The 70166-nt window shown below is 50.6% G+C and overlaps 2 protein-coding genes across 7 annotated transcripts; one reads left to right on the top strand and one right to left on the bottom strand.

The window, feature by feature from the left end:
- Positions 1-4406: 4406 nt before the first annotated feature.
- PLA2G2D (phospholipase A2 group IID) lies at positions 4407-11915 on the top strand. The gene is made up of 4 exons (XM_040463343.1): positions 4407-4513; positions 7705-7849; positions 8789-8895; positions 10295-11915. Exons 1-4 carry the CDS (start codon positions 4474-4476, stop codon positions 10438-10440), a joined length of 438 nt encoding a protein of 145 aa, XP_040319277.1. The 5' UTR covers positions 4407-4473; the 3' UTR covers positions 10441-11915.
- Positions 11916-28077: 16162 nt separating this feature from the next.
- Positions 28078-48851, bottom strand: PLA2G5 (phospholipase A2 group V). Of its 6 annotated transcripts, none has more exons than XM_040463295.1 (6): positions 48718-48851; positions 48479-48626; positions 34790-34839; positions 33418-33562; positions 29555-29661; positions 28078-28614 (listed from the first exon to the last, which is right to left on the bottom strand). In XM_040463295.1, the coding sequence occupies exons 2-6, from the start codon at positions 48526-48528 to the stop codon at positions 28490-28492; spliced, it is 477 nt and encodes a 158-aa protein (XP_040319229.1). In that variant the 5' UTR covers positions 48529-48626; positions 48718-48851; the 3' UTR covers positions 28078-28489. The 6 variants fall into 6 exon arrangements, with proteins under 6 accessions (XP_040319229.1, XP_040319260.1, XP_040319247.1 ...); XM_040463326.1 differs by lacking the exons at positions 48479-48626; positions 48718-48851 and adding exons at positions 33891-33904; positions 38106-39446; XM_040463313.1 differs by lacking the exons at positions 48479-48626; positions 48718-48851 and adding an exon at positions 48433-48457.
- Positions 48852-70166: the final 21315 nt, after the last annotated feature.

Raw genomic sequence — 70166 nt, 5'->3', positions numbered from 1 at the left:
AGTGGAGAGCTGTTGAATGGATGTTCACAATGTGACCACACCAATATAACCCACACCCAGCCAAAGGAACAGCATAAGCACGACCCTCAGCCCTCTTGGGAGTGGCTCCCAGTCTCCACGCCCCTCAGTCCTGGCTGGTGAAAATGGTCACTCTCTCATGAAGGAAGCTCGGTCTCTCCCTCCCTTCTCACCCCCTGCCTGCGCGAGTATCAGCCAGCTTTGCTACTTCAGCCTCTGCCTGCAAACCTTCGGGGACTCTGAGCTTCCTCATATCCTGTGCAGGTCCCCATGCGTGGGATCCAGGCCACAGGACCGTCCCAGTGAATGGGGCTTTGCAGGGAGGGACGGGTAGGGGAGGACTCTATCACTGGCTGGAAGGACACGCTCTACCCCACAGGGGTACCTCTTAGGAGATGGGGGTCCACTTTCTTCTCTTCTGCAGGGAGGTTGAGGCATCAGGTTTCCAGGCTCTGCTAGTCATTTCCACCTCCATCTGTATTCGGAGGGCAAGAAAGTATGGCCGAGCCCCTCGGCGCAATGACTCATCTGTACCATGGGGGTCAGGGCAGGACCTGCCTTACATTACCATGTGTGAACCACTTAGAGCAGTGCCCGGCACAGAGTAAATGTGGCTCTGGCAGATCCGTGTTCAAACCCAAATTCTACCGCGTACCTGCTATGCGACCCTGGGCAAGTTTCTATCCTCTCTGAGCCCCCACTTTCTGCACCTGTAAAATGGGAGTAGCAGGGCGGCACCTGGGTGGCTCAGTCGGTTAAGCGTCTGATTCTTGATTTTGGCTCAGGTCCTGATCTCGTGGTTTATGGGATTGAGACCGAGCTGGGCTCTGCGCTGGCAGTAAGGAGCCTGCTTGGGATTCTCTGTCTCTCCCTCCCTCTCTCTCTTTCTCTGTCCCTCCCTGCCTCAAAATAAACATTTTAAAAAATAAATAAAATGGAAATAAAAGTATCTTCTTCATAGTGTGGTTGTGAAAATTAAGGGAGATGACAACCCAGTGTCTAGGTTGGTACAGGCTTAGCCAGGGGTAACTATTCCTCACAGAAACTGCCCTCCAGCATCTAAGCCCCTCGTGCTCCTTTGCACCCTCCACCTGGAGATCTCGATGGATTGCGGCCTAACATCAAATGTTTTTCTTGCCATTTCCAGGCAAGTAAAAAAGCACACAGGCTCGCTGACGAGTCCCAAAGAGTGACCAGGCCTAACGGGAACTCATATGTGCTGCTGGAAGCAGAGATAAGAGAGGTTCTAAATTCCTACAGACCTCACAGAGTGGAAGAGGCTTGAAACCTTTCTCTGTTCCAACCCAGCAATTTCACCTCTGGACATCTATTTTCAAGAAACCGCTCTTTAAACATAGACGAGGCTTTATCATCCCAGTGTTATCTATAATAATGAGCAGGGATGACCCAGAAGTCACCATCAGCAAAAAAACAATCGATAGAAACAGCCCCAGAAATGACCCAAGTGATAGAATTAGTAGAGAAAGCCATTAAAACACGATAACTATATTCTGTGTGTTTAAGATAGAAGAAAGCTTGGGGCGCCTGGGTGGCTCAGTCGGTTAAGCGTCCGGCTTCAGCTCAGGTCACGATCTCACGGTCTGTGAGTTCGAGCCCCGCGTCGGGGTCTGTGCCGACAACTCGGAGCCTGGAGCCTGCTACGGATTCTGTGTCTCCCTCTCTCTCTGCTCCTCCCTGCTCATGCTCTGTCTCTCTCTGTCTCAAAAATAAATAAAAACATTAAAAAAAAAAAGATAGAAGAAAGCTTGAGCAGGGTAAAGAGAAACATAGGAGATATTTTTTTAAAGACCCAAATTCCTAGAGAAAAAAAAAACCCACTCCTATAGAAGGAACAGTAGATAGGACTACGGCAGGTTTGACAATACAGATGGAAAGTCTAGATATTTTCTCGTCCTCCTAAGCAGGGATGGTGCCAGTGAAGACGATGATGGTGGGAATAACCATACCTACCGTCTGTTAATCTCTAGCTACAGACCAAGTCCTGTTCGCCCGCCATGTTGTTTAAAAATCCCCGTGACAGGCCTACGAAGTGGGGACTGTCATCGCCCCATTTACACATGAGGAAGTTGAAGACACGATGTTGAGCAACTTGCTCTAAGCGAAGAAGCAGCGGGAGCACCAGGGAGGCCAGCCTTAGCCCGGGAGGTCTGGGTTTGGACACCACCTCCCACCCTCTCCTCCTCCACGGAATGCAACACGGCCCTCACTGGGGTCGCTGTGGTGGCTTTCTTTCCGTGGGTGGGACTTGGTACAGTGTGCTGAATGCATGCGGCCTCTAAACCCCACAGCAGTCAGAAGGGGGAGGGACTCTCGTCCCCATATTGTCCTTATCTGCAAATGAGGAAGGCAAGGCCCATGGAGGGGGAGTGATTGGCCCAGGGTCCCACAGCTAGTAAGAGAAGGAGCCAGAGTTTGAAGCAGGTCCTCTGGCCCCAAGCCTAGCCTTTCAGGTGTGCCCTGGGGCCCCAGGAGGCGTCTGGGACAGCCAGTTTTGAGGCCTTTTCATTGCATCAATAGCGTCTCTTCTCTCCTGTTAGGGAAAAACCTTCTGGAATCAACAAAGGGCCTGTGGTCCTGGCTACTTTTGCTCCTGCCCAAATGATAACCAGATCAGGGGAAGCTGGGGCTCAGGGAGGTACCCACATGCCCCATCAGGAGCCCAGATCCGGAAGCCTGTACAGTGAGATCCCACCTTGGGAAGAGTGTAAGGGAACGACCATTGCAACACGCACGAGGGAGGCATGTCATCGAATATGCCAGAGATGTACAGAGCTTGCTTGCTGGCTAATTAGTTGCGTGCAGATTGTTTTCTCCCAGACGAGGTGGTCAGTTGGTGACTGAGTCAAGGAACAAAGGAAAAAGTAGAGTTGAGAGAAAGAACTCTCAGCAGTGACTCTTGCTGGCACACTTTTTTGGGTGAACTGGTAGCAAAGAAGTCCATCTGTGCTCTGTGTCCTCGGACAGCCACCCAACGGGCATGGGAGAAGACCGATTTTTGCCACCATTGGACCCTCCCTTAAGTCTTGAAAGGTTACCAGTGGAGCGTTTGTGGGAGACCGTCTCTATAATGCCTGTGTGTCCTGTCACCAAAACCTCCACCCTACTTAGGCTGGGTCCACACCATCTGCCTCAGTAGGATTCTCATACGCCAACTGGGGCAGACGTGCACAGTGAGCTGTCAACACACATCAGTTGCCTTCAAATCGTGCGTGTGCTTTGGCTCTAGAGTTCACTTAAGGAATAGATCGTACAGAAAGGATTCTGAACACAAACTGAGATTTAGCCTCAAGGATTTCTTTCACTGTACCACTACTGTATGGACTAGAATAATAAAAAATTGATTGGAAGCAACCTATATGCCCATCAAAAGGGGACTCGTTAAGTAAGCAGCATAGATGTATAAAAGAATGCGAGGTCGCCTTGCAAACTGTTACTACAGAAAAATACTTAATGACATAGAAATATGTTCAAGTTATAGGGGTAAGTGAAAAGACAGACTACAAAGTATTACTTGTAACATTTTTCTAATTTGGTCAGTGAAAAGTGTGGAAAAGTGCATACAGCTATAGAACCAGAAGAGTGTACGCCAGAATGTTAAGGGTGGAAACAACCCAAGTCCCTCTCTGTGGATGAATAGATAAGGAAGATGTGGCGTATATGTTAAAATGGAATATTATTTAGCCACGAACAGGACATGCCTCCATTTGTGACAACACAGATGGACATTATGCTAAGTGAGAGAGAAGTCAAAGACAAATACTGTATAATCTCACTTATAGGGGGAGTTTAAAAAAGCCAAACTCGTACAAACAGTAAAATGGTGGTCACCAGGGGACAGAGAAGAGTGGAAATAGGACAGATATTGTTTACAGGTCCTGGGGATTTAATGCACAGCCTAGCGAATACAGACAACAATATTGCATTGTAAGTATCAAACTTGCTAAGACATTAGACCTTCATTCCAGCCACTAAAAAGAAATCACAGTTGTGTGATGTGCTCGATAGAGGTACTAATTATGGCCACACTGGCAGTCGTAGTGTAATATATAAGTGTATCAACTCAACATGTTGCACACCTTCAATTTACACGATGATTTACGTGAAATGTATTTCAATCCAAAAAAGTGAATGGTGCCTAATGGATTCATAAATGACTTAAAATTTTTTTATTGTCTTTGATTTTCAAACCTCCTACACTGAACGTGTTCCTTTTGCAATCCAAATGTTTAAAAAAAAAAAAAACAGATCTTAAAAATAAAAATAACATTTCCCATGGCCAGAAAGAGGAAACAGAAAGAGCATACACCAGAGCCAGAGCTGGGAGGGCCGGGGGTGGGCTCGGCTGGGGGGGCGGGGGCAGGTACCCTGATTTAAGAGGCTGCCTGCGTGGAAGGGGACTTCCAGTAGCCGCTTCCAGGGCTGTGTGCGAGGACCATGAAACTTGCCCTGCTGTGCACGCTGCTGGTGTTTGCTGGTGAGTGGGGCAGGACCCACAGCTGGGAAGGGAAGGTGGGGTATGACTAGGTGATATCTCTTTCCTAGACTGGCCCTCTGCTCTGATCTCCACTGCCCTGGTCTCCCCCCCACAGTCCCCAACCCTTCCATCCCTGCCAGGAGCCAGCAGCAGTGGCCGGTCCCCTAGAATGCTGGCTTTGGCCAGGGAGCTCTGGGCTATCACGCTGTGCAGCGTGCCTCTGGTCTGCTGTGAGGACAAGCAGCTGGGGACTCAGACACTGGGGCCAGGTGAGCGGACACCTGGGGCCCTTTGGACACAAATTACAGAAAGGGATCTCCCCAGGCCACCCTGCTCCCCTCTGTCCCTTTGACCAGATAATAGCAATGTTTCGCTTACGCACAGCACTCTGTGCCTGTCTTTCAAGTTCATCGTCTCCTGTGAACCTGGGAAGAGGGCTTTGTTGACTGTGGTGGCAGATGGGGGGAGGTTTCCATTCGATCTTCAGCAGAGCAAATGTAAAAATGTGGCTGCCAGCAAATTGGGTGTATTTGTTTCTCGAACCATCTCAACGTATGTAGCGTTGGAGAGGATTTGTGCTTTAAAATGTGGATTTCTGTTATCCTGGGACTCCCAAAGTTTTTAGAGGAACACATCTCCAGGGTTACAGTGAAAACCATTAGGAAAATTGCAATCAAGCTACAGAAACTCATCTCTCCGACATAAAGAAACAAAGCACTGTAGAGGCAAAAGGTACAGATGAACCCGCATTCAACTGTTGGCCCACTGTCTCCTGGCAGTCTGACCTTGGCCAAGTCGCCTTACCTCTCTATGTCCTCACCTGCAAAATGGACATAATGGCACCCTCTTTGTAAGGTTGTTGGGTCTCTAATGAGAAAATGTATCCAAAATGTTTAGCAGGTTTAAGTAACAGCAAGCAAGCAACAGCTTAACACGCAGAGCGTGCATGATGAGGCGTTAGCCATGCTCACTCCTGGGGGAAAAGGGTCCAGCCCTCTTGGTGGCAGCTAAGGATAGAAAGAGCTACCAGGACAGGAATTCCTGACAAGCTAAGCCAGTTCGCCAAAGATCTCGTAACCGAAAATTGGGTCCCGCCATGTCTCCGGGCTGGGCCCACCTCACTTACAGAAGCAATGAGACTACCATCCAAAAGCTTTCTGAATCAAAGCTAAATGTACTCCTGGCCCGGCATGGGAGAAATGCACCATTCCGGCGTGAGTTTATTTGTGTATTCCTAAGCTGACGTGGAAAGGGCCAGGCTTAGGGCAGAAAGAGGGACGAGGGACACCAGAAAGGCAAGATTCTGAAGCCAGGTCCCTGCTGGCCCACAAGGTGGGTGGTCACTCACCTTGCAATGGTTTGCCTCCAGGTTCCTTAGCACAGCATCCGGGATTCCAGCAGGCCCGGGATCAGTCATTGGCTCCGCCAAAGCTTAACAAGGTTTCTCTTAAACATTTGTACAGCCAGAGCCACCATGTCAGACAGGAGTAGCAACGTGGATTCCTGCGCATTGAGGGACACGCTGGGGACACAGCAGGCCTGCATGGACCAGATACCCACCAGTCACTTTGGCTGCAACCCAAGGCAGCTGGTTTGGGATCTTGCCCTTGGCCCACTGCACCAGCCCCTCCCAAACCCCCTCTTCCCACCTCTACCTCCCCCAACTTGGGGTTTGCCCCCCACTTTACTATTTACTTCATTTGCGTGCACAGCTTTCATTATAACACCATTTAGCAGGGAATGGAGGGGAGGTCCATGATGAGGTCATTCGAAGGGGTGCACTGGGCCCGGTACCCCTGAGACTCGGCCCCATCTGTCTTCTTGAATCGTCTCTCGAGGTTGCACACATGTATACCTCGGTCTCCTTAGCTCGTCTGTTCCCCACCCCCCCGCCCGCCCAGGCTCTCCCCTGAATCCTTCGACTTAATGTATTTTATTCCTCCTGTCTCAACATAATGCATTCGTCTCCCCCAGTAAAATAAAATCCCCTTGCGGTCAATTCTAACCAGCAGCAATTAGAACTAAAATGAAAAATATCCATGAAAATCATTGATTTCTAAATCATACTGCCTCCCCAGGAGAGACTTGAGAGGGCGTTAGTGTGCGGCTTTCTGGAAGGGATGTGCAGGGCAGGGGCGGGTGCGGAGAGGAGGGTGTCTTCCTGTTACAGAATGGGGAACTCAGGGCAGAGGCAGTGACTGGAACCAAACTGCCCTGGGTTTCAGTGCTGGCTCCTCCATGTACCGGCCACTGTGACCTGGGCAAGGTACTAAGCCTCAATCTGCTCATCTGTAAAATGGGCATTAAAGGTAGTTCTCATTGTACCAATGCCAGTTTCTCAGTTCCTGTAAATCCACCATTATTATGTAAGCTGATAATAACATCAGAGGAAACTGGGTGCTGGGTGAGGCGTGTGTAAGAACTCTCTGTAGCTCTTTGCAACTTTTCTGTGCATCTAGAATATACCAAAATTATTTATTGAAAAAAAACAGTATTTATCTCATGGGTTGAACAGAGTCAATAAATTACTACATGAAAAGACCCATAATAAGCCCTCATTATCACTATATTTTATATATATGTATATATATATATATATTTTAAGTTTATTTGTTTATTTTGAGAGAAAGAGCATGAGCAGGGGAGGGGCAGACAGAGGGGGAGAGAGAATCCCAAGCAGGCTTTGCACTGTCAGCGCAGAGCCCAACTTGGGGCTCAAACCCACAAACTGCGAGATCATGACCTGAGCCGAAACCGAGATTCGGACGCTAAACCGACGGAGCCACCCAGGCACCCCACCATCACCATATTTTTAATAAACCTAGTGGTTGTTGTCATTTTTTTTCTTTTTCTTATTTTCTTTATTTTTTTTTTAAGTTTCATTTATTTTTGAGACAGGGAGAGACAGCATGAACAGGGGAGGGTCAGAGAGAGGGAGACACAGAATCAGAAACAGGCTCCAGGCTCTGAACTGTCAGCACAGAGCCCGACGCGGGGCTCAAACTCACGGACCGTGAGATCAAGACCTGAGCTGAAGTCGGCCGCTTAACCGACTGAGCCGCCCAGGCCCCCCTGTCATTTTCTCATCCAATGTCACTTGTTCGGTCCAGCAGGGCAGAAGGGCCAGGCGTGTGTCCCACCGGACTCCTCTGACGTTCATATCCTCTCCTTGTTACCGGGCTCTTTGGCAGGTGTGATTCCAACCCAGGGCGGGATCTTGAACCTGAACAAGATGATCAAACAAGTGACCAGAAAAACACCTATCTTCTCCTATTGGCCCTATGGCTGTCACTGCGGACCTGGTGGCAAAGGCCAACCCAAAGATGCCTCGGACTGGTAATCCCTTCCCAGACAGGACTGCGGGTGGCAATCCTGTCCTGCCCTCACCCGGGGACTCTCCCCTTTCCTGCTCCCTCACGCATTCATTCCGTGACTTCGTTTTATGCAGTGCGCTGGGAGCCCTGCCGAGGCCGGGTACGGCTCCAGCCTTCCTGGACCTTGCAGTCTAGCTGGTTCTGCAGAGTCTCTGAAGGCCCCCCTTGCACTTCCAAGCCCTGATCTAGTGATAACACCCACACACGCTCCCTGCTGGTTTGGTTTATTTGTTTTTTTTAATTTTTTTTATTTTTTATTTTTATTTTTTTTTCAACGTTTTTTTATTTATTTTTTGGGGGGACAGAGAGAGACAGAGCATGAACAGGGGAGGGGTAGAGAGAGAGGGAGACACAGAATCGGAAACAGGCTCCAGGCTCCGAGCCATCAGCCCAGAGCCTGACGCGGGGCTCGAACTCACGGACCGCGAGATCGTGACCTGGCTGAAGTCGGACGCTTAACCGACTGCGCCACCCAGGCGCCCCTATTTGTTTTTTTTTAATGCCTACCTCTTTTTGCCATTATCTCCTTCAAGCTTCACTGCAACCCCAGGAATCAACTAGGAGCGACCAGAGTCATCCAGGCCGGGGGTCACTTCCCTGACCCACCACTTACAGGCTGTGTGACCTTGGGCATGTGGCTTGACCTCCCTGAGTCTGATTCCTCATCTGTGAAATGGGCATTGTACCAGTGCCTCTGTCGTAGGGTGGTGGCGGAGATTCAGAGAATATTGATGGATAAAACAAATGCCTGGTGCCTAGAAAGCACCCACTAAGTGTCAGCTTGTGTGGTCATAAAGACTGGAGCCCTGCAGGCCTTGACTCTTCCCGGGTGGGCACTCGGTTTCTACTCTTGGGGCAGCTGTGTTCCCTGCCTGTCCCGTTCCCCGTCCTCTCCCTCCAGGTGCTGTCAGAACCATGACTGTTGCTACGCTCACCTGAGGCAGCACCGATGCCGTATCCACACAGACAACTATGACTACACCTTTTCCCAGGGGGACATCCAGTGTTGTGAGTGCCCGGGGCCTCGGGGTTCTGGCACTTAACTGCCTTCGTGTGCTGTGTGACAAGGCACAAGCTGCTCGCCCTCTGTTTTTCTCATGAGTCCAGTGATAGTAGCTGGGCTGTGGGGGAACGAGGGTGGGAGTATGGAGAGGTCCACTGAGGGCTTTGACCCCTTTAGGATTTGGAAGGCTGGCAGGTCTCAGCTGGGATCCCAGAGCCGCTATCAACCAGCTGTGTGACCTTGAACACATTGCGTGACCTCTCTGAACGTCAGTATTCGCCTCTGTAAACTCCGGATAACAGTGTGCTACCCCCCAAACTTAACTCAAGAACTGAAATGAGAGCAGACAGAATGAGTCTGTCTGTGCGAGAATGAGTCTCGCACATGCCTGCTGCCCAGCGCGTGCGTGATAAATCACGCAGACTACTGATGTCATTGTTACAACTGACGTTGTTATCGCCAGTTAACAGAGCAACCCGGCCAGGAGCTGCGCCACCCTGATGATCTCCATTTTACACACAAGGAAAGTGAGACCAGAGCGAAGAGGTGCTGGCCCAGGGTCACCCTGCTGCAGGTGACAGAGCCTGGGCTAGACCTCAGGTCCCCCCACCCCCACCCCTGGGTCCACGCCTGGAGGGAGGCGGCCGCTCTGAGCTGGGAATCACGTGGGCTCATCACACCAGAGTCCCCACTCATTAAAGTCTTAATAATAACAACAATCGTAGCCAACATTTATTGAGCACCTACTGTGTCCTGAGTGCTCTGCCTTCTCTAATACTCCCAGCAGCCCCAAGGCAGCTCCTACCCTCGCCCCCACGCACAGATAATGACACTGGTGCGCCAAGTTCCCTTTGGCCTCTGTCTCGGCGGGTACAGTTCCATCGGCCTGGAACACGCCCCACCCCCCCGCCCTCCACCACCTTCCACCCTGGCTTTTCACAGGGAGCAGACCCTTCCGATCTCAGTTCAAATGACTCCTGACACTGAGTCCGATCCCCCTACTTTGCCATCTTGGAGCCCCTGCAGCATTTCTTACTTCCGAGAGGAACAGTATGTATTATTCCTTTCTGTGGTCCTCTAATACCTGCTGCCTGCCCCCTCCCCCAGGAGTGTGAACCCCTTGTGTCCATTCTTGGTCAGTCCTGTCCCTCCAGGGCCCTGCCACGGGATGGGCGCTCAATCGCTTATGAAAGGGATGAATGAGTAACTAATGGAGTGACAGAGCTCAGAGAGGTCACGGTTTGTGCCCAAGGTCACGCGCCTAGGAAGCGGCTGGGAATGGGACTCTAAAGCTGAGCGACCCCTGCGCGGCCTCCAGAAACTCCCCGTAGGGACCCTAGACCCACGCCCGCCTCTGCCTCGGGAAGGGACAGACACTGAGCTCCCGTCTCCTCCACCCCACAGCCGACAAGGGCAGCTGGTGTGAGCAGCAGCTGTGTGCCTGCGACAAGGAGGTTGCCTTCTGCCTGAAGCGGAACCTGGAGACTTACAAGAGACACCTGCATCACTACTGGCGGCCCCACTGCAGAGGCCAGACCCCTATGTGCTAGGAGGAGCCCGCCCGGCCGTCCCTCGCCCCCTGCCCCGTTCCTCAGCATCTTGAGCGCTGCAAGTCCCGTGGGACTGCTGACATCCCTCAGTATCTAACCCCCTGCACCAGCCTGGGAGGGTCTCAACCTAGCCCCACCCACCACCTTGCTCCTGGACCTTCGAAACCTTCCCGACCAAGTTGGCAGCTGTCTCTTCCGCGGGTGGATTGAGATCGGAGGAAAAGCCGAGGCCAGGAGGCGCCTGGGGGATGGTGTTGGGGCCGAAGCGGCGGGTGTCAGGGGTGGGGGTTTGGGGATCATGGTGTGGCAGGTTCCCTCTGCCATTGCCACCCACCGGGCCTCCTGCCTGAGTCCCACCCGCTCTGACACACTGTCCGTGCTGCAGCCGGGGTGGCCTAAAGGGTAGTGTTGATCCTTCTGTCCACATGGCTCTACTCCTTAAAACGCCAGAGCCCTCCACCACCCCAGGAGAGGGCCTGTCGAGGAGTTTGGGACCTGTGCTCTCTGGCATACGTCACTCTCCCCAACTAGGCTGGGAGGTCCTCATGGGCAGGACGCATGACTATCTTGGATTCAGTTGCATCCCTGTGCCCAAAGCAGTGCCCGGGACCAAGAAGGGGCTCCCCGGATCCCTCTCGAGCAAAGGGCCAGCTGAAGCCACCCGGTCCTCTTGTTCCAGGCCTAGGTCTGCACGCACGTGTCCTTTCCTGTTTGCAGGTGCTTGCGCAGGCTGGGACCTCTGTGAAATGCTCCACCTGCTGTCCCCAGGTGGCTGATCCCCATCTAGGCTCCTCGGGGTCCAAGGGCTACTGGGGACGGAAGTGTCCCCTGGCTGACTCCTCCCTGGCTCCAAGGGCTCGCTCCCTCCTCCAAACCCGCATAGCACTTTACGGGGCTGCAATTTACCAAGCTTTGCCTTGAGTGATATATAATATCTGGGTTTTTCTGAACCCCTCCAACCAGACTGGAGCTCCTGGAGGACGGAGGCTATGTCTCTCATCTTTGTTTCCTCTGCTCCCCGACATAATAGGTGCTCAATTAATGCTTATGGACCAATGAGCCCATCACAGATGGATGGAGGTCGTGGCAGGTGTTATTGGTGCCTCACCCACATGCCCTCCCTGCCCAGGCTCCCAACCCCCAGCTAAGCCAGATGTTTGGCTGCTCTGTGCTCACATCTGTCTCCTTCTCCTACTTGTCTGCTGGGAGCTACCACCCCTCCTGTCCTTCCCACCTCTAACCAGTGACTAGAGAGCGTGATGCCAGATGGGTGTCGTTGCCCGACCCTGCCTCTGTGCAGGACCACCTGGGTGACATGCTGCATGCCCCAGAGCTCCTCGTGGGATCCGGCTGAGGCCAGATGTCTGGAACACCTCTTTGCTTAGCTTTGTACCCTGGCCCGGCCTGTTCCCCTTGTTGCCTTACAGGTTTCTCTTGAGAACACGCCCTCAGTAAATCACTCACTTGCACAAGAATCCTGTCTCAGGCTCGGCTTTCTGGGGAAACTGACTTGGGACAGACAGATGGATGGACGGATGGATGGATGGATGGATGGCCTTCTTCATATAAGGATCCACGATCTGTCATTTGTATGTGATTAGCTGTGTCTCCAGCAACAGGGCTGGAGCCACCCACATTCTCCAGCCGTGACAGACATAAGTGAAACAGCTGACCGATCACTTTTCCTTCGACATGAAGCTCAGTGTCTCATGTGAGGCTGGGTAATAGGAATTAGGAACCATGGGCACTGGGTTCAAATTCCAGTTATAACCACTGACTCGCCTCCCGAATCCCGGTTTCCTCACGTGCAAAGTAGAGCTGAAATTAAGGAGGAAGTAAGATGAGGTCAGAGGTCAGCATGTTAAACTAGATTAATGCATATGAACGGTGAGCACGGTCCCTGGCACACGGTAACGCCTCTATAAATGTTAACCGACGCCCCCCTGCTTTCCACCCAGCTCCCCTCTCCGCCGTCTACACGACTGCGCAGCCCTTTCCATTAGATCCTGACTCGCGATGTTCTTTTGTTCAAGAGCTGGCGGCCCCCCTTGTCGATTGGAGCCCCTGTGATAGTGACAGCATCAGTGTTGGCAAAGGATGGGTGTTATTTTCCATTACTACCCCCATTTTACAACCTGAGGTTCAGAATACGGACAGCAACCTCTGTGGTCCCACAGCCGGATTCCAGCCCAGACTCCCCCCACCCCACTCCCTGGTTCCCCATCCCATTTGTACTGGTCAGGAAGCTTCCTATGCCTCGATGGACTTCAACAATGAGGGCATTTACAACCTCACATGACAAGAAGTCCAGGGGCAAGGTGGCTCTTTAGTGGCTTGGTAATGTCTTCAGTACCTGGTTTCTTTCTTGCTCTGGCCGCTCTCACTGTGCTGCTTTGCCCCCTGGGTGGCTCAGAACAGCAGCGGTGCTCCAGCCCTCATGCCTGGACATGAAGACATCCAGCAGAGAATACGCTGTCCCTCTCGTGTCTGTTGTCAATGAGCCTTACCACCACCATCCGGCAGACTTTCCCAGCAGGACTGGCCACCCTGAGCCATAGTGGCTCAAGGTGATGGGATTAGTCTGGTCGGTTTAGATTCCTCAGGATTTATGTACCCTCGAGAGGAGACAGGGTTAACGTCCCCCGAGTGTCACGTAGCCACCAGAATGGGAGGTGTGAGGGTTGTCGATAGCATAGTGTTGGGTGGGCAAGTCTAGGGCTGGGTCAGGAATGGGGCTATCCCTGTGTGAGTGCAGCACCTAGCACAGGGCCTGGTGGTCCCAGAGCAGGTGATCAACAGTCACTTGTTATGAATGAATGAGTGAATGAATGAATGAATGAATGAATCCCAGGTTGGTAAAGACCTGGGACTTTGAACCAAGAGGTGGGATGGACAGATGGGGTCTCAGGGCAGCAGGACTGAGTCCCCAGAGTAAGGCAAGACTCCCCACCCCCCACCCTGTGGGTTCTCATTCTGGGCCAATTTCCAATCCCCGGAATTGGGTAAGAGGCACAAAGGAAGGAGAGACTCACAAGCAGCTTCTGTTCTCCACCCGGATCCATCCAGCAGCCCTGGGTGTAGGAGGCAGACAGGAGGACACAGTCACTGTGCTTCCTGTTCCCTCCAGGGTCAGAATCACAGAGGGACAACCCGGAGGGGGGTGGAGGGGGAGCCGAGACCTGACATTGAACACATGTGCTGCCCACTCACCCACTTCCCTCAACTCCCTGGGGCATGGGCACTGTCACCTGCATTTTCCAGGTGCAGAAACTGAAACTGAAGGGTGAGTCACTGGCTGATAAGTGGCAGGGCCGGGACTCGAACCCAGTCCTCTCTGGCTCCAGGGCCGCGTCTCACCCTACCTCCCACACTCTTTACTGGGACGCTTGGTGAATCAGCTCCGGGTGCCCTAGGTGGGGAGGAGCCACACCCCGGGATGAGGAGGTGAGGGTGGTTGTGGCAAGGCAGGAAGCCTGGGGAGAGGGCTGGTGAGTGCTAATTGTACCAACGGTAACTGTGGCACTCAGATACTGCCCTCCCATTGGGAGCGCTTAATCCCACCACCCGCTGATCCGACCCCCAGGCCACCCAGACCCAGGGTGCCACCTCCAGGGGGTGGGGGCCCAGCCCAGGGGCACGATGGGCAGCTGTTTTCTCCACCACTCTGCCTGTTTTTCCAGCAGGAGCCTCTATCCAAATACCCAAGCTCGACCCTGTCTCTGGGATGTGCGGGTGGGCCGGGGCTCCTGTCTCCCCTCTGCACCCTGCTTCCTGTGCCAGTGCCCCCTGGAGGGGGGTTGGGGGCTGTTGGCTTGGGGTGCACAGCATCCTTGCTCACTACTGAAGTCAGGTCTAGAGCCTATCTCACCCAGGCAGCCCAGACACATGGGAGTGAGGGCCTGGCTGGCACTAGAGCTTGGGGGGCGGGGGGGCTCCTCTATTTTTTTCCCAGTTGAAATAAAGAAGAGATTTTAGGGGTCCCTGGGTGGCTCAGTCAGTTAAACATCCCACTTCGGTTCAGGTCATGATCTCACAGTTTGTGGGTTCGAGCCCCGCGTCGGGCTCTGTGCTGACAGTGCAGAACCTGCTTGGGATTCTCTCTCTCTTTCCCTCCCCCACTTGTACTCTCTCAAAATAAATAAACTTAGAGGAAAAAAAAAAAGAGAAGAGATTTTAAAATAGTTTGTGAAAACGCGAAGCATGTCAGAGAAAGATTCCTTTCTGCGTCTGCTTTAGGTTCCTGGCCAAGCCTCATTCGCTTTGGGGGTCTCTCCTGGAAGGACTGCCTTCTTCCCCGGCTCTTAGCAAGACTGGCTCCTTCTGTCATCCAGAGCTCAGCTGGCAGTCACTCCCTCAGAGAAAGGTCCCTGCCCTCCCAACCGAAAGCAACCACCTCCCACCCTGATAGTCTCCCTGCCTTGTTTTCATTCTCTGCTCCCCTTATTCTGCTGGTTTTCTTAATCACTTACTCATCCAGCCATTTGTTGACCTTAGATTGGAAAGCGGGAGTGTTATCGCCTCCCGGCCCCTCCCTCAGAATTATCAGAAATCAGCCCCCCTCCCTCTGCCAAGAACACTCCCCCACTCCCAGGAGACCCTGGGGTCAAAGATCCTTCTGGAGGTGGGCTGCCTCTTCCGGAGCCCCTTCCCCGGCTGGCTTGGAGTTCCTAAGAACCTGCTAATACATTCTCTCATTTACACCTTATTACAGGTGCCCCTGCCAGGTGTGGCTTCTGACCTTCTTTTCCAGGGGAGGAAAACAGGTTCTGAGAAGTAAAACATCTCACCCCCAGTAACTCACTCTGCGAGAGGCGGCAGAGGCCGGGCACCCATGAGTCGCCGGGTGCCACCCTCTCCAGCCCAGATGCTGTGCTCCCTAAGGCAGGGGTTCTGAAACTTCGCAGAGGACAAGAATCCCCCGGCAGAGAGTGTTCAGAATGCAGGTTCTTGGGCCCCACCCCCAGAAGGTCTGATTCTGCAAGTCTAGGATGGGGCCCAGGAACCTGTATTTTTAACCAGGTCTGCTGGAGATTCTGTCTCTGGCTCAGGATCATACTCCAAAAAGGATGCAGGCCGTGTGTCCCCATGGCCCACCGTGGGGCTGACCAGCCTGATAAACCAACGATCCTGGGCCAGCGCAACTCACTGGGCTGCAAGATTGGAGACCCACCTTCTATTTTTTTTTTTTTAAGTTTCTATTTTTATTTATTTTGACAGAGGGTGAGCGAGCAGGGGTGGGGCAGAGAGAGGGGGAAAGAGAGAGAATCCCAAGCAGGCTTTGGGCTGTCAGTGCAGAGCCTGGTGTGGGGCTCGAACTCACAAACCAGTCGTGAGATCATGACCTGAGCCGAGATCAAGAGTGGTACGCTCACCCGACTAGGCCACCCAGGCGCCCCTGACGTCCCACCTTCTAGATCAGACTCCTTGCATGCACCGTTCTTTCCACTGAGTCTACTCCAAACTACCAGATAGGATAATGGTGAGGCTTATGCTTCCCAAACCCAGCCTTTGACACACCTCCTTCCAGACACTTGGTTTAATATTTCAATTTACTTTATTTTTTAACCTTTCCTAGCCTAAGTAAATTTATCTGAGAAGGAAATTAATTCCACTCTGGTATAAGGAAAGCCAGTATTACTTGTCATCAACAGACGGTGACCATAAAAATCAATGCAATGAAAATAAAACTCTTATTGGAAGGGTGCCTGGGTGGCTCAGTCAGGTAAGCATCCAATTTTTGATTTCGGTTCAGGTCATGTTCTCATGGTTGTGAGATCGAGCCCGGCGTGGGGCTCTGCCGTGAAGGCACAGAGCCTGCTTGGGATCCTGTGTCTCCCTCTCTCTCTGCCCCTCCCTTGCTCTCTCTCTCTCTCTCAAAATAAATTAATTAATTAAAAAACAATTTTAAACTCTTATTGGAGAGAAAAAGTGCACAGTCAATAGTTGGGTGAACTAGGCACACATGGGAGAGGTGCTGAGGATGCCCAGCCTCCACACAGAGACCACCTTCGCCTTGATGCATTCTGAAGAACTGGAAGGAACTGGAGAGAGAACAAGTCAGGCAGTCTGTGAGCAGCACAGTTTGTCCTCTTTGGGGAGTCCCAAGCCAGGTGGGTGGGGGTGGGGCGGGAGACACCAGCTGGGCGATGCTGTAGAAGGTCCTGGAGACGAGGGAGGCAGAACACAGGGACTGCTCTGGGGGAGCACAGGCACAGCCCGGGGGGCAGGTGGTCATGGTGTGGCTGGACTGGCCTGGGAGACCCCCACACTAGGCTGGCTTCCATCACTCTCTTGTCCCGGGGCCTCAAACGGGTTCAGAATATGCCCCTTTGCATAAGAATTATTTTGAGCTGAAGGCAATTAAGAATTGACAGATGCAGAAAGAGTTCTCTGCCCGTCCCTTATCTGCCTAAAAGCAGGACACAAATTTCCCTATGAGGAAGGTGCCCCCAACCCTCCTACTTGGAGAGAAGAGCAGCTCTTATCATCAAAGCTGGGAAGTCACCACCAAGATTGATTTGCATAAACACACTTTTCTAAAATAGCCTTTCTTCCATTAGTTCCTCCATATAGCATCTGGTCATCTCCCCCCAACTTACTATTACGTCCCGTGAAGCCCAAACCTTTTTTTCTTTGCTAAAAAGGAATCCTCTGAGTCTAACTTCTTTGAGTTTTCTTTTCTGGGAACTCCTATGCATGTCAATATTAATAAATATCATGCACCTTTTCTCCTGTTAACCTGTCTTTTGTTGGTTTAATTTGCAGGCCCCCATGAGCTAAACCTAAAAGGGTAGGGGAAAAGTTTTCTTCACCAACATTGGCCGGCAAGTCCCCATTGACACCAGAGTGGTCAGGGTGAAAAAGCTCATGTTAAATGGAAAAAGGTAGCAGGAGAAATGCTCTAACATAGTTAAGTAGTCAAGAGTATGGACTCAGGGTCCCACACACAAGGTCTGCCAGCTCTAGGGTCTCCTCACTCCAGGGTGTAGGATCTTGGGCACAAGTCACCAAACCTCTTGGAGCCTGTTTCTTTACCTATAAAATGGGAATTATCATACTGTCCACATGAGGTGTTGTGGGGTAAATGACAGACCCCCGGAAGCCACTTTGCACCCTGTCCAGCATGTAGAGACCAGCCCATGCGACACATAGCCGTTGTTGTCCTGCTCATTGTTGAAGAAATGTTAGCAACATTGGTAGGTTGTTGACATTTCTTTACTTCTCCCCAGGGCTTGTCCTCAGCCAGGCCTGCTTGTTGGAGCTCTATATAGGGCATCATATATAGTGCTCAGCCACCTCACCAATGACTGTCATTGGGGCTTGCGGGGCCCCGGCAGCCTATGGGTGCCAGTGACTGGCAACTCTCCCCTCCTGGGACAGCAGGCAGGCTGGCCAAGGTCTGAACTGAAACCTTGCCTGGGCATCATCTTGAGCAGGGACCAGCCATATTGATTCAGCACACCTTTCCTGGGCAAAGAGGGTGGGGTTCATCCCTTTGTGCTCTGCTTACCAGCTGTGGTTCCTGGGCAAGCTCCTTGACCTCTTTGTGCCTCAGTATCTCCACGCACAGGATGGGGTGTTCATAGTACTTCCTTTGTGCGTTAATACGAGGATTCAGTGGAACCTGAATGAAGAGGTGAAGCACGCTTAGGACACCGTCCACACTGGGATCTGCTTTATCACATCAGGCATCAGATGAGGCAGTGGGGCTCATAAAGAAGTGCCAATCCCAGCCCTCAAGAGGTCCCCGTTGCCATGGGGGGGGGGCCTCGCCCAAACTTCAGGATCCGAGAAGCTGGTTCAAGTCGCGGCACCACTAACTTGGGTAGGGCCTCCAACAGGACACCTTTCTCTCTGTCTCTGTTTCCCACTCTGTAAAATGGAATGTTTTGAGCCTATTCTGGATCGTGGATTTGGCAACACTTCGAAAAGCATAAAATATTAAAAAGTCTAGAATATTCTACATATAAAGGAAGTCTGGGGGTGTCTGGGTGGCTCAGTCGGTTGAGTGTCCAAATCTCAATTTCAGCTCAGGTCACGATCTCACGGCTTGGGAGTTCAAGCCCCACGTTGGGCTCTGCGCTGACAGCACAAAGCCTGCTTGGGATTCTCTCTCCCTCTGTCTCTCTGCCCCTCCCCCGCTCACACTCCCCCTGTCTCTCTCAAAATAAATAAATAAAACTACAAAACAAGAAAGGAAGTCTGTAAGCTAAAACTTTGAATGTTGATTGGAAGCTCAGTATGATAACACAACTGTCTCTAGATAAAGAGATCCTTGGAGAAGATAATAAGAGGTTTAAGATTTACAACCAACAAGTTTATTTGAAACCTGAGTAATCTCAGCGTCTGACAGCTGGCTCACTTTGATTTATAGGAAACCGATTGTGCAACATTCCAGGTTTATTAAATCAGCTGTTTAGAATCGACGACTCAAAGAGATTTTGGGCTTGACAACCAAACAATTTTCTGATTCTCTACCTCAGGGGTTCTCCGACTTGATAAATGAGTTCTTTGCCAATTCCCAGAATCTATCATTTTGGTATTGACAGATGGATGAGTTTGAGATGTGACTTTTCTTTCTAGAAGATCCGTCTCCCATTCTCCCCAGCTCCTTGCTGGAAGAGGGATGGGGCACTGAAGTTGAGTGGGAGAGTCAGTGCAGAGGAATTCACACAATAACCAGGAATCTTCCAGAAAAGGGTAAAGTCAAAGGAAAACCAGAGCTGGGCAGTGGTTAGAGGGGTAAAGGCAGATTCTAACCAGGAATGGTTCCAATGGGAGACAAGATCTGGGCTGGGCTCAGTTCAGAATACAGTATGGACATGTGGGGATGTGGAGTCAAGAAGCAGGTGGGGGTGGAATCACTAAGAGGGTCCGTCAGGAGGAGAGGGGGGATTCTGGCTAAACCTACCCAATAGGATTCTTGCTGAGGGCAGGCCCAGGTGATCAGACATCACCTGCAGGATGATGGGGGGTGGGGTGAGAAATTTGATAAGATATCAAGGCGATCAGATTTTAAGGGTGAGGGTTCTGGCTAAACTTACTTAACAAGATTCTTGCTCCTGAGAATGAGAGCGAGGCAAAAAAGGTCTCCGAGGAGCCTGACTAAATTTGGTCAAGGAGTGAAGTTATCTGGTCCCTCTTCCTGTTCAAGAAAAGAAGAGATTCTTTCCTCTGAACCGCATGAGTCACTTTGTTGTTTGGTCTCCTTTTGTTCGTGAAGGATCGGTGAACCCATCGGCTAGACCTTGGTCATAGAGGCTATTTGCTGGATGGTGTGAGCAGTCTGGTATTAAACGGGAGCAATTTCTATGAAAATTATAAGAAGAGAAAGCTTAGTAGTTGAGAATCCAGTTTCTGAGATCAGAAGGCAGCCAGCTGGAAGATTTCTAGATGTTGGGCTGGAAGTGTGTTCATGATGGAGTGAGGACAGCAAGGTCAACCCAACAAACTTCCCGGCTCTCACTTCCAGTGTCGTTGGTGATGGCCTCGGGGGTTCCAGTGAACTCTCAGAGCAGCTGGCACAACAGCAGGCGTGAAGGTTTCCCGGACACCGTCTACTGTGACTTCTCTGAAGTTTATATCAATTCACCCAGCCTCTGTTGACGGGACATCAGGGAAAAAGGCAGCCTGAGTTCTCCGTGATGCCGGGGCAGCAAGGTGGGAGAATAATGGGAAACTTGAATCTGGGGAATTAGAGTCAGATGGTGGAGAACCCCCAAGGGTGGGCTGTAGCTTTCCATTAAAACACGAAATTTCTTTCTACAGTTACACCCCATTTTGACCAAAGGTAATCAAAGCATGATTGTTCTTGTTTAGAAAATTATTCTGGCCTCATTAGATTTGGCATGATTATTTATATAAGAGCAGCAAAAAATGGTGATTGACCACATGGGCCTTTCTGAGTTTGCTGTCCTGGAACCTTTCATGAGGAATATCAGTTTAGACACATAGAAGCCTCTGGAAGCTAGGAAGCCAAGCCAGGAGCTCACCACCAGACTTTGCCTTCAGTATCCGTAGTTTTGGGTGAATTCCTCTCTTCTCAAGGTCCCCAAGATATCCTAAGATCCCTGGGGCTGACAGGAAGTGATCTTCCTTACCTGTAAGGCTAGGAGCCCAGTAAATCCAGGTACCAAACCATTTTTTTTCAAGACAGCTTTATGAGCATTGGCTCCATAAATTCAACCTTAGTTTCTTAAAACTGTCTTGTCATATCTGATTCTATGCACATCATTCTCAAATATGACATGCCCATCAGAGTCCCGGTTATATAGCCAACATTTCCACCAATGATCTGTTACAAGGAGGACTGATTCTTTTTTTTAAATTTTTTTTTCAACGTTTATTTATTTTTTGGGACAGAGAGAGACAGAGCATGAACGGGGGAGGGGCATAGAGAGAGGGAGACACAGAATCGGAAACAGGCTCCAGGCTCTGAGCCATCAGCCCAGAGCCTGACGCGGGGCTCGAACTCACAGACCGTGAGATCGTGACCTGGCTGAAGTCGGACGCTTAACCGACTGCGCCACCCAGGTGCCCCAAGGAGGACTGATTCTTAAGAAACTCAGGCAAATCATTATATTGCCATGGAAATAAGAATACTCAAGAAGAGTTTCTGAATTTTGAAGGGAGCAGGTAAGGAGAAAACATAAACATGTCATTTCTGTTTACGAAAGTATAGTCTACTAAATTGTCATGAGCACAGACAACTTTCAAGGTAAGAAAAAGCAGCTTGTGATATCTGGAAAGTAGAACACTAAAGACCTAGCCATGTTCTAATGATCCTCACTAAATTGACTTAACAAGATTCTTGCTCTTGGGGACAAGAGTCAGGGACAGGGCCCAGTCAAACGAGGGCTTAGAGGAGCTTGGGTAAAGTTTGGTTAAGGAGAGCCTATATTGGTAACAAAGTTACAGGGGTTGTACTGGGTTTAAATGGTGGAGAGGTAACACGTTGTAAGAAAATGTTCTATCGTAAAAAATGACAACTGTTTCAAACAAATGTTTTCATTAAAAGGGAAAGTTATAAAATGTACATGGGTTTTGTGAAGAGGATGGTAATATATAAATCCGTGTTTATTAGGAGGGCACACCTCCTACACCTTTACCGCGGAGGCACCATCCCAAATTTAGAGATGTATAAAATTAGGGCCAGGAACACAGGTCGTCTGAGTCTGTGGATGTTGACAAGCTATACCCACGGGTATATGTGAGTATATCAAGTAAGCTCTGCTCATCTTTTGTGACTGATGCAGCCTCTGGGTGTCTCCACACCTTACTGATTTCTGCATCACCCCGAGAGCTTGTTTACAAATACAGTTTTCTGGGGGCGCCTGGGTGGCTCGGTCGGTTAAGCACCTGATTTTGGCTCAGGTCATGATCTTATGGTTTGTGAGTTCAAGCCTCGCATCAGGCTCTGTGCTGACAGCTCAGAGCCTGGAACCTGCTTGAGATTCTGTGTCTCCTTCTTTCTCTGCCCCTCCCCCACGTGTGTGTGTGTGTGTGTGTGTGTGTGTGTGTGTGCGCGCGCGCACATGCAGTCTCTCTCTCTCTCAAAAATAAATAAAACATTAAAAAAAATTTTTTTTAGTGTTTATTTATTTTTGAGAGACAGAGAGACAGCATGAGCCGGAGAGGGCAGAGAGAGAGGGAGGGAGACCCAGAATATTGAAGCAGGCTCCAGGCTCTGAGCTGTCAGCCCAGAGCCCAACGCGGGGCTCGAACTCACAGACTGTGAGATCATGACCTGAGCCGAAGTTGGACGCTCAACCGACTGAGCCACCCAGGCGCCCCTAAAACATTTAAATAAATAAATAAATAAAGCAAATACAGTTTTCTGGTCCCCGGACCAGAAGTTATGATCCAGCGAAGGCTGGAAGTACAGAAACTCGAGGTCTCTGACTGGTTGTAGGTCCTGCTTGCTCCAGGCCCAGCGTGGGGCTCCCTACAGGCGCTGCCTCACCTACAACCGCGGCTGCTCCCACCTGAGAGCTCGACCGGCGGTGCTCCCCACGGGGTCACTACAACCACAGCGTCACCGACAGCCACATCCAACGTGGTAAGGGGAAGCCTGGGGCCACCTTCTGCCCTGGTCGCCAACCTTAACCCATAGAGTTTGTGCTTAGAGCCAACCGGTTGGAGTCAAACTCTTGGGCTTGGGTTTGGGGGTCCTCTCCCATAATAGGTGCCATTATTGAGTGCCTACTGTTTGTCAGGCACCACACCGGCTAATTTATGTGCATCATGTCATCAAATATTCCCAACAGCCTATGCAGGAAGGTGTTATTAGCCTGTTTGGCAGCTGAGGAAACTGAGGCTTAGAGAATTGGAGTCACAGGCCTGAGGTCACATGGTGAGGAAATACACAGAGATACCGCCTAAGCCCCTGTCTGGGCCAAAGCCCTTAAACACTGGCTCCCCAAGATTTATTTAAACTCATGGCTTGGCTCTCTGTTTCCCAGTGAGGAGCCAAACACCTGTGTTTATGTCCAGTTCCTCCGCTGGGTGGTTCCAGAATGTTCAGGGACTGATGCCATCACAGGCTTAGAGATCCATGACCAGGATGAGGGGGTCCAGGGCACCCGGCCCCAGGGGCGCCTTTAAGGGTTTGTGCAATTAAGGCTAAGACAGATGCCGGAAGCTTCAGTCCCAGGCAGGCCCTGAGAGGTCATGTGCACAAGGGTTTCTCAAATCCTTTTGATGGCAACTCACAGAATGTAATAACATTTACACCTGTGCCCAGTCAACACCTCCCCCCCCCCCCCCCCATGCACACACACACCACAACACAGGACAATTGGCTGAAGCAGCACTTTACCACTTGTGATATAGTCACACATGCATCAAGAAGCACACACACACGCACACACGCACACATGCACACGCACCAGATGCAACCCTCCGAACTGATTTCATCATCCACTAATGGACCACAGCTACAGCTTAAATTATCTGTCAGGCCTGCTCTTATAGGGGCGCCTGGGTGGCTCAGTCGGTTGGGCAGCTGACTTTGGCTTAGGTGGTGATCTCACCATCGTGAGTTCGAGCCCCGCATCAGTCTGCCAGCTATCAGCACAGAGCCTACTTCAGATCCTCTGTCTCCCTCTGTATCTGCCCCTCCCCTGCTCACTTGCTCTCTCTCTCGCTCTCAAACATAAACATAAACAAACAAACAAAAAAACCCACCTGCTCTTATAAAATGGGAAAGCTGAGGTCAAGAAGGGGAAGGGGTCTGCCCGAGACCACCCAAGACTCATCCGAAGTCAGAACTAGAACCCAGCGTCTGGTTCCCGATTCTTCTCGTTACCCCAAATTACATTCAGATTAATACAACGTTAACCCCACTGAGTGTGGAGGAGGTATTTGGACGGTTTGAGGTTCAAAATCCCAACAGCTAGACAGGGTCTAATCCTGTGCTTCTCAGAGCATGCGGGACACATGCAAAGCACAAAGTGCCTCTGGGTCACGGCTGTGGCTGTTGGCTCTCACTGAGCCTGTGAGAATCTCCGTGGCCAGCCTCCCCCAAAACCAGGTTTCTGTATTGCGTTCCTAGCTCCAACTTCTCACTGGGGTTCCTGAGAAGATGCGGACGTGAGCCCTGCCTTCTGGGTGTCTCTGGGTGCAGGGGGTCTGACCCAGTCGGTGGACGTCTACTGAGCATCCCCTCTGTGCCAGACCCCGTGTGCCAAGCAAGGTATGGGGTGCGGGCCACAGTGAGGCACAGACCCTGCCCCCGGTGAGGTCAGGCCCCGGATCTGCACGTCCTAGGCTCCAATCCCCACTCTGCCTCTCTCTGGTTGTGTGGCCCAGGTTACACACTCAGCCTCAGGTTACCCACCCGTTAAGCGGGATAATTACATCTGCCCATCAGGTTGTTGGGAGGGTGAAGTGACATAACCCATATGAAAGTCCCCGGCACATGGCAGGCAATCAGCAAGGGGTAGCTTTTACGATTATTAGTACCGATAAGAGAAAAAAAGCAACTCACAGGTAAGGAGAGGGAGGCCACAGCCCAGAAGGGAAGAAACAGCTAGAATGGAGGCAGAGTGAAACACACAGGGTGAAATGGGAGGAGTGGAGCGTTGGGGAAGAAGAGAATGATTGGGAGATCAAAATGGAAGGGCCGTGCAGCCAGCAGTGGAAAGACCTTAAACGTCAGGCTGAAGAGGCAATGGGGAGCCACTGAAGGCCTTAGAGGAACGGAGTGGTGCAAGAAAAGATGATTGGGGAGCCCTGACTGATAGCAGCAAACCTCCGTGGGGGCTTTACTTATGCCGTAGTCGTGGGCTTTCCGAATTCAGTGGGAAAGGGGATTCTGTCACCATCCTGAGAGACCTCCAAGAGGTGGCCAGATTTCTGAGGCTCCCAAGGAAGGCTTTTGCCACCTGAGTGGGACGCACCAGAGGCGAGCACTCCAGTTACCTTCCCCAGCCGGCACGGGTCCCGGGAGCAAGTCCAGAAGCAGGTGTGCAAGTGGGGTCAGGAGTTGACCTGTGTCTGAGCAAGCTCTCGACACACAGGACAGGCTGGGACCTCATTTCAGGAGCAACCGCAGGAAGTCCACACCCACTGCTAGGGCACTGAGTTCTCTCCCCTGGCCCCCTGAGGACACCGCCTCAGCGTGGAGGAACAGCCTGTCCCCTCGCTCAGCACAAGCCCAGACCGGGGAGGCATCAGGGACTGAGTGACCAGGGGGTGAGCCACACCTGTCCAGGCTGTGCCACCAGAGAGGTCAAAATGCCCCCACCACTGTACCGCCTGCCCAGGTCCTCAGTTCTCTCTGTCTCCACCCTGGTCCGTGAACACCTTAAGGGCAGGGACCGCGTCTCATTCATTCACCTGTTCATCCAGTGGTTCATTCATTCAACAGACACTTGCGAAGCACCTGCTATGTGCCAAGCATGTTGTTAGGCACCAGGAAGCCTGCTGTATCCACCAGGGCTTGGTCGGAGCCTCGGAACTGCTAGGAGGCACCAACAGATAAAATAAAGGACTTTTCACAGGGGGTTGACTCCCATGATCGGGAGAGCCAGTAAAACAGTCTGCAAAAGGCGGTTTCTTTTTCTGCTGGTGCCGCCGCCTGAAGTTCTGCGGCCCAAGTGACAGGGCAAACTGGACCAGCAAGGATGAACCCATGAGGACAGCCCAGAACACCCTTCGCCATCTCGCCACCTCCAAGGACAGAAGCTGAAGCTGGTGACCCGGCAGGGCCAGGAGTTGCTGCCACCCCAGAGTCTCCCGACCCCGACGCGGTGAGCCAACAGATAGGGGACAACACGTGTCATCCATGACAACATCTCACGCTCCGATTCCGACTCTGCTCAGAAAAACCCTACCACCTCTATGTCACGGCTGCCTCCACATCTCACGCAGAACGTCCCCGGGGACCCGCACGAACCCGGAAATCTGTGAGGATGGCGTTTCTGGGCAACGTAGGTTCAGCAAAGCTAAGGGACACGGTACAGTTCTAGGACGGTCCACCCCTCAGGGGACCATGGCAACTTTGAGAGATGACCTCCTTGAAGGTTTGCTTGTCATGCAAGAGATAGTGAACTAAGAGTCAGAGCCTCCTCCTAGGTTTCAGCGACCCCTGGATTTCATCTTTTCCCCAGAGCTGCCCACGTAGTGAGAGTGGGTCCAGGGCCACCACGACGGAGGACTTCATGGGGTCCCCCTCTACAGAGGATGAAGCCAGAGCCCCAACCAGACTAACAAGTCAGGGATGGCCTCTGTTATTCAAGGCCCTCGTGGGGCGCCTGGGTCGTTCCGTCGGTTGAGTGTCCGACTTCGGCTCACGTCGTGATCTCACAGCTCATGGGTTTGAGCCCCGCATGGGGCTCTGTGCTGACAGCTCAGAGCCTGGAGCCTGCTTTGGATTCTGTGTCTCCCTTCTGCCCCTCCCTTACTCGATCTCTCTCTCTCTCTCTCTCTCTCAAAAATAAGCAAACATTAAAAAAAAACTTAAACAAACAAAAAAAGAATGTGGAATCCAGAAGATCCTCCCAAGAACCCCCAATGTGGATGAGTCCTTGAATTGCCCCAGATTCCATTTCCTCTCTCTCTGGGCTGGAGCTGAAGACAACAGGATAGTGATCAGAGCCCAGGGTTTAGAACCAGGATCTGAGGTCTAACTCTAAGTTCTGCTGTTGATGTGCTGTGTGACTTTGGGAAAGTCTCCTAACCTCTCTGGACCTCCATTTCCTGGTAGATAAATAAAAGTCCCCCCCTCCCCCTGAGAGGCCCTTCCAGCTCAAGCCCATCTCAGCCCATGGTGCTGCTTTCATAACCTCACAGCCGCCCTTGTCCACAAATGCCTGCCTCGCCTGTCTGAAGTCAGTACTCTGAGCAAGGATGCCCAGTGATAACAGTCTGAGCACAGCCCGTCTTGCACACCTTAGTGGCAAGACAAGTCCTTCCTGTCACCTGACCCTGATGGGAGACGGGAGAAGCCGGGGCTGGGGTCCCTTCTCCGTCATCCAGGATACCGCAGTTGGAGAGAAACGGCATTAAAGCAAAGTTCCAAATATCCTACACACCCATTTAAAATTGGATTTGGGAAACGGTTTCGATCAAAAAAGCCTGACGAGCAAATCGGTCATTTGAGCCCCATTCTGTATAACGCTGTCAACTACAGACCCGGGTCCGTGTCAAACGTCTCTAAGACACTGGAACATTCAGAGGCATCTCATAAAATTAAATTTTGTCTTGAAAATGTTCAGCACTGGAGCTTTTAAAATACAGACCCCATTTATCATGCGGTTATTTTGGGGTTTGTCTGCGTAAGGAAGCCAAAAGTCCTTTCTTGGAAAGGACTGTCGTTGTCTTCCTGCAGTCTTGGTATCAGATGCCCTTTCTTTTATGAACTGATAGATGAGGTGGGTTTTTTAGAATCCTCACTCGGTAAAAATAAACCCTTCCGCTGAACTCTATTTTTTTAAATGTCCTGCTCTGTGAAATCCCAGAACCTCCGCATTCCCGCTGAGGCTCAAAGTGGCCTCGGGATTCCCACTTTACGTCGCAAGAGACGTGATAGTTGTTTTTGTTGTTGTTGTTGTTTTGTTTTTTTAAGAGAAGCTAGAAATCAGAGAGGTTCGGTAACAAGCCTGAGACCACACAGCTGGAGAAGCCAATGCTGGGATTTGCATGTGGCCCTCTCTGGCCTGGCATGATCGCCAGTTATTTTTCCCCACCTCCTCAAGGAAAACAGACACCCAGTGCTTGGCCAGGGAGGAACCCCAAGGTTTAACGAGATGAACCCCAAAGAAGGCTTGGATCTTATCCCAGAAAACCTTCTGTTCCTGAGAGTCTGTGGTGAACTTTGAGTTGAGCGTCCCAGCGGCAGAGAGTTTCCAGGGCAGAGGAAAATGCCCATGTGGTTTAATTTGTCTTAAGAATAAATTTTATTTAGGGGTGCCTGGGTGGCTCAGTTGGTTAAGCATCCGACTTTGGCTTAGGTCATGATCTCGTGGTTTGTGAGTTCGAGCCCCGCGTTGGGCTTTGTGCTGAGCGCTCGGAGCCTGGATCCTGCTTTGGATTCTGTGTCTCCCTCTTTTTCTCTCTCTCCCCCTCTCCTGCTCCTTCTCTCTCTCTCTCTCTCTCTCCTGATCCCCCCCCCCAAATAAACAAACATTAAACAAATCTTTGTAAAGAATAATGTTTTCAAACATCTCTATGGCAGAATTAGGGGGTCAATTTTGCTTCTACCTTGAGTAAAAATTCTCTAGAGGGTGGTAGTGATAGTCCGACTACAGAAACTGCAAAGTAAATGTATCTTCCTGAAGAAGGGGTGCTGTCTTCAGGGCAAGCGGGAAGACAGCCGGCCTGGAGCTTTGGGCGAGCCCACCTCACAAGTGGATCTTGCGGGGTCCTGGGACCAGAGTCATTCTCCTGGGACTCTCTGGAGCGTGGAGTGTGGCCGTGGGGCTCCGCCAAGCCCCGTGGACCATGGAGAGAGAAGGAGGTCCAGGACTGCGAGCCTCTCTCGGGAACCCAGGGGAGTCGGTGAGCTCCGTGTGGGAGGAGAAGGGAGCAAGGAGCTCACTGAGGGCCACTAGAAGCAGAGGATGTTGGGAAAGTATCGGTAACGAGGATTATAGCTCCTCAGATTCCTCTTCAGGCAGTAGACGAGCTTCCGGTCACAGGCACAGAGCTGCACTTGGCAGAGGGGCCCGAGCTCTGCAAACAGGACGCCAGACGCAGAATGAGGAAGGGAAGATGTGGGCCCTACCTACGCTGCCTCCTGGGCTTGCTTCTAGCGTAAGCTGCCCCCCCCCCCAGTCTGCTTCCTGCCCCAGCAAGCTCTCAGTCTGATGAGGGAGGCACAGCGTCTACACTGGGGAACGTGTGATCTGATGGAAGAGGCATAGCCGATGCATAGGGTGAGGTTTCAGCCCAGGGAGACACAGCCCCTGCCCTCTGGGAGCTCCTAGTCTGACGGTAGAGACACGGTCTCTCCCCTTAAGAGTTCCCACTCTGATGGGGCGCCTGGGTGGCGCAGTCGGTTGAGCGTCCAGCTTCAGCCAGGTCACGATCTCGCGGTCCGTGAGTTCGAGCCCCGCGTCAGGCTCTGGGCTGATGGCTCGGAGCCTGGAGCCTGTTTCCGATTCTGTGTCTCCCTCTCTCTCTGCCCCTCCCCCGTTCATGCTCTGTCTCTCTCTGTTCCAAAAATAATAAACGTTAAAAAAAAAAAATTAAAAAAAAAAAAAAAGAGTTCCCACTCTGACGGTGGAGGCAGCCCCTGCTCTGGAGGAGACACCACACTCAGACTTAGCTTTGAACTCAGATGGACCTGAGCTTGAATCCCAACTCCAGCTGTGTGCCCTGGCAAGCCTTCGAGTTTCAGTTTCCTCGCGTGTAAAAGGGGACTGAACGCACTCCAAAAGGCATTTGGGGGCGCAAGAAAAAGGAAGCATGCAAAGCATTCGGCACCTGGTGAATGCTCAGTCTGCGATGTTTCAGCCCTTACCCAGAGGTCCTCACTGCAGCAATCCTGCCCCTCTTGTCCCCAGCTCCGCCCTCCAAGCTACAGGCTGGCTGGCCTCTAGGGGCAGCTGAACACAGAGCCAGAAAAGACCCAGGCTCTGTCAGTGGCCTGAAGGGGAAGCCCCAGCCTTACCGCAGGTGACCAGTCCCCGTGCAAATCTGTATTTGTATGACTGTGTCCGGATGTGGCAGCCTTTCTCCTCCAGCCGCCCGTAGCAGTGATCATGCACCCAGCAGCACCTGTCAATGCAAGGGACCTAGAACCTGAGCGGACGGAGCACAGCACTGCTGGGTGGGTGTGGTCTGGCAAAGAAAGAATCTAGGGATGAGGCCGAGTACTTCTCTGCTCTTCCTCTGGGGCTGCCTGCCACCGGCTAGCGGTTCACTGGCCCACTTTTTCCTCCAAGGCTCACGGTGAGACTACATCTCCCAGCCTCCCCTGCAAGTAGGTGTGGCCACACAGTTAGATTCCGGCCAGGGGATCGCGGGCAGAAGCCACGGACACCACTTCCCGGCCTACTCGTGAAACTCTCCCACACTGTCCTCCTCTTTCTCTCTCTCTCTCCCACCTCTCAGCTGGATGGAGATGACCCCGCAGAGGACTCTGAGGCCACAGGGGAAGGCAGAGCCACAAGATGGAAGGAACCGGGGTCCCAGAAGTAACATGTGATTCACATGGAACTGTTCCATGAGCAAACAATAAACTTCCGGTGTGTTGGGTGTGGGAGATTGCAGTTTTTTAAAATTGACTTATGGAAAAATAGAGAAGGTCGTGCAGAGTGTTCCCTTTTGCCCCACATCCAACGTCCCCTATCATTAACATCTTATATTATTAGTACAATACACTTGTTACGGTTAACAAACCAGTATGGACGTCGTTGACTAAAAGGCTAATTCGCTAAATCATAATACATCCTTATTGAGTCATTAATTGTAAAAACTCCATCGTTTATTTAGATTTCCTTACTTTTTACCTAATTTACCTAACGTCCTATTTCCATTCCTACCTATTTACCTAATGCCCACATTACATTTCATTGTCATGTGTCCTTAGGCTCCTCTTGCTTTTGGCGACCTTGACAGTTTTGAGGCATACTGGGCAGGTGTTTTGTAGGATGCCCCTGTATGGGATTTGTCTGATGTTCTTATGATAAGACTGGGGCTATGGTCTAATTAGTCCAGCTTTGGCCATTGGGAGCCCTTTCAGTCAGCTCCTGTGCTCCCTGACATATATCCCTAGCATTGTGGGAGGTAGCTCTCTTTAAATACTTCCTTAACTTTCGCCCTTACATGAGACTCCAGGCTCATCCTGTATATTTCCTGCCCTTGTCTTACAATCAGCCATGTCTCCAAGGAGTCTTGCTGGTTTTTAAAAAAATTTTTTTTTACATTTATTTATTTTTGAGAGACAGAGCACAAGAGAAGGAGGGACAGAGAGAGAGGGAGACACAGAATCTGAAACAGGCTCCAGGCCCTGAGCTGTCAGCACAGAGCCTGATGTGGGGCTCAAACTCACGAACTTTGAGATCATGACCTGAGCCGAAGTCAGATGCTTAACCAATGGAAACACCCAGGCGCCCCAGTTCTTTTTTTTTTTTTTTTTTTTTTTTTGAAGAATGGTATTAGAGACCAAGTCTAGGCATAGGAATGTGCTTATTGGGGCGTCTGGGTGGCTCAGTCAATGAAGCATCCAACTCTTGGTTTTGGCTCAGGTCATGATTTCACGGTTCGTGAGTTCAAGCCCCACATCAGGCTCTGTGCTGACAGCATGGAGCCTGCTTGGGATTCTCTCTCTACCTTTCTCTCTGATTTCCTGCACTCTCTGTCTCTCTCAAAATAAATAAACTTTTTTAAAAAGTTGCCTATTGCTAGTGGGATGTTTCTTTTGGGTCCTCCCAGCTGACAGAGCAAAAAATATGTGTCTACATTAACCCATGTTTGTACACACATCAGTACATATTTCTGTGCAGAACCACCTGCATCTGTATTAAGCCAAACAGGAGTTTGTCCTGACATCTCCACCTCTAATCTGTCACCACAGGGAGGGAACTCCCCCTCCAGCAGTGGGAAACTTGGCTCCAACCACCTGCCATCCATTTGCCTCATGGCCTCCTTCCACGATCCAGGCCAAGCGTCTCGGAATTTTCCAAAGAACAATCTCTCTATCTCACGTTCAAAGTTCTAGAACTTTGACACTTCCCAATCAAGAAGTGGAATCCAGTTCCCCTCCCTCCGAGAGTCTTTGAGATTGCCTCCACCAGCTGATACCACAGAATTTCTGACGCTAGACCCTATTGTCTTGCAGTCTTGGGACACTCACTCTTGGAACCCAACAGTCACTGTGCTGTGTGGGGAAGTCCAAACAGCCTTGGAGAGGCCTAAGTGAGAGGAGCGGAGGCCCCCGGCCCACAGCCTCAGCTGAGCTCCCAGCCAGCAGCCAGCCACAGCATGCCAGCCATGGGAGGGAGCCATCCAGAAACTGGATCGTCCTGCCTCATCTGAGCTGCCCAAGCTGAGGCCGGGTGGAGCTGAGACAAGCCATCCTGCCAAGCCCAGCCCAAATGGCAGATTCTTAGCAAAATAAATGGTCACGGTCCCTTTAAGCCACTACATTTTAGGGTGATACGTTATGTAGCAATAGACCAACTGACTAGGTCTCCAAGATGTGTGACACGTTACTAGATGTATCTCGAGCAAGTCCGTTAACCTCTCTGAGACGGAGCTTTCTCACCTATGAAATGGTGTTTCAACTGCTGGTGGGAATGCAAACTGGTGCAGCTGCTCTGGAAGACAGTATGGAGGTTCCTCAAAAAATTAAAAATAGAGCTACCTAGCGACCCAGCAATTGCACTACTAGGCATTTATCCACGGGATGCAGGTGTGCTGTTTCGAAGGGACACATGCACCCCCATGTTTATAGCAGCACTATCAACAATAGCCAAAGTATGGAAAGAGCCCAAACGTCCATCGATGGATGAATGGATGAAGAAGATATGGGATATATATATATACAATGGAGTATTACTCGGCAATCAAAAAGAATGAAATCTTGCCATTTGCAACTACGTGGATGAAACTGGAGGGTATTATGCTAAGCGAAATTAGTCAGAGAAACAAAAATCATATGACTTCACTCATATGAGGACTTTAAGAGACAAAATGGATGAACATAAGGGAAGGGAAACAAAAATAATATAAAAACAGGGAGGGGACAAAACATAAGAGACTCTTAAATAGAACAAACAGAGGGTTACTGGAGGGGTTGAGGGAGGGGGGATGGGCTAAGTGGGTAAGGGACATTAGGGATCTACTCCTGAAATCATCATTGCACTATATGCTAACTAACCTGGATGTAAATTAAAAAAATAAATAGATCATTTAAAAAATGTAATCAGGGGCGCCTGGGTGGCGCAGTCGGTTAAGCGTCCGACTTCAGCCAGGTCAGGATCTCGCGGTCCGTGAGTTCGAGCCCCGCGTCAGGCTCTGGGCTGATAGCTCAGAGCCTGGAGCCTGTTTCCCATTCTGTGTCTCCCTCTCTCTCTGTGCCTCCCCCGTTCATGCTCTGTCTCTCTCTATCCCAAAAATAAATAAACGTTGAAAAAAAAATTTTTTAAAAATGTAATCATTAAAGTTAAAAAAGAGGGGCGCCTGGGTGGCGCAGTCGGTTAAGCGTCCGACTTCAGCCAGGTCACGATCTCGCGGTCCGTGAGTTCGAGCCCCGCGTCAGGCTCTGGGCTGATGGCTCAGAGCCTGGAGCCTGTTTCCGATTCTGTGTCTCCCTCTCTCTCTGCCCCTCCCCCATTCATGCTCTGTCTCTCCCTGTCCCCAAAAAAATAAATAAAAGTTGAAAAAAAAAAAAGCTTAAAAAAAAAAAAAGTTAAAAAAGAAAAACAAAATGGTGCTTCAATACTCATCTTCCAGAACTGACGTGGAATTAAGTGAGATACTTGGGGTGTAGAACCTAAGTGTAGAGGAGAATTATGAGAACCAGCTCACCAATCGGTGCCGTCCTTGGGGGTCCCCCGACCGCCCCAACCACAGTAACAGCCGTAGAAGCCGTAGTTCGTAAGGGCGGTCTTTCCGGTCACCTTCTCAATCATGGACTTGAGGTCCAGCAAGCCCCCTGGCACAGCAGGCACACCTGGAAGGCAGCCCCCAGCCCCAGGTGAACACGTCACGCTTGCCCCAGGCCCGCTCGCCCTGCAGGCTCCCGCCCCTTGTCCTGCCCTAGGACTGGGGGGGACCCAGGCATCTCCTTCTCCTTCTCCCTGTTAGTGAGACAGGAACAGGAAAGGGGAGGTCAAGTACTAGAGCTAAAAGTCCGGACTTGGAGAATGGGAAACGTGAGTTCCAATCCTGCCTCTGCCGCTCGCAGCGTGATGTTGAGTGCGTCACTTCATGTCTCCGAGCCTCAGCTTCCATGTGTGCAAATTTGCGGGGGGGAGGGGGACACTAAAGCAAACGCCTACCTTTTGGAGTCATCCTGAAGATTCAAATGAGAGAAAGGATGTAAGTTATGAGCACAGTGGCAGACACACAGTGAGTGACTAAGAGATATCCGGTGTAATTAATATGGTATCTGTACGAAGCGGGAAGACAGGTGCTTCCCGTGTCTCCTGCCGATGCACACCTCCCTCCCCGCAAAGAACACCATTTGGAACATAAGGCACAGAACCTTAGAGCAGGGTGGGATCCTCCGAGATCATTGAAGCCAGCTTCCTCGCCTTACGGATTGGGAAACAGTAGTTTGGAGGGAAAGATTCGGGTTTCACAGTGAACCAGAGGCCTCCCCTCTCTGCTCTAGGCCTCCCGCCCTCCCTCGGTCTCCAGGGATCTGGCAAGATGTCAAAGATTAGGACAGCCTGGCAGGGGCTGTGGGCATGGTTATGGGACTCCCCTGTGCTGTGCGGTCACCTCCAGCTGGGAGGGGACAGCAGGTAGGGCGTGCATAAAACCCAGGCTGGCGTCAGCAGAGAATGACCCAGAAACCAGGGGATGGAGTTGTTATATAAGGGTCTTGTTTTCATTTGGGCTTTATTTTCTTTTGTTTTGGACCAACGTTAAAAAAAAAAAATACGCCTCTCACATTTGCAAGCCACGTATTGTCCACATAGCACAACCTTTACCCATCACCACCTAGAATCATGCTACAGCAGCCCCACCAGTCGGCTGAATATCATCCCATGTCACAGAAGAAGAAACAGAGGCTTGGAGAGGAAAAGGCTCTTGCAGACGAGTATACAGTAAGTGCAGAGCTGATGTTCAAACTCGAGTCTCTATGACCTCAAAGACTGGCCTCCTCTCCACTACCCTATTATTCCTAAGGGTGGAAGGTCACAGGTTCAGAGGTCATGGGGCCAGCACTTACTACAAGCCAGGAACCAAGCCAGCGTGAGAAGGCCTTTCATCTCTGGGGTTCTGGAAAAGAAAACACATGCCATGGCACACGTCTCAGGAGATGCCCCCACGACGCATTCAGACCTCCCCCCTCGGTCCCCGCCAGGCCCCACCTCTCCTGTTGGGCAGCACACGGGCCCGCCTCAGCCGGAAAAGAGACAAAGACCTCAAGGAGTTGATCCCAGAGGCTCCTGGGGGCAGAAGAGCATTTGTGGGGTGTGGCCCCAAAGGAGGCAGGAGAGGGCTTTCCCACCACAAATGCCCCAATGCAATTGCCCCCTCTGCGGAAGATGGCTAAAAGCAACCGAAGAAATAGGCTGCAGATTTCTTAAATGGAGATTTGGTGGCACGAGGAAGGAGCAGGAATTGACACAGGCTGGACATGGCCCTTGGTGAAGGACACAAGGACCGGGCAGGGAGAAAAAAAAAAAAACAAAACAAAACCTGGACAAGGGCAGTGATGATGCAGGGGTGGGAGACGGAGGGGAGCGGATGGTGTTAATTCCCCTCATGGTGCTTGGTTGCCGCTGTTCAAGGATGTCTTCCCTGCTGGGGTCTGAAGGCAGAAGTGGGGTGGCTTTGCCCTCTCTCCCAACACTGAGAATAATGTGTGGCCCCGAGTGAGTGCTCAGGGAAGAAGCATGGGCTGGTCCCGTGTGACCAGCTTTCAGGGCCTTGTGATGGCTTTGTGAGTCCCCCACACTTTTGCCTTCATGGGGCCCTTCCTCCAAAAAAAAAAAAAAAAATTCTTTTAAGTTATATTTTCCAACTACGTTGGTATGGAAGCAAATATAATCCAGGCTGGATGCGTGATTGTATATCCGTTATTATTATAGCCAGTGTTTCTTTTCCTCCTGATTCTAAAAGAATTAAACTGAAGACCTTTCCACGGACCTCAGGCACTGTGCCTACCTTAAGAATAAGTGGACCCTGGGTACCCGGTGAGAGCTCCGAAGGGTAGGTATCACTGTTTCCATTTTGCCAGTGGAGAAATGGAGGCTTGGGGAGCTCATGGAACTTGCCAGAAGTCACACAGGTGGGGTAGGAAGTGGAAGAAGGGTTCAAACCCACGCCTGTGCACCTCTCACGGCATCGCACAGCCTCCCTTCCTAGAGGGACAAGCTCCACTTTGAGCCATGGAACTGGAGGCCCCAGCTTCCCTCCCCACGCCTGTCTCTGGCAAACACATGAATCACTGGCCTTGAGTCCCAAAAAGTCACACCCAGAAGGCAGAGGAAATTCCATGTGTCTTGGGCCAGTGCCTGATTCTAACTTGGCCTCACAGGTTCCTTACCGGCGGCTGACTGTTTCCCTTCCTACTCCGGACCCCAAAGTCCTTGTTTATCCACAGCTGTTCAGTTGGCCTGTGGTCCGTCAGGACTTCCCCTTCGGTGCCTCTGACCCCTGAGCTCAGTGGTCCCTTGTGCAGTGCTCTGCCCCGAGCCCCTGACACCTGTCAAGGCCTGGTTCCGTACACACAAGCTGTGGCTCCCCAGGGCTCCTGGCTACTGGGCTGGCCTCTCCATGCCATCCTTTGTCCGGTAGCTCCTCTGAGTTCCAAGAACATTCCTGAGGGTTCTGTCCACCCATGACCTCCACCCTGAGGGCTCTGACCAGCCAAGGAAAATGGCCCTGGACCCTACGTTTCCACACCAGTCTTCCTCAGCTGCTTCCCAGAGCCACAACAGGAGAAAGGTGCCAGTCGCCACACACAGGCACCCACAGTGTGCCAGGTTCTGTACGCTGCTCTTTAAAAGCCTGGCGAGCTCCCCGGCAGGTGGCTATTGTGAAACCTACAGGCTCAATGTCTGTCCCATCAGCAGTCATTTGTTGGACAAGGGGATAGCAGCTGTTGGTTTTACAGGTGGGGAAACCGAGGCTCTGGAAGGGGATGTGCCCAGTACTCCAGCCCAGGAATCTACTCTGCTTCACTGCCTCCAAGCAGCAACTCTGTACCCTTCCCTGTGTTCCTTTTCCATACCGGATGATGCTTTCAAGTCCTGGGGACCTTGCTGGGCTGGGAACGGACAGCCCCTCCCAGGACCAGCTAATTCCTAGAGGTAACATAAGACTCCCCTTGAGCATGGCTGCCATAGGCAAACCAGCCAGTCTGAAACTCACACCCCAACCTCTCCGTCTAACTCTCCTGCTCCCAGCCAGAGTTTCCTCTGCCCTTTTCCACCCCAGGGCCGGAAGCAGATAGCTGGGGACCAACCCTGCACCCCTGCCTCCCAGAGTCTGCTGAAACCATTCGGGCTGGCCAATCTCACAGCGTTTACCCTGCCCTCCTAGAAAGGCTCTGGGCTGACTTCTGCCTCCTGATCAACCCTGATGCTTCCCCATGTGGCCCCGCATGGTGTGGTATGTCTCCTGCTCTCAGAAACTGTAAATAACAGACCTTTTTTTTTGTTTGTTTTTGAGAGACAGAGAGAGAGGGAGAAAGAGCACAAATAGGGGAGAGGGACAGAAGGGGGAGAGAGAGAATCTTAAGCAGACTCCACGCTCAGCTCAGAGCCCTACGTGAGGCTCGATCCCACACTCCTGGGATCATGACCTGAGCCAAAATCAAAGTCAGACACTCAACAGACTGAGCCACCCAGGTGCCCCCAGACTAGCTTTTAAATGGCAACCAGCTCTTGATCTGTCGGCCTCACAATATACCTGAATCAGATCAAAATCCCGGGCACATTATAGAGCAGCTGGGCCCAGGGCTGTTGGTGCCACGGAACAGCACGAGACCCCATGGAAAGGGGCCTGAAGGAATACGACGAAGGGGCGGCAGAAGCTTTGAAATAGCTGCCCCAGGGGCCGGGAAAGTGGCCCCTCGGCGGAGCCCAGAGCCGCCCCCCAGGAGAAGGATGTGGGCTCGGCTATTTCCATCCAGTGACCACAGAGGAAAATGAGCACAGCCACAAGATAATTTAGGAGGAAAGTGGTAGCTGAGGTCATGAGAAGCGGAAGAAGTGGAAACAGACAGCCTAACAGCGGCACGAAAACGTGGGGCCGAGGAGTGGCCGGGTCACCGGAGGGATGGACCCTCAAGTCCACACGCAGCGGGGCGGGCCCCCCCCCCCCGCCACCATTCTCCCGGACCCCCCAGTCGGGTCTCAAGCTGGAAAGGACAGACAGCACCAAGCCCCGCGGCACAGCAGGCACGTGAGAGACCTCCCCCGGGTCTGTGGGGGAGGCACCGGGGGATCAGGGGCCTCTTCTCGCAGCCCCTCTCCCTCCCTGCGCCCTGCCCACCCCACCCCAAGCGAGGCAGCCCCCAGAATGAGATTCCTCACCAGGAAGACCTTCTCTCCGTGTCAGGCCTGCAGCAGGGGCAGGGGCTGGGCCTGCGGCTTTTAAAGGCCTCTCTGCCAGCCTCCCACGCTCCTGACCGGACGGCTCCGGGACCGACGGCTCACCTAGAAGGGCCTGCCTCTCCCCTCAAGACCCCCGGGGGCTTGGTCCCTCTCTGTTCAGAAGCAGCTATTTCCTGAAGGGTTCCCAGTGCCTCGGTGGCTTTCAGGAGAGACGCTGGAGAGGGTCTGGCTTGGGCCGCCCACGGTCCAGGCTTCTCCACGGGGGCGGGAGGCTGGAATCCCCCTCCCGGGGCAGCCTCCCCTCCGCCCTCCACGCTGCGTCTCTATGGAGTCCTCCAGCCCACGTCCCCTGTTCACATTTCATCCCGTCTCGCTGGGCCTCAACTCAGGGACGGCCGTGGCAGCCAGGAGGCACCCCTCCCGGGCTCTCCCCTCGTCCTCTTCCTGTTGTTGCTGACTTGCCAACCCTCGCCCTGTTCCTGAGCTGGGGAGACCCAGGAGCCTGTGAAAGCCGCACTCTGGAGATGCTGGAAAATGTCCCTCGAGCCCAGCTGGCACCTCCCTGTTGGCACCTGACTCCGACTGGCACGGGATTCCCGCATTCCTTCTCCCTGGGAAGGAGAACCCTCCAGGCTTGCAGTTAGAGACGGGCAAGCTGGCATCCCCGCTCGGCCGCTCAGTAGCTGTGTGGCTCCAGCCAGGTCACCACACCTCTCTGTTTGTTGCTGTGAACTATGAGAATAATGCCGCCCTGCCGCCCCAGAGGCTCGTGGCGAACCAGCTACATAAAACAAGGCCGGGTAAGGAGGTGTGAGGCTCACGGGTTGGCATCACAGACTCTAGAGCAACTTCGAGTCCTCGGTTCAAATCCTGGCTTCCCCAGTATGAGCCACAGCTGCTTCGGGCCGACTGTAATTGGCCTGCCTCAGTGTCCTTGTTAGGATGACAAAGTGAATGGATGCATTTATAACAGAGCAGTGGCCAAATAATGCTGGTAAGCAAATGATGAGTAGCCTTCTAGAGTGTCCTGGACGAACATGGGTAGCTGTTACTATGCTCTGTTCACTTCTGTTAATCCGTGCCCCCGCCCAGTCCCTGACCCATGTGCGCACACTTTTCTGAGAAGACGTGAGTGTGAGTTCCTTTGTCTCGTCGCTCTCGCCTTCTTTGCTCTCCTTCCTCTGCTCACGGCTACGTCAGAGAGAAGCCCCTCCTTCCAGGCCTCGGGGCCCTTGTCTTCCCGTGACCTACCCGCTGGGCATCCCACGGAACCCTATGAATCCAGTTCAACACAAGAAAGTGCTTACTGACCATCTGCCACGTGCAAGGCCCTGGGGGGGGGGTTGGGGGGGTGGGGGGTGGGGGGGTCACGGTGAACAACACCGAGGCTCAGCCCCCGCAAGCTTCCCTTCGGCTTGAGGGAACAGATAGCAAAGGCATCAAATAAATATGGGCCAGTACTCCCCTGTTCCTTCCTCCTCCTACTGACACTCTGGGGCCTCACCATCCCAAACAAAACACAATGAAGCAAGAGAGAGGAAAACATCCCTTGCCTCTGCAGACCTGTCTCTCCAGTTTTGTTTTCCACTCTAAAAGCCAGACTTCCAGGGGCGCCTGGTGGCTCAGTCAGTTGAGCCTCCGACTTCGGCTCAGGTCATGATCTCACGGTCCGTGGGTTCGAGCCCCGCGTCGGGCTCTGTGCCGACAACCTGGAGCCTGGAGCCCGCTTCGGATTCTGTGTCTCCCTCTCTTTCTGCCCCACCCCTGCTCGTGCTCTGTCTTTCTCTTTCTCTGTCTCAAAAATCAATATTTTTTTTAAAAAGCCAAATTTCTGGACTGAGAAGCCTCCACTGGTTCAACACCCACTTCCGTCTGAATGCTTTGCTGCCTGAACCCTCTGCTGTGTCCCTGAGGCAGCTCCCAGGGATCCCCCCCCCAAAGCCTGGTGTTGCCCAAGCTTGGGCTTCACCCCCCAGCCCTCCTTCTCTCTCTGGCCTTAAGAGGGCCACTCTCAGCCACCTGCCCTCCGCTGCTCAGCCCCCCAAATGCAGGTGTTTTCAAGGGATCTGCCCTCGGAGTCTGCTCCGCTCTGTCTGCACCTCTCCCGGGGTGAGCTCATCCATGTTCAGGGATTTAGGTCTTATTTCTCCGCAGATGTCCAGGAGCTAGCCCAGCCGAGCAGTGTCTGGCTTTAGCTGTGACCCAATGACACTCCCTGAACAAACGATTAAGTATGGGGATGAGGAGAAAGCACAATGTCAGCTCGGAGGATCTGAGCTTCAAGTCAGACAGAACTGGATTCAAATCTGGATGTCTCCGTCCCAACCATTTCCACTCCCTGTCGAGTGGAAGACTCTTGAGGGCAGGATCCTTCTCTGATTCATTTCTGACCCCAGCACCTAGAGCAACATCTGACGCCTGGTAGGTCCTCAAGAATTATCTGTGGGATACGGGCACATGCACCCCGATGTTTATAGCGGTGCCATCAACAGTGGCCAAAGTATGCAAGAGGCCCAAATGTCCATCAACTGATAAATGGATAAAGAGGATGTGGTTTATATACACAATGGAATACTGCACAGCAATGAAAAAGACTGGAATCTTTCCATTTGCAGCAACATGGATGGAACTGGAGGGTATTATGCTGAGTAAAATAAGTCAGTCGGAGACTGGAACTTGAGAAACTTAACGGAAGACCATGGGGGAGGGGAGGGAGGCAAACCATAAGAGACGGTTAAATACAGAGAACAAACTGAGGGTACATGGGGGTCTAGGGGGAGGGGGAAATGGGTGGTGGACATTGAGGAGGGCACCTGCTGGGATGAGCACTGGGTGTTGTATGTAAGGGATGAATCGCAGGAATCTACTCCCGAAACCAACAGCACACTGCATGCAATGTATGTTAGCTAACTTGACAATAAATTACAGTAAAAAAAAAAAAGAAAAAAAAATACCTGTGGGATAAATTAAACATCTCATAAACATGCCTGTTCTCTGGCACCTGCTCTGTCCATCTTGTGCAGGCTCGTCCCAGGGCTGAAGCCCCACTGAGGGCAGCCAGAGACAATTGGACACGGTCTCATCCTGAGACCAGAGCTGCCGAGATGCCCTCGGCCTCATCAGAGGGTTTGCTGCCTCCCAGGAGGCTGGCATATAGAGCAGGATGGCCCGGAGCTCACTGGCAGACAGTCCACACTGAGTCCTCCTCCTCCTCCTCCAGGGAGTTATACCTGATTGCTCCTTCCGTGGGAGGGCTGCCTGTCTCTGGAGTGTTGCAGAACTCATCACACACGTTGCCTACTTCAGCACTTCCAATCGGAAGGAGGGGGTTTCGAGGCTGATCACTCAGGAAGGGAGGAGGGGGTGCCTGGGTGGCTCGGTCATGAAGCTTCTCACTCTGGCTCAGCTTATGATCTCACGGTTCATGAGTTTGAGCCCTGCATTGGTGAGCACAAGCCTCTCTCTCTCTCTCTCTCTCTCTCTCTCTCTCTCTCTCTGCCTTTTGCTCACTTGTGCCCTCTCTCTCTCAAGAGAAGAGAAGAGAAGAGAAGAGAAGAGAAGAGAAGAGAATAAAAGGAAAGAAAAGAATGAGAGAGGAACTCAATCCTCAGTGGACATCCACCGTGCCACGAGCAGAGAAGACAGGTTCAGCATTCGGGATCTTGAATCCCCACAATATCTCATGGGGCATTAGGACCCCATTCTGTAAGGAAGGAAACTGAGGGGCAGATGTTAGGTCGCTTACAAAAGCCTGACCCAAAAATCTAAAGCCTGGCCTATCACCCCAGTCCACGTTCTTGCCACTACACAAAGGGGTAGACCCCCCAATAAAGACTTAATGGTCATGATTTTCACAGGACATCTGACCGGTGTCACGTGATTTCCTTATAAACAAGGTGGAGAAGTAAAAGCTTGAGTAATAGTCAGAGCTCATAATTCCTGATAATTGCTTGATGGGAGGAACCCAGTCTGTGGTTATAAACTTCCAGCCCAGGGCTACAGGCAGTGCTAGGAAGTGCTACATGGCCTTTCAAAACGTTAGAATTAGTTGCTAATTTGTAAGTGTTAGGAGATCTCGGACAGAAATCCAGATTCCCAGCTTCTCTTTAAAAGTCCTGGCAATCCTGGGGCGCCTGGGTGGCTCAGTCAGTTAAGCGTCCGACTTCGACTCAGGTCATGATCTCACGGTCTGTGGGTTCGAGCCTCACGTCGGGCTCAGTGCTGACAGCTCGGAGCCTGGAGCCTGCTTCTGATGCTGTGTCTCCCTCTCTCTCTCTGCCCCTCCCCCACTCTCACTTTGTCTCACTCTGTCTCTCAAAAATAAATGTTAAAAAAAAAAATTAAAGTCCTGGCAATCTTGGCTCTGGATCCCCACACACCCACAATGGCCAGACCCCATCAACTGGACACGTGTTTAGCTTTGCCCTGGTCTCCGTCATTCCTTACGGTCCCATCTCCACCTGTCACACTGCTACTCCCTGCCTGGAGGGCTCTCTAGTGGCCTGTCATAGAACTGGGCTTGAGTCCTACCCTCTCAGCCCGCCCCTCAGTAACGGGACAGTGAGATCATCTCTCGTACAAACTTGCAAAGCACCTGTACTGGGGGCACCGATCCCAGGACACGGAGATCACTGAGGGCTTCCTAGAAGAAAAGTCACCTGTACTGAATCTTCTAAAGTAGGTTGGAGAAATCGGAACCCTCGTGCACTGTCAGTGGGAGCGTAAAATGGTACAGTTTCTGTGGAAGACACTATGGAGGTTCCTTAAAACAGTCCAAGTCGTGGGGGTGCCTGGGTGGCTCAGTCGCTTAAGCGACCGACTCTTGATTTCGGCTCAGGTCATGAGGTCATGGTTCATGAATTCAAGCCCTGCATCAGGCTCCGCGCTGTGACAATGGGATTCTCTCTCTCCCTCTCTCTGCCCCTCCCGTGCACATACTCTCTCTCTCCCTCTCTCTCTCTGCCCCTCCCATGCTCGCTCACTTGCTCTCCTCTCTCTCTCTCTCAAAATAAATACATAAACTTTAAAAAAATTCAATGTAGGGGCGCCTGGGTGGCGCAGTCGGTTAAGCGTCCGACTTCAGCCAGGTCACGATCTCGCGGTCCGTGAGTTTGAGCCCCGCGTCGGGCTCTGGGCTGACAGCTCGGAGCCTGGAGCCTGTTTCCGATTCTGTGGCTCCCTCTCTCTCTGCCCCTCCCCCGTTCATGCTCTGTCTCTCTCTGTCCCAAAAATAAATAAATGTTGAAAAAAAAAATTAAAAAAAAAAAAATTCAATGTAGAATTACCATATGACCCAGCAATCCCACCTTTGGGTATGTGCCCAAAAGAATTGAAAACAGGGCCCCAAAGAGGTCCCTGCACACCCATGTTGATAATAGCATTATTCACAATAGCCTGAACACGGGAAAAACTCAAGGATCTACCAATAGGCGAACGGATAAAGCAAATGCAGGCTATACATACAGTGGAATACTATTCGGCCTTAAAAAAGAAAGAAATTCTGCAAAACGCTACAACCTCAGTAATGGGGACAACCATGTTACCTGCCTCGTCTCTCTGTTCTAGGCTGATCCGTGGCAGGCGTTCGGAATTGAGTTGCCACATGGTAGGGGCTCAGCAAATGTTTGCGATTTTTCCCAGGAGAGTGGGGTGGGCCTCCACGTCATTTCTCAGAAAAGGAACTTTCTCTACGTGTTTAGCAGGCGCGGAGGAATGGTGGAGGGGCTGGGTGAAGAGACACAGTGAGGTAGGTCACGAATAAGAGATGAAGAAGTCCTACCCCGACATCCCCCCGAACAGAAATCCGCAAGGACCTGTGACCCCAAGCCCGCTATCGCTCAGATCACAGAGGCAGCGGCCGTCTTGGTGGTGATGGCAGGAGCGTGATGCCCACGAGAAGGGCTCCTGGCCAGACTCATCGGGAAGGGTCTGTCTGGTCCTGACCCCCATTCTGAAAGCCTTTCTGGAAGACTAGGGGGTGTCTGGGTCACAGGATGCCTGTCTGATGAGGGATCAGGGGCTGACTGGTGTTTGGAAGGGGGGTGGGGGCACCCAGTCTCTGTCTCCAAATTTCTGAAGGGCTGCCGAGAGTGAAAAGCACCCTACTTGTCCCGTGTGGCTCCCGATTGTGGAGGCAGGACCAGACGAGGATGCCCCACGGAGGCAGATTTGGGTTCAAGCCCAGGATGTCTTTTCTAGCAGCCCAAGTGTCCCAGGAATAGAATGAGCAGTCTTGAGGGAGGCGAGCTTCCTGTCCCCGGAGGCACTTTTTATTTACTGCATTTTAGGAACAAATATAGTGCAGAAGGTGGGGACTGAAGAGGTGGGGCATGCCCCGCTCCCCCCTCAACCTCTCTGGAAAAGGAACACGAGGGACCTGTCAACAGCACACGAAGTGAGCTTAAGTCAGTTTTGGAGTGGAAGTTCTAGTTTGTAAAAGGGTAAAAAAAAATGACAATTTAGCAGAATTGCAAAAAAAAAAAAAACAAAACAAAAAACCACGCAGAGAAAAGCCAGGAGCCCTTCAGCATTCTACGACATGGGGAGAGCTGTCAAATATTCCATGCCCTCTGCCTCGTGGGTCTCCCCACCCCCAACCTTGACTCACGCCACAGTCGTGTTCAGGGCTGTGGCAAAGAGCAACATCAGTTGAGTCGGGTGCTGACTGGATGGGCTCCAGGGTACCCGCTGCGCTGACATTCTGCGACAGTGCATGCTGTCGCATTCACATTAAAAGCATGCCAAGCTTTGCTACCTAGGGCTTTGGCACTTGCTGCTTCCCCGGCCTAGAATACTAAGACTTCGCATTAGCATTAGCTCCAGGTCTCAGCACAAATGCCACCTCTTCCGGGAAGCCTTCCCTGACCACCTCCCTAGGGTAGTTCCTCCTCCTCCACTTAAGCTCATATCATTGCTTTTCCCCTCGGTGACACTCACCATCATTTTGGACTCTCTTTCATGTATTTCTTAACTTGTTTAGGACTTCTGTCTCCTGCCCCTTCCACTACAGGCCGGGAAACTCATCAGTCTTGTTCCCCATATTTTCAGCAGCTAACACACAGCCTAATACATATTTGGTGTTTGATATTTATCTGTGGAATAAAGAATAATTGGGGGTGGGGAGGATGTGAATGAGCCAAGACTTAAGGGAGTAGCCAGCCTCACCACACTTCAGCTATTCTAGAAGTCAGCGGCCTGCTCTACTGATATACACGGGGGCGCCCGGCTGGCTCAGCCGCAAGAGCGTGCGACTCTTGATCTCGGGGTCGTGAGTTCAAGCCCCACGTTGGATGGTGAGATTACTTAAGTAAAACTACAATGAAGGTATGTTAACTGACTTGAATTTAAACAAACAAATGTTTAAAAATAACTTTTAAAAAGTCATAAAATTGAAAAAAATAAAAATAAATGAAATGAAGGGACACACAGGTCGTCTATCGTGGGCTCAGTCTGTTCCTGCATGTGTAACAGCTACTCTTCAGTAAGACTCATCTGTCTTCCACCAAAAACCTTTGCTGGAAATGCAGATTCGAACACTCACCTGGGAGCGAATGCCTGCTTTGTTTTATCTTTGAAAAACCAATCAAACTGTTCATTCTCAAGAAACATACTTTGAGCTAGCCTTCCCTTCTGTCTCTGTTTCTCACTGTCCTTTTTTGTTTTTTTGCATTGCGAAAACCTGCTTGTTTTTCCACGGTGTAATGTCACTTCTTTTGTTTTTTTTTTTTTTTCGGAGAAACCCTAGAGCGGGCTCTGATTGGGAAGATCCAACATGGCGCCCAAGGCTCTAGGCTCATGGTCCTGACACTCACGATTCCAGGCGCTTCTACTTCTCACCGATCCCAGGCCAACCCAGCAGCTATTGCTGGAGAAATTCCTGTGGGCAGAGCTCCAGCTGGGCACTACAGGAAACAAGTGCAAAGCTTAGCCCATCGTCCTCTGCACTCCAGGGTTGAGAATCCAGCGCCTGCCTGTTAGGATGGGGGAAGATGAGAACCTCGAATAACATTTGAACTCCTTCCCCGGGCCTAAGAGGAAGCGTGCCCTCCTAGCACAGCCAGAGTTGCTGGCTTCCTCCTCTGTTCCTGGTTCAATCTGCTTAACCTCTAGGTCAGCACGTATCACCTGCTGCCAGAGTCACAGGTGCCTGTCTCCCCCCACAGGCCTGTGGCCCTTCATGATCTGGCCCCACCACCACCCTTTCCAGCCTTGCCTTATCTATCCCCCCTGCTCCCCAGTGCATTCCTGGGAAGAACGCTTTTTGTTCGCCAAATATACCGCACAGAACATACAGTTTGGCAGGTGGTGATAAACACTCCAGGGGACAATAAAGCGGGGAAGGGGGCTGGGAGTGCTGTGTGTGTGTATGGGAGAGGGAGCTTGCTGGTGAGGGTGGCCAGGGGGGCGCCTGGGTGGCTCAGTCGGTTAAGCGCCCGACTTCCGCTCAGGTCATGATCTCACACTCCGTGAGTTTGAGTCCCATGTCAGGCTCTGTGCTGACAGCTTGGAGCCTGGAGCCTGCTTCCAGTTCTGTGTCTCCCTCCCTCTCTCTCTCTCTCTGCCCCTCCCCCGGTCATGCTCTATCTCTCTGTCTCAAAAATAAATAAACATTAAAAATCATAATAATAAAATAAACAAACAAACAAACAGCATGGCCAGGAAAGGCCCCCCTGCAGAGGTGACATTGGAGCAAAGCGATGGAGGAGGTGAGGGAGTAGGCCACGGGGACATCCTGGAGAGGAGCATCGCAGACAGAGAGGAGAGCATATACAAAGGTCCTGGGGTAGAAGCATGGCTGTGAGTTGGAGAAACAATAAGGAAATTAAGTCTTCCTTTGCCAAAAAGCCTTCTTGTGAACCCACCACCCCACTCGGACCGATAGGTTCCTCCCTCTGTCCCCAGACCCCCTGTGCGCTCACTCATCATTGGACAATCAGATTCTATCTCAGTGTCTCCCCCTCAAGACTGCGAGCAGCTTGGGGACAGGGACTGTGCCTTTTATTTTGCCAGGACGGGTGCCCAGCATAGGGTTTAATATACATTTATTGACTCAGGTGAACCCTTGGATGAATGAACAAAGCAGACCGGGAATCCGTGAGGATTGCAGCACGTATAGCACACTGGCACAGGCTGGGTCTTCGAAAAGGAAGTTTGCGGAATGACTGATACAAAGGGCCAAGGCTTACCAAGTGCAGTTACCCCGCCTAGCTCTTCATGCGGCTTATCCCATTTTACCCTTAAAGCGATCCTACGAGGTGGGCACTGCCATCATAGGCCACTTGCAGATTAGGACACCGAGGCCCGAAGGGAAAGAAAAATCACACAGCTGCTAGGCAGGAACGCCCTGAGTTGAACCTGACAGGTCTGACCTCCCAAGGCTACAGAAATCCAGCCCACAGGTCAGCTGCCTTCCAGAGAGAGGGGGCCGGGCGCAGGGCGGGTCAAGGAGGGCTACGGAGGGACCGAGGAAGAGGCCAGAGAGGTCTCCCTGTAAGGGCCTGGACGGCACCTTCCCAGCTCTGTTTTTCCTCCCGCGGGGACCAAAGTGTCCACCTTCGGCGGATGCTCAGAAAAGGTTAAGGAACCGTTGACGATTCTTTTTCCCAAAGAGGAACATTTTCTTGTGGTCTACGTTAAAAAAGAAATTCAGGCAAAGCCTCAGATGGACATAAACACAGAGTCCTCTTCATACCCGTGCCTGGCTTTGCCTCCATTTTCAGGGACCACTTTCAGGGTCACCTTCGGCCCCCTTTGATTGGGGAAAGGGTTAACATTAGGCAGGGAGAGATAAGGGACCCTAGGGGAGTCAGGACACAGCTGTGAGGGGGAGGCTGAAGAAGTGGAGGGGCTTGGTGGGGGGGGGGGGGGAGATAAACATGTTCCAGACCTGCCTGGGCCAGGTGCCATGAAGGGAGTCTCACAAACTTTCTGATAAGATCCCAATAAAAAGTCAGGGACAAAAGTCCTTGGCGGCTACCCCGTCAGGACCCCTCTCACTCTTGAGAGGTTTATACTTTGTCTCAATAAACTCTATCTCTTTGCTTATTCTCTGTTGTCTGCGAGATTCACTCTTGGACCCCGTGAGACGAGAGCCAGCCTCTCCCGCCCCCTCCTGAAACACCTGCAGGTGCGGCCTTGCCTCCTTAAGAACCGCACGGCTCACCAGGTTTGCCACCTTAAGGGAAAGGGACTCCAGGACCCCAGGGAGACTCCTCCTGCAGGGCCTGTGCCTGGCCCACACTCCCCAGAGACCCCGCCACCCCGCCCGGGCTCTCCAGACCCCACCTTCTCCCGTTTCTCCCACTACCTGGCCTGCCCCTCCCAGGATAGGCAGCCTCACGCCTGTCACTGACCTTCCCGGCCCGGCCTCCGCTCCTGCTCCTGCGGCCGGGCCTGCTCTCATCGGGCTCCCGGCTCTGCTGGCTCCCTGCCCCCAGCCACAACATTGAGGCCCACAGGCTGACTCTTCAACTCTTCTCTTGGACTCTTCCTCTCCAGAATCTTAAAGGCATGAGTGGGAGCAAGTGAAGACAGGCCTGGGGGTGTTGAGAGAAACTCGCACCTGCACCCAGCGGGACATTCCCCTGCTCACCCCCAACTGCCTCCACAGATGCAGGAAGTCCAGCAAAAACCTAGAGCCTGAGGCTGGCGGTCCTACCAGAGAGGCCTAGGCGGTCGCCCAGAGAATTCCAGCGGGGGTGGCTTAGAGTCCGGAATGATCCAGGTCACAGCCTTATCCGGCTTGACAGGGCCTTTGCTAATCCCACACACACACCCCACCCCCAGCCTGGAGGAATTGCCTCCACCTCCGCCCTGAGCTCAGAACGGGTCCTCTGTCTTGGCTGAGACCAGGGCATGAACACAGAGCCGGGGGATGGGATGCCCAGGAACACAGATGGGGGGGGGGAGGGGGAGCAGGGTAGAGTGGAAGGTGCTAGAGCCACCGGGAAAGCAAACGCACTGGAAGTGAGCTCTCAGAGAGGGGACCGGTGGCCAGAAATGCGGTGGTGTTGGCACTTCAAAATAATTTCCCGAGTTCCTACTCTGTGCCGGCCGCCGGGTTCAGAGACGAACGTGGGCAGGGGACTCCTTGCTCGGAGTTTAATGCTGGAGACAGCACAGGAACGAGCAGGCCACCAAAAGCAGGGCGGGAGTGCAGGGATGGGCAAGCCCAGAGCAGCAGTGTGACAGGGACACCCTGCCCTGGCCAGTGGGGGCCGGGGAATGATAGTAACAGCAGCCACTACAATCACAGCGGTGGTGTTAACGCTTACGGGGTGCTTACCGTGTGCCAGGCACTGTGCTGAGCGCAGCCCGTGATTTCCCCCATTTATACAGACATTAACTCCATGGGGAAAAGTGCTACTCAGACAGGGGGTCCAGGAAGGTGGCCAAGGTCACAGCTAACCAACCAGAGGCTCCCGCGAGCCTAGAAGGTCTCTGTTCGTTCAGACTGGCAACTCCCAGCTTGACTGCTCTAGTCCCTGACACAATACAGACATTAAATCTTTGTTCCCTCACGTTCAGAGAGGAGGGAAAAATCGTTAGAAAAACAATCTAGAAACGCGTAAAGTCAAAAGTGAAACTTCCCCATATTCTCCCAAGGTAATCACTAGTAAGAGTAATGTTTCTTTTTCTTTCTGTTTGTTTTTGTCTACATTGGCTTTTCTGGTGGTTTCAGGTCTTTGTTGTTTGTTTGTTTTTAGTTTGTTTAGTTATTTGTTTGTTTGTTTAAGAATTAAAGCCTTATGGATTAAGTGGAAATTCCTCATTGCGCCTTCTCTGGTCCTGTCTCCATCCTTCCTCCCCTGCTCCTTCTTTGCCGACAGGTAACCAGATTCTGAAATTGATGTGTATCCAGTCCAGAGTTTATGCTCCTGCTGCATACATGTATCCAAAACAATGTGTTTTTCTTTCTTTCTTTCTTTCTTTCTTTCTTTCTTTCTTTCCCTTTCTTTCTTTCTTTTTTTTCTTTCTTTCTTTTTCTTTCTTTCTTTTCTTCCTTCCTACCTTCCTTCCTTCCCTCCTTCCTTTCTTTTGCTTCTTTCTTTCTTTCTTTCTTTCTCTTTCTTTCTTAATTTCTTCTTTCTTTCTTTCTTTCTTTCTTTCTTTCCCTCCACAAATGGAATGATACTTCACATTCCACAATTTGCTTGATCCCTGGATCCATATTGGTCCTTCCAGAACTGATATTTTTCCTTAGGTATGTACTGAAATGGCAATGTTGGGTCATAGAGTATTCACCTTTTTTCCCTAAAATTCTACTTTGAAAAATTTGAAATCCACAGGATAGTTGAAAAACCTATGCAGTAAACACCCCATAAACCCCTGGATTCACCAATTGTTCACATTTTGCTACAATTGCTCTACTTCTGTTTCACACACACAAAGGCATTTGAGGATAAGTTACAGATACTTTACCCTGAAGAATTCAGCATCTACCATCTAAGGACAAGGCATTCTCTTACATAACCCAATACAATTATGGCACTCAAGAAATTCAGCATTGATACAATAATACTTTATCTAGTGGACATTATAAATGTCTAATGTTACTTTTTCCCCTATTGCCAAAATAATGTCCTTTATATCCATTTTTTTTTGTTTTTTTCCATCCAGAATCCAAACAAGAATCAAGCATTGCATTTAGTTGTAATCTGTTGTGTTTTTTTACATCTCTTTTAATAATCTCCAAAGTTCCTCAATCTGTTTTTTTAACATGATTTATCGTCAAGTTGGCTAAAATACAGTGTAGACAGTGTGCTCTTGGTTTGGGGGTAGATTCCCGTGATTCATCGCTTCCATACAACACCCAGTGCTCATCCCCACAAGTGCCCTCCTCAATGCCCATTACCCATTTCCCCCTCTCCCCCGCCCCTCCATCAACCCTTAGTTTGTTCTCTGTATTTAAGAATCTCTTACGGTTTGCCTCCCTCTTTGTTTGAAACTATTTTTCCCCGTTCCCTCCCCCATGGTCTTCTGTTAAGTTCCTCAAGTTCCACATGTGAGTGAAAACATATGGTATCTGTCTTTCTCTGACTGACTTATTTCACTTAGCATAATACCCCCCAGTTCCAGCCACGTTGCTGCAAATGGCAGGATTTCGTTCTTTCTCATTGCCAAGTAGGATTCCATTGTATACTCAATCATTTTTTTTTTTTAGTCTTTTAATGATTGACATTTTTTAATCTAGGCCATTTGAAAGCAAAAATTGATTTTGGTTTGATTGGTCTGGTTGTTTCCTCATGGTTATCAGGTTAAACATGTTTCATGATGACGGAGGGCATTTTCAACTTTCCTAGTTATCCCAAAACGCTGTCCTTAATGGTTGTACCAGTTTACAAGCCAGAGCAGCGCCATGGCCAACGCTTGATAATGTCACCTTTGTCAAATTTTCCCCATCTGATGAATACGAAATGGTACATCATTGTCCTTGTAACACGTTTTGACTCCCCAGCCGTTAGAGCAGTTTCCATCTCCTTGGCGGCCATTTGGACTTCCTCTTTCATGAATGGTCTGTCTGTATCTGTGTCACTTCTGACCCCATCTGCCCCCAGCTCCACCCCTGTCCTTCCTCTGCTCAGCTTTATTTGGGGGCAGTGGGGCGGTGGGAGGGGTACGTATCAGCTGCTTCCAGGAAGCAGAAGACTGGCAAGCCATCAATCTTTTGCGACGTATGCTGCAAATACATGCTCTCAGCGTGCCAACTGTCTTTCAACTTTATTTACGGCATCTTGTGTAGTAGAAAAACGTTTGACTCTTATGGAATAAGTTATTGGTCTGTTTTGGTATCTCATTCACAAAGTCCTTCATGACTCTGAGGTCAAATGAATCGTTCTCTGCATTTCCTTCTGTCAGGGGTTTGCTTGTGAGTATGACATGAGGCAGGAATTTAATTTCGTATCTCCATAAAGGTCAATTATTTCAACACCTTTGGTTGAATGATCCAACCTTTCCCCTCTGACTTTTTTTTAATGTTTATTCATTTTTGAGAGAGGCAGACAGAGCACGAGTGGGGGAGGGGCAGACAGAGAGGGAGACACAGAATCCAAAGCAGGCTTCAGGCTCTGAGCTGTCAGCAGAGAACCCAACGCGGGGCTTGAACCCACAGATGCGAGATCATGACCCAAGCCGAAGTCCGAGGCTTAACCAACTGAGCCACCCAGTTGCTCCCCCATTTTAATATTTCCTCTAGGACATAAGCTTCCACCTAGGCTTTGGTCTAGACGTTCATCTACCTGTGCATACATGCCCTAGTATCACTCTGCCTGATGAGTAGGACCATTTACGTCTTCACATATCCTAAAGAAAATCTCTCCTCTTCCTTCTTCTTCAGAAATGTTTTCAGGGCACTTGGCTGGCTCAGTCCGTGGAGCATGTGACTCTTGATCTCAGGGTCATTGGTTCGAGCCCCACGTTGGGTATGAAGCGTACTTAATTAAAAAAAAGAAGAAGAAGAAAGGTTTTGGTTATTCCCAAAGGGTTTGGTTGAACCCTTACTCCTCCACATGAATTTTAGGAGCAGTTTTTTCAAGCTCCATGGCAACTTCCATTGGGGTTTTATTGGAATTACATTGAATTTTGTAGATAGTTCAATGATATTTAGTCTTGCCAACTCTGAACGTGACATGGTCTTACTATTTAGGTCTTCTTAAATGTCCTTCAATAAAGTTTTATTATTTTCCCTCAAAAAGGCTTTTGCGTATATTTCGTTTTTTTCCTACAAATCCTATATTTTTTGTTCTTACTGTGAATGGAGTTTTTTCCTTACAATTTCTAACTGATTTTTGGTGGTGTGTGAGTATGACTTTGTTTTGTGGGTTTTTTTGGTATGTTGTGCTTATATGTAGTAACTTTGTCAAATGTTCTTGGTTTGTAATGCTAATTGTCTCCTGGATTTTCTGCAAAGAAAATCTGAAGTGTCTGCAAGTGATAATTTTGTCTTCTTTCCCTAAATTTTATACCTATTTGTTTTTACTGTCTTATTCCATTGACTAAGACTTCTAGTAAAAGAATGAATTCCAGGTGTGAGAGCGGGTGTCTGTGTCTTACTCCTGACTTTCATTGTTATTTTAACATATATCTGTTGAGCGCCTACTATGAGACAGGCACTTCGCCCAGCTTGCAGCAAAGCAAAATAGGTTTGTCATGTCAAATTGCTCTTAGTTCTGTAAATTCTGAAAAGTTCGCAAGTATGATCATTACTTACACTTTGAATGACTTGAGATATGTTCAAAAAAACAGTTATCTGAAGTTATAAAAGCTCCTCGTCTCCTTTATTGAATCAGTTTCACTAAATTATTTGGGATTATTCATTTCAGATCCAAACTTGTTTCTCAAACAAAGAATTATTTGTGATGACACTGCATCAGCAGTCAGAACTTTGTCTAATGATTAATATCAGAGTCATTTACGGGGTACCTGGGGGGCCTAGTCAGTTAAGCATCCGACTCTTGATTTCGACTCAGGTGATGATCCCAGGGTCATGGGATTGAGTCCCACAGCAGGCTCCGTGCTGAGTGTGGATCCTGCTTAAGATTCTCCCCCACCCTCTCTCTCTACCTCTCTCTCCCTCCCTCCCTCTGTCCCTCTCCCCCACTCGCTCTCTCTCTCACTCTAAAATAAAAAATGTATGTATCAAAATCATCTATAAATAAATAACACAGTAAAAATTGAGGCTAAAAATCAGTTTGTATTATTTAGCATGAAAAACTCCCCAGATAAGAAATGACTATAACCCTAGCTCCTGTGTTAGTGGGGAACATATGAGAATTAAGAGCAATTAAACAAAAAGAAAAAAAAAAGAAAGAGAAAATACCAATATTTTACCTATGTACACAAAATAAAAACACTTGTACATGTAAACAAATCATTAGGAAAGTAACAGCGGCTGGGACGATCTGGTAGACGGCAGGAGGCTGTGGTGTGTCGGCAAACGTTCTACAACCAACTCTCGTGTGCAGGGAAAAAACAAAGCAAAACTTCCTTTGTAGGGTTTGCCAGTTCCCAAGTGTAAGTGTTCCCACTACACCTGATTTCAAGCTACCGACACGACAGCACTGGATGTGCAAATGGGAAGGAGTTGTTAAGCTGGACTTTATTAAAATGGAAAACTTCTGCTCTGTGAAAGACGCAAGCCACAGCCCGGAAGACAATACTTACAAGACATGTGTCTGGTAAAGGGCTTGTATCCAAAATATACAAAGAACCCCTGAAACTCAACGGTAAGGAAACAAACAGCTCAGTTACAAAATGGGCAAAAGATCTGAGCAGACAGCTCACCAGAGAAGATATACAGATAGCCACTAAGCAGATGAAAAGATGCCCCACACCGTGTGTCACCAGGGAAACACAGACTAAAACAACAACAATGCGACGCACCTATTAAAATGGCTAAAATCCAAAACATTGACATCACCAAATGCTGGCGAGGATGGTGGAAATGCAAAACGGTAAAACCGCTTTGGGAGATAGTTTGGCTTCCAAAATTCCTTACGAAGCTAAATATCGTCTTACTATATGATCCAGCAATTGCACCCAATATTTACTCAACTGAGTTGAAAACTTACGCCCACATAAAAACCTGCACGTAAATGTTGATAGCAGCTTGATTCATAATTGCTAACAACTGGAAGCCACCAAGATGTCCTTCTGTAGTAATTGGATAAACAGACTGTGGTACATCCATATAGTGGGATATTACTCAGCGACAAAAGACATGAATCGTCAAACCACGAAAAGACATATGGCAGAATCTTAAAGGCAGATTACTAAATGAAAGAAACCAGTCTGAAAAGTCGCCATGCCATATGATATCAACGATCTGACATTCTGGAACAAGCAAAAACAATGGGCACAGTAAAAAAATCAGCGGTTGCCAGGAGATGGCAATGGGGAGAAGGGATGGTGAAACATGGGGTGCGGGGTGGTTTTAGGGCCATGAGACTATTTTGTAAGACATAGTGATGGTAGAGACATGACATAATGCATTTGTCAAAACCCGTAGAATATACAACACAAGGAGTCGCTCCTAACATAAACTATGGGCTTTGATAATAATGTATCAGTATTGATTCATTGACTGTAACAAGCATACAACACTGATAAGAGATGTTAATAGCAGGCAAAGCTCTGTGCACGCCCGCCTTGGTAGGAGGCATATGGAACTTCTGTCCAAATCCAAAACTGGTTCTTTAAAAGAACCATTGTTGCAGTAAGTGCGTTTACATGATGACGTATATTCCTGATGACAACACGTGCATGGTGAAGATTTTATTTTCTTTCTTCGTTCAGAGCCTGTTTTGTGTTTCACCGGCTTTCGTGCTCTAAGGCAGTGCTTCTCAAATCTTTCCGTGCGTACAAATGACCCCGGGGACCTTGTTAAAGATACAGACTTTGATCCACAGGTCTGGGGTGAGCCCTGAGATTTTACATTTCTAACAAGCTCCCGGGAGAACCCGATGCTGCTGGTATGTGGTCAAGAGTAGCAGGACACGGCTGGAACCTGCTTCCGATTCTGTGTCTCCCTCTCTCTCTCTCTCTCTCTCTCTCTCGCTCCCTGCCCCTTCCCCCGCTCATGCACTCGCATGCACGTGCGTGCTCCCTCTCTCTCTCAAAAATAAATAAACATTAAAAAGAAAACAAATACAGTTTTCTGGGGACACCTGGGTGTCTCCATCGGTTGAGCGTCCGACTTCGGCTCAGGCCATGATCTCACGGTTTGTGAATTTGAGTCTTGCGTCGGGCTCTGTGCTGACAACTCAGAGCCTGGAGCCTGCTTCGGATTCTGTGTCTCCCTCTCTCTCTCTCTCTCTCTCTCCCTGCCCCTCCCCCGCTCATGCTTTGTCTCTCTCTGTCTCAAAAATAAATCAACATTCAAAAAATTAAAAAAAAAAAAAAAGAGTAGTAATACATGTAAACAGACCAGGACCAGAAAACCCAGTCTCCACCCTCCGTATTCTGTTTTCTAAATGAAGGGGAAGAAAAATCTAATTTCATGGAAATGCTAATCAGTGTTTACCAGGATAATTTTTAAATCCATCTTTTTTTTTTTTTATTTGAGAGAGAGACAGTGCACAAGTGGAGTTGAGGGGCAGAGGAAGGGAGAGGGAGAGAGAGAGAGAGAGAGAGAGAGAGAGAATCCACTTTGCTCCACGGAGCAAAGCAGCACAGAGCCTGACTTGGGGCTCAATCCACATCCCTGGGATCATGACCTGAGCCCAAATCAAGAGGCAGATGCTCAACCACCTGAACCACCCAGGTGCCCCTTGCCCTTTTCTTTCTGAAGCACATCTATTTTCTGTTTCCAAAGGCATTGGAACTTTTTGTTTCGACTAAATGAGGCAGCTGAGATCAGAAGTTCATATGTCTCAGTGAAACTCAACAAAAGGTCAATAACACTCTAACGGCAGCCCATAGGGCCACCAGATATGTGTATGTGTGCAAGGGAAGTGCGTATAGCATTCTAGAGGCTTTGACCGTCACTACTGGGGCTGCCCAGACAATGGCTACTTTGAGGTTAGTAAGCACACGCTACTTACTGGAAGGAGCCTCTTGTGTCAGGTGGTAAACCCCGTGAGAGGCAGGTGGTTGTACTGTGCAAAGTCCGTGTTCCCAGAGAGGCGTGGCACAATGCGACAACCGGGAGGGGACTGAGCCCCATCTGCAAAAGATGATGGAGCCCCATCCTCACTAAGGTCCCTTCCAGCCCTGCGTTCTTTACATTTATTCTGAGCATGTTCATTCCAAACCAGGGCTTTTCCTCTTCTTTTTCCAGAGCAAGGGTTTCAAATTTCTGGCTGTATCCCTCCCACCCCCACGCCCATCTCTCCTTTGGTCCATCGAGCAGCAGTCAGACAAGGCTAGAGCCATCTGGCTGCCTGACTTCACAGCTCAAAGCTCAGGGAGAATCCTGTTCCGGGACGGCAGCCTCTCCTGGGCAGGCTGGAAACCCCAGGACGCTGGGCACAGGTAGGACACTTTCTTCCCCTGACTCTGGCTACAGGTTCCACTGACCTCAGATGGCCTTGGGGACATCTGGCTGGAGAAGCTCCCAGCTCTGTCCTGGAGCCAAAGAAGATTTTGCTGCAGAAATTGAACAGATTCCGAAAGCCAACTAAGACAATGATTAGGCAGCCAACACGGACCAGAGCACCTACTTGTTGTGAGGAAACCAAACTCTTTTTCTTTTTTTTTTAAATTTTTAAAAATATATTTATTATTTTGAGAGAGAGAGAGAGACAGAGCATGAGCAGGGGAGGGGCAGAGAGAGAGGGAGACACAGAATCCGAAGCAGGCTCCAGGCTCTGAGCCGTCAGCACAGAGCCTGACACGGGGCTCGAACTCACAAACCGCGAGATTATGACCTGAGCCAAAGTTGGATGCTCAACCGACTGAGCTACCCAGGCGCTCCCCAAATGTCTGTTTTTAAATACTATTCCCAGAGAGAGAGAGAGAGAGAGGAAAAGAACCAGGACTCTTAGAAGAAATGGCTGATTCCGGAGCTTGGAAAGATACAATACAGGACAAGCTTAGGATACCTTGTGGTGTGAGAAACTAGGGAGGTGCTAAGAAAAAAAATAATGAAGGCACGTCAAAAAGACATAGGTGTCAACTTGAATGTGCTCTCCATGGCCAAGATGGCATAATTCAAGAGAAAAAATAAATAATGATGGCACTAAATTATAACCCAGAGATGAAATAGTATAGTATAGTGTAGTATAAATAAATAATTAAATACGGAAATACAAGGAAAACCCTTTGCCTCTAGCAGAATTTGAATTCCTAATGTAGAAGGAATGAAAGGAGTAAAAAACACTTGGAGTGGGAGCCTAGGGTTTTGCGGACTCACTCTTTATTGGTGAGCTTAAACCATAAGAGGGGAACAATTAATGCTAAAATTAGTGAATGGAAGTATAATGAGGAAAAGGATATTTGCATAGTCTCAAGGTATCTCCCCACAAGATACCCGCTAGGTACTAAGAGAAAAATAGTCACTTTCCAGTGGAGAAACCTGGTAGACACCACCTTAACCAGGTGATTGAGGTGACGAATATCATGTGCCATTGATAACATTCCCCGAGAAAGGCACAATACCCCTTCTGTGATATTCAGGCCCAAAATGCGTCATCTCAATGTGGTCGTGAGAAAGCATCAGACCAAACCCAAACCGAGGGACATCCTACCAAAACCTGAGCGGTATTCTTCAAAATCTCAAGGTCAAGAAAAGCGAAGAAAAATGCAGCTATCACAGATTTGAGAATGCTAAGTAAACATGAAAACCACATGCACGGAACCCGGACTGCACCTTGGGCCCCGAACAAGACATTAACAGGAAAATGGGTGGCATTCGAAAATGGTCTGTAGATTGATGAATAATGTTCATTTCCTGGGTTCCCTATTGTACCACGGCTCCACGTAGGAGGTTCACATTCAGGGGAGCTGGGGGAGGGGTATACGGGACCTGTGCTTCTGTTAACTTTTCTGGAAGTGCGAATGTATTTCAAAATCAAAGCCTTTCTTACCACCAAGAAAGAACGATGAGTAATCTTTCCTCATAAAGGAAACATCAGGAAACAGCAAAGGTTAGTAGAAAAATTTCAACCACAGTGCTGATACTGAAAACAACCACGTCCAAGTAAGCTGACTCTTTTAATTATTAATAATTTACGAAGACTCTCCTGAGTGCTGACCGTGCTCAAAGCGCGTCCCCTTGGAGCACATCCGTCCTACATAAAATTGCCACCTACCCTTCACCTTGTGTTCCTGCTGCCCCTTGACCACCCCTATGGCTTCTTGCCACACTGCATTATCACGACCCAACGTGCTATATAACCGACTTAGGGTATCTTGTGTTTATTGACTGTCTCTCCCCTACAGTGGAACCCCCACGGGGGTAGTGATGTTTGTTTTGTTCCCTGATGTACTCCAAATGCTTAAAGTAGTCCTTGGATGAAGGGCAGGACAAATCACAGACGCTGAATTCTTAGGAAAAATCCTAAAAAGAAGGGAAAGGGAGAGGCAACATGTGATGTCACCAGAGTCCTTGAGTATCAGGGCCTGGACGCGATGGCAGGGGCCACCAGGATACCCTGGGAGGAGGCACTTGGCCAACTGTGCAACCAAGGGTGTCCCAAAGGCTGAGATGTGTAACAGAAAGCCCAGTGCCAGCCCATCACCTTTGCACCTTGACTTGGGCCTAAAATAAACGGCTTTTTGAGTGACGATCCCAGATCTCTTCCTGCTCTTTAAATTTCCCCTCTTATGGTTTAAGCTCACCAATAAAGAGTGAGTCCGCAAAACCCTAGGCTCCCACTCCAAGAAAAGCAGAACCCCAGGCCGATACACGCTCTCTGTGTGGCCCCAGGTGTGCTATGTAAGTCCCAGGTCCTATAAGTAATAAACCTTTATTTTTAAAAGGTTCCCTGATGGCTATTGCTGAAGGGCATCTCTTTTGTTTGGTTTATCTATTTACTTTGAGACAGAGAGAGAGAGCAAGCTGGGGAGGGGCAGAGAGAGGAAGAAGGAGAGAACTCCAAACAGGATCTTCACTGCCAGCACGGAGCCCGACGCGGGACTCGAACTCACGAACCGTGAGATCGCGACCTGAGCCGAAATCCAGAGGCGGACGCTCAGCCGGCTGAGCCACCCAGGCGCCCCGCCCTGCTAAAGGACATCCTGCAATGACAATAAGAACCACAAGGGCTGGTCCAGCCCACATTTTTTATTCAGAGGCTGAGATGGGCACACAGCAGGTGCCTACCTGCACCCACTACCAGCCTCAGTGATAGCAAAGGTCTCCATGTCGCTCACACCAAGACCACTGAGGGTCTGGGGGACTCTCCAGGACAGGTGCCTCCGGGCCGCGACTCAGGGATCCAAGCTGCTTTCTCCTTCTGCTTCTGCCACGGGGGCGGAAGAAGGCTGAGATGTTGCTTGCTCACGGTTTTTACCGCGTTTCAGCCTGGATGGGGCCGTCAGCACCGAGGCTCAGGCTCTGACAGCCAGAACCCGTCTCTGGGCCTGTGGCGGGGCGGCCTGGAGAACGCGGGGAGCGGACGGAGTGTCCGTGAACTCCATAGCCTCCGCCACACTGACTGTTTTGGGACTGGTATCAGGGAGTGTTTGTTGAAGGCGCGGAAACTGAATTCTTAGCAAGCATTGTGGGGAAAAAAGATACTTGCTTTAGAAACGAGAGCAGGAGCCACCGTGTCCCCGAAGGCTGAAGAAGAAAGAGCAAACCATCCGGAGAGCATCCGCTTCGTCTGCACGCGGGTGCCCGCCTACAGGAGCTTTGTAGAGGCTTAGTCTGTACTTCCTGTGCGTGACCGCTCGATGGAATGAAGAGCGCTAAATGCCCTGTTTCCCGTTGCCAAGTGCCACATTCGGCAGAAGAAAAGAGCGATCCTCACTCAGTCGATGGCCCTGGTGGCCCCGTAAAGGCAGCCGGCCCCCGTGCTCTCCCGGCAGGGCTGGCAGGGAGATGCCGGTCAGTCGCACCCCAAGCCGCTCATGGCAATTCACTCAGTCAGGAGTGAGGGCCATAGAACTGTTCTAAAATCCTCTACAATGTTGGTGTCAGCTAAGGGCGCGCAACATTCTTCCAATCTTATCTCTGCCCGGCCAGCTGATGAGGGGAAGGAAAGGGGATTACATGAGAGCCGTCTAGGGCATTATAAAAGGGGATATAGGGGCGCCTGGGTGGCTCAGTCGGTTAAGCGTCCGACTTCGGCTCAGGTCATGATCTCACGGTCTGTGAGTTCGGGCCCCGCGTCAGGTTCTGTGTTGACAGCTCAGAGCCTGGAGCCTGCTTCGGATTCTGTGTCTCCCTCTCTCTGACCCTCCCCCGTTCATGCTCTGTGTCTCTCTGTCTCAAAAATAAATGTTAAAAAAAATAAAAAAAAAAAAGAATTTATAAAAAAAAATAATAAAAAATAAATAAATAAAAGGGGATTCTATAGGGCATGCAGCCACTGGCCACACCCCGGCCCCATTCTTCTACCCCTCGCCCAACCCCCAAGCTCCGAGCAGCTATTTAAGGGGAGACAGTTCAGAATAAACGAGACAGTCGCTCGGGGATACCAACTCTGGCATCCTCCAAGGGTCAGTGCCCAGAAATTAGTGCTCTGCCAGGAGTATGAGTCCCTGTTCACTGGCTGCCTTTGAGAGGGGCCGTGTTGTGCATGGGTGTGCATGGGCGTATGTAGGCACACGTGAGCACGAGCAGGCGTGCACACAACTCGGTGTGTACCAGAGGCCGTGTGTGCACACGTGTGTCGTGTGCGCATGTGGGCATGTTGTAGGAAAGCATGTCAGCACTAGTGGGTGAGCTCCAGGGCGTGTGTATGCATATGTATGTATGTGGGTGTGTGCGTGTGCGTGTCTGTGCGTGGGTACACGTGTGAGGGGTCGGAGAGCCTTGCACAGGAAGGGGACTGCTTTAGTTGTGAAGAAAGACACCCGGGATCCAGCTCCGCGGAGGGAATCCAGCGTGGGGACAGGTACCATATGTCTAGTGGGGGACACGTCACCAATGACCTCAGGGAACCCCCAGTCTGTTGGGGTGACCTGGAAGGAAACTTCTGGAGACTTCAGTCAGATGAAGAGCACGGAGGTCTCACTGGTGCATCATGGGGTTGAGGGATGGGGGTGTCTCGATGGGTCTGAGGCCTGCACGTGTGTGAGGTGGTCCACAGAGCTGGGAAGGGCTCGGAGTCAGGCGTGTGCGCGCTCCTCGTGTGCTCTGTGTGAAACGAGGGTGGTCACCCTGGACCCCACCAGGGACTGGGGAACCTGTCTGCGTGCTCCCTTGAAGACACCCTTCTCCAGGCTTGCTGAGGACGAGCGGGTGAGCAGGCGCTGGGGCAGAAGGTGCATCACCCGGGAGAGGAGTCTAGGCCTGTGCATCTGCATTTCTCCCACACAGAACTCCCAACACGAACGCCCTCTTGCAGTTGGCAGAGATCACGGCCTTTGGTGAGAGCTGACGCGAGCTCTGGCCCAGGGAGGGATGCGCCCTCACCCCCCAGTTTCCTGTCCCAGGGCAGCAGGCCCTCTCTCTGCGGGAGAAAGAGAGAGGCGAGAGAAGGGGACACCAGGCGCCTGGCCCCATCGCCAGGCCATTTCCTTCCAGGCTGACTGGAAAACGATCGGATTGGCAACGGAAAGGAAGCTGTGCTCAGCTCTGCCTTCTATGGTTGCTACCCCCAGCGAAGGATCCCCCGGGGGTGCGGATAAAGGGTGAACCCGCCCAGCCCTCCCTTCCCTCTGCCTTCCTGTGGCCCCAGCAGGGCGAGGAGCTGCAAGGGTAACGCGGGTGCCCCATCAGCACAGAACCCCAGGAGCTGCTGGCTGGAAAAGCAGCCAGCATGTTGGAAACTCTGCTCTAGACTATTCCAAAGCCACTGGGTCTCCGTCCAAGGCCAAGGGGGTGAGGCTGCTGTGAGATTTTTTTACCTCAATACCAGGGATTCGTTGTCTCGCCGCTTCGAAGAATTAAGAGGTGAACACAAAACGAGCAGCAGGCCAAAGTTTATTAGAGCAGATCAGAAAGGAACGATAATAGCAGGAAAGCTCTCTTTACAGAGAGCGGGCTTTCGAAAGTGGATACCCGCAGCTATAGGCAAGTGTCCTTGTTTTATAAGGTTCTGGTCTCCTCTCGCCTTCCCGTCCCCCTGTTCCTTCTCAGGTCCTACCCTATTGGCTGGATGACTCTAGGTGCTCGTTGTCCATTCCTGATTGACGCGTTTCCATTGTGCAAGGGGTGGTCTATGGCCACAGTGCTCCTCGTGGGTCATACGTTTTATGGTTTTGTGGTCTGCTACTTATTTTTAGTTGGGTTTTTTGTCAATTCCTGAGGGGAAGGAACGTGAGGGGCAGTGGGTGGTCTTTCTTTCTTTCTTCTTTCTTTCTTTCTTTCTTTCTTTCTAAATATAATTTATTGTCCAGTTGGTTTCCATACAACACCCAGCGCTCATCCCAACAGGTGCCCTCCTCCATGCCCATCCCCCACTTTCCCCTCTCCCCCACCCCCCCATCACCCCTCAGTTTGTTCTCAGTATCCAAGAGTCTCTTATGGTTTGCCTCCCTCCCTCTCTGTAACTTTTTTCTCCTCCCCCTTCCCCTCCCCCATGGTCTTCTGTTAAGTTTCTCAAGATCCACCCAGAGTTGGACCCACGGATGTATGGCCAACTGATCTTTGACAAAGCAGGAAAGAGTATCCAGTGGAAAAAAGACAGTCTCTTTAACAAGAGACTGTTGCTGGGAGGACTGGACAGCAACATGCAGAAGAATGAAACTAGACCACTTTCTTACACCATACACGAAAATAAACATAGGAGGAACCTTACGCCTGAGGGGCTTTGCTCTGGTCAGTCACTGTTCCCGAGCATGAATTTTTCCCCACCCAGGGACCTCAGGTCCTAATCTTTCCCTCTCTGCCTATTTAATCCTATGTTTTCCATATCATAAGACCACAGGGAACCAGCCTCCCTGGAGTAGTCATGAGGCAGTCCCCATAGGATGTTCTTGTCACAGGTCAGTGTCAGGTTCGGGGTCAGCAACTGCTCCTGCTATCTGCAGAAACGTGACTGTGGCACCCAGTTTCTGAGCTCCAAGTTTGCTTACGACAGGAGACAAATCCTGTGTGGTATAAAGAGTCCTACCTACTCTCCTTTGTTTCCTTTTCTGCATGTCTGCTGTGCCTGAAACAGTGCTCTGGGCACCAGAGAGAGATACAAAAGGACAGTGTGCCTGCTGCTAGGAACCCAGAGTTGAGTGGGAAGTAAAGACAATGAAACACGGCATGGTAGAGTCCAGTAGGAAGTAAGAAAAGGGTGGGGCCCTGAACACAGCCTGAGGTTCAAGGAAGGTTCCAGAGTGGTGAAGCTCAAGCTGAGTCTTAAGGAGTCAGAGGAGAGGAGGGTTGGGGCATTCCAACAAGAGGCCACAGCAGGGTCAAAGGGACCAGAGGGACTTGGTGTGCCACTGGGGGAGTGTGCAGAGGAGGAGTGGGTGGAGAGGCGGATTCTGGGGAGACAGGAAGTTGCTGACCAAGCCCAGCCTTCAAGGCCATAGTGCAGTTAGACTTTGTCCCTTAAGCAAAGGAGTGACCCCATCAAATTTGTATTTCAGAGGACTCACTCTGGCTACTGGGTGGATGGAGAGGTAGAGGGCGACCAGTGAGAAGGCCACTGCCAGAGCAGGACAAGAGAAAGTAAGAGCTTGACATGCAAAGGTCGTGGTCAGGCCCACCTCACTCCCGTTGGCATGGCTGGTGCCTGGGTGGCTCAGTCAGTTAAGCATCTGACCCTTGATTTCAGCTCACTGTTCGTGAGATTGAGCCCTGCATTGGGCTGTGAGCCTACAGCACAGAATCTGCTTGGGATTCTCTCTCTTGTTCCCTTTCTGCCCTTTCCTGTTCGTGCTCTCTCTCAAAATAAATAAATAAACTTAAAAAAAAAAAAAAAAGACAAAAAGCAATAAGTGTTGGCAAAGATGTGAGGAAAAGGGAGCCCTTGTGCACTGTTGGTGGGAACAAAATTGGAAAACAATGTGGAGGTTCCTCAAAAAATCAAGAATAGAAATACCGTAGGATTCAGCAATTCCACTTCCGGGTATTTATCCAAAGAAAAGGAGAACACTAATTCGAAAAGGTATCTGCACCCCCACATTTATTGCGGCATTATTTACAATAGCCAAAATATGGAAGGCGCCTTGGTGCCCATCAGTAGACGAATAGGTAAAAATGTGGTGTGTATATACACAGTGGAATAGATGCCCACAGATTCAGGAATTGGCCACAGAGCCAGGAGCCAGAAGTGCTCACCCATTTGAAGTATAAATAAGTATATTTACAGAGAGGGAGGGAGGCAAACCATAAGAGACACTTAAATACTGAGGACAAACTGAGGGTGGATGGGGGGTGGGGGAGAGGGGAAAGGGGGTGATGGGCATGGAGGAGGGCACCTCTTGGGATGAGCACTGGGTGTTGTATGGAAACCAGTTGGACAATAAATTATATTTAATATAAAGAAAGAATAAAGAGAAGATCTATTCTTGATTTGAAAAAAATGAAGTGTAAATATATACAAGCCATAAAGAGAGAGAGAAAGAGAGAGAGAGAGAGAGAGGGAGAGGGAGAGGGAGAGGGAGAGAGAGAGATCCTGCCATTTGCAACCATGTGGATGGACCGAGAGGGTGTTATGCTGGGCAAAACAAGTCAGGCAGAGAAGGACAAATACCATATGATTTCACTCTTATGTAAAAATCTAAAACAAACAAACAAAACAAAACAGAAACAGACTCATAGGTACAGAGCAAACCAGTGGTGGCCAGAGGGGAGGGGGGTGGGAGGAAGGGAGAAATAAAGGAAAGAATTAAGCGGTATAAACTTCCAGGGGCGCCTAGGGGGCTCAGCCAGTTAAGCGTCTGACTCTTGGTTTCAGCTCAGGTCATGATCTCACCGTTCGTGAGTTCGAACCCCGTGTTGGGCTCTGTGCTGACAGCCAGGAGCCTGCTTAGGATTCTCCCTTTCCCTCTCTCTCTCTCTGCCCACCCCCCACACTAGTTCACGTGCTCTCTTTCTCTCTCTCTCTCTCTCAAAAATAAATAAACTTAAAATAAAAAAGAGGTACCATACAGACTTCCAGTTATAAAAGAAATGAGTCACAAGAATGAAAAGTACAGCATGGCCACTGTAGTCAATCATATTGTAGGAAGTTTGTGTGGTGACTGTAACTAAACCTATCGTGGTGATCATTTAATAATGTACAAAAACATCCAATCACTATCTTGTACGCATGCAACTCATATAGTATGCCACTTATAACTTAATATCAATAATTAACTTATTAAAATGTACAAACCTCAAGAGTGGTCGGGATGGAGAAATTCAGATGCACTTGAGCTTGGTGATGGACAGGGTAAAGGGATAGGGAGCTGAGTGGCTATAGGACTGTGTGCATGGAGCCACTGAGGTAAAGACCCCAGGAGGAGGTCCTGATGGGAGAGGGGAGGAGATGTTCTGTTTAGGGCACGTGGAGCTGAAGAGGCTTCCAGAACACCCACAGAAGGAGATGTGCGGTAGGCATGTGAATGTAGGAGCTCACGGCTCACAGGAGAGGCCAAATGGGGGCACGGATTCAGCAGTGGATCGCGGAGCTGAGAGTTGGAAGCAGCCACCCATTTAAGGTTTAAAGGGCCAGAAAGAAGACAGAGGGGGAGATAGAGACAAGGAGAACCCGGAGAGAAGGTCAGGGCCTTGGCAAGGAGGAGATGATCCACAGAGGCCAATGTCATGAGAGGAGTCCTCCAGGATAGGAGCTGATAAGCTTCCTTGGATTTGAGGCAGGAAGACCACTGAAGACCTCCGAGGGGGCTATTTCCACGAGGTGGTGAGGACAAGGTCAGAGTAGGGCAGGCAGGGGAGCACGTGGGGAGCGAGGCAAAGATAGTAAGTGTAGACTACTTCCTGGAGAAAACATGGGCTCTGAAGGGGCAGAGAGAGATGGGGGGTAGCTGGAGGGCTTTGCTCAGTGCCCCCCAGACAGCAGACTCATGAGTGGGATTTTGAGGGACCGTGGCTCTTGCCCAACAACCTGAGTTACTTAAGAGCAGAAATTTTGTCTCCCTATCGTGACCTCTTCATGGAGTCATGTATGTATCTTTAGCAGACTTTTGGTTGCAAGACAAAGTGCCCGGCAAAAAGAGGGTTGGATAACGGGCAAGTCTGACTCTCACATGACAAGAATTTGGAAAGAGGGCCGTGCAAGAGCTGAGGCAGCTTCCCAAACATGTTGGCAAGGACTCAGCCTTTCCCTAACTTCTGCTCCGCCATATTGGCCATCTCTACACTCACGATGCCAGGACTCATGCTACAGCTCCAAGCATCGTGGCCAAAGAAAAGGAGGTGGGGGGCGGGGGGACTTTGCACCTGGACACATCTATTAGCAAGAAGAAAGAGGCAACGGCTGTTAGGAAGGCCTTCAGCACAGCGTCCCCATGCTTGGCTGCTGTGCGTCCCCAACAGACCGGAGCTAGCTTCCCAAGGGCAGGAATTCTGTCTCCCCATCAGTCAGAAACATCTGGAGCATAGGCACTTGTCTCAGATTAGAAGCTTCTGGAAGGCAGGGGCTGTGTCTTCTCCCCCAGGGTTCCTACAAAAAAAAAAAATCATAGAACATTAAAACAAACCCCCATCTGGTATTTCTTTCTTATCCTTTCAACTTAACAGGACCGCTGTAGGAGTCAACTGCGGTCAACGTGATAAAACAGCTGCCTACTGTTTTGCCACAAACCAGAACACCTCCCCCCAAAAGCGCCAATGTGGTAATACTCTGTGGTGCCCAGGGAGGGCCCCCCGGGGGCTGAGAGCCCCCTCACCCTGGAAGCCTCACCACCCAATACTGAGTTTACTTCTCTAGCACCCCACTCCCTACCCTGACTGAGCTCCCTGGCAAAGAAGGGTACACCCTTCTTCCATTCTAGAGACAAGCCAGGAGCCCTCTATCCTCAGACAGAAGTCTTCTGTCCAGAGTGAGAAGCCCACAGCCTGGGCCATGTGTGCCTTGGCCCCTCTCCCCTGGCTTCCTTGGGCAGTAGATTTCTCAATTTCTACCGTCTCCAAGCCCAACTTCCTGCTTAGCAGTAGCAGCCCCATTCCTGGAAGCCTCGTCTGAATGGAGCGATTCATGGGTCAACTGTGTGGGTGTAGGGGTGTGTGTGTGCGTGTGCGTGCTGTTAGCGTGTGAACAAACCGGTACGAGGCGATACAGAGTAAGGGGTTCGAAACACAGGCTGGAGTCACGCTGGCTGAGTCAGATGCCCCCGTACCCCAACCTGAGCCTTAGTTTCTTCATCCGAACGGAGACAACGTTGGTACCAACCGCCCAGGCTTGCTGGAGCATTAAAAGAGACAACGGACGTAAAGCGCTGGGACTGGTTTGTCTGCAGGTGTCATTGTTACCACCCACGGGACCCAGCAGAATGCCTCTCCTTCCCTTGGCACGAGCAGCTCCTGGTGGCCTGCAGGGCGGAAATGGGCACCGGTCCTGCTCCAGGGAGCTGTAGCCCACATCCTCTGTGTAGCACATTCCTCTCCTGTGTGGCCAGCCTGGTGAAGAGGGTCGGTGTAACCACCAGTGGACACTCAGGGCACTACCCGCTCCCCCAGGGCCAGCTCCATAGGCATGCCACCTCCAGTGCCTGGAAGGGGACCGCACCTAGTTTAATGCCCTGCCACAGCCATCTCCAAATTCTTAATAACAAGGGGTCCCGCATTTTATTTTGCACTGGGACCCACAAATTAGGTAGCCGGTCCTACCCTCACCTGGACGCTTCTTCCCTTCCAGTCATCCAAGGTCCGGGGTTCTGCTGGGCTGTTCCCAACTGGACCAGCTACAGCCCCACCTGTTTCTTGAATCCTCAGGGCTGCTAGGTGTGGACCCCTACACAAAGGCACCCCACTTAGGGGGCACCGTGGAAGCCTTACCGACACACGGCTCAGCCAGCACTGCGTTCACCCAGAGGGGGTGCCTTTCTGCAACGCATCTGCCCGGAAGGGGTGACCTTGTCTAATTCTGCACAAAAAAAACTTCTTTTGCAGGCAGTAACCCTTGTGTTCACTCTCGCTCATAATAAGAGAACTACGAATTAGAGCTCCACTGAGGTACCGTTTTTATCTGTCAGAAGGGACAAAAATCCTGAAGTGTGACCACCTGTTCCATTGGCAAGGCTTCCCCGGGGAAGCCAGCCCTCATCGGTGGCCGGTGGGAGAGCAAAATGCCCACAGAGGGCCACTTGGCAATAGCTATCAGAGCGATAAATGCATTTATCCTCTGGCTCAGTGACTCCGCTTCTGGAAATTTGCCCTATGAATGTGCCCACACACGCACAAGTGCGTGCCCGGTGATTCATGAGCGAGTTTTTCGTTGCCACATTGTTTTGACTTGGGTTGCAAATAACACGCGCGTCCATGTAGAGAGCACTCGTTAAATAAACAATGATACATCCTCAACCTGCAATAGACAACATCTGCTCGATGAGAGAAGCTTCCTCTGTTGCAGTATGGAAAACCCCCAGGACGGGGTGGCAAGTGACAAGAATAAGGTAGAAGGCAGTATAAACACTGCGCTACACTTACGTAGGCAAGGGTGCAAGTGTGAATGCACACTTTCTAATATTGCCAGAAACACTTAAGACACAAGAAGCTAATTTAAATGATTACCTATATAGGGAGCCGGGCTGGCAGGGAGACGGATGGGGACAGATGGGGTGCAAGGGAGATTTCTCAATATCTCATTTTTTAATTAAAAAATGTTTAGCCCCATGAATATATTTCCTACTTAAAAGAAAATTAGCATCATCAAACACATGCAAACATTCCTCTCCCTAAAGCAGATGCTAATTCTCAGCGACGATATAGTCTAATCCAAGGATTGGCAAACCGCAGTTTGCCGGCCAAATCTGTCTGCTGTCCACAAACTAAGAATGGTTTTTACATTTTTAAATGGTTGGAGAAAAAGAAGAAGAACAATATCTTGTGACACATTAAAATGCCCCCCCCCCCACCAGGGGTGCCTGGGTGGCTCAGTCGGTTGAGCGTCCAACTTCGGCTCAGGTCATGATCTCACGGTCTGTGAGTTCGAGCCCCGCATCGGGCTCTGTGCTGACGCCTCAGAGCCTGGAGCCTGCTTCGGATTCTGTGTCTCCCTTTCTCTCTGCCCCTCCCCAGCTCGTGCTCTGTCTCTCTCACTCTCAAAAATGAATAAATGTTTAAAAAAATGTTTAAATGGTCCCCCCAATTTTTTTAATGCTCCAAAATTTAAATTTTAGTGGCAATAAATAAAGTTTTATTGTAACACAACCCTGACTTTTGGGTTACGTTTTGTGTCTGACTGCTTCGATGTTCCAGTAGCAGAATTGAATAGTGTGACAAAGAATGTCTGGCCTCTTACAGGAAAAGTTCACTCCTTTCTGGTGTAACGGAGTGCTTCTCAAACCATCCCTGGTGAAGGACCAGTTCTTCTTGTCTTTGATCCGTCT

The sequence above is a fragment of the Herpailurus yagouaroundi genome, unplaced genomic scaffold, assembly GCF_014898765.1.
Source record: "Herpailurus yagouaroundi ecotype Mexico unplaced genomic scaffold, PumYag 77, whole genome shotgun sequence".
Taxonomy (NCBI): domain Eukaryota; kingdom Metazoa; phylum Chordata; class Mammalia; order Carnivora; family Felidae; genus Herpailurus; species Herpailurus yagouaroundi.
Note: the sequence above shows the minus strand (reverse complement) of the source record. Positions and strands in the feature narration are given on the sequence as shown.

Coding starts and splice junctions, on each gene's coding strand:
- PLA2G2D (XM_040463343.1), top strand. CDS start 4,474: ATGAAACTTGCCCTGCTGTGCACGCTGCTGGTGTTTGCTG. Junction 7,850..8,788: donor CCCAAAGATGCCTCGGACTG/GTAATCCCTTCC, acceptor CTCTCCCTCCAG/GTGCTGTCAGAACCATGACT. Junction 8,896..10,294: donor CCAGGGGGACATCCAGTGTT/GTGAGTGCCCGG, acceptor TCCACCCCACAG/CCGACAAGGGCAGCTGGTGT.
- PLA2G5 (XM_040463295.1), bottom strand. CDS start 48,528: ATGAGAGCAGGCCCGGCCGCAGGAGCAGGAGCGGAGGCCGGGCCGGGA. Junction 33,563..34,789: donor GGCTTGGTTCCTGGCTTGTA/GTAAGTGCTGGC, acceptor GCTGCCTTCCAG/GTGTGCCTGCTGTGCCAGGG. Junction 29,662..33,417: donor CCCAAGGACGGCACCGATTG/GTGAGCTGGTTC, acceptor TTGCATTGACAG/GTGCTGCTGGGTGCATGATC.